This window comes from Patella vulgata, chromosome 7 (genome assembly GCF_932274485.2).
Source record: "Patella vulgata chromosome 7, xgPatVulg1.2, whole genome shotgun sequence".
Taxonomy (NCBI): Eukaryota; Metazoa; Mollusca; class Gastropoda; family Patellidae; genus Patella; species Patella vulgata.
Genome location: NC_065885.2, coordinates 3,477,350 through 3,549,438, shown reverse-complemented (window position 1 = coordinate 3,549,438; position 72,089 = coordinate 3,477,350). Strand labels below are relative to the sequence as shown.

The 72,089-nt window shown below is 37.8% G+C and overlaps 2 protein-coding genes and 1 long non-coding RNA gene across 4 annotated transcripts in view; all 3 read right to left on the bottom strand.

The window, feature by feature from the left end:
• LOC126827148 (uncharacterized) overlaps positions 1-5,009 on the bottom strand; it is a 44,961-nt gene extending 39,952 nt beyond the window's left edge. The window contains exon 1 of the long non-coding RNA XR_007682582.2: positions 4,947-5,009. This is a non-coding gene — a long non-coding RNA (uncharacterized LOC126827148). The remainder of the gene's footprint in view (positions 1-4,946) is intronic.
• A 31,071-nt stretch (positions 5,010-36,080) lies between these two features.
• On the bottom strand, positions 36,081-41,803 carry LOC126828126 (cysteine-rich venom protein-like). The gene is made up of 4 exons (XM_050557706.1): positions 41,714-41,803; positions 40,872-40,965; positions 37,107-37,173; positions 36,081-36,168 (listed from the first exon to the last, which is right to left on the bottom strand). The coding sequence occupies exons 1-4, from the start codon at positions 41,801-41,803 to the stop codon at positions 36,081-36,083; spliced, it is 339 nt and encodes a 112-aa protein (XP_050413663.1).
• A 10,048-nt stretch (positions 41,804-51,851) lies between these two features.
• LOC126827403 (endoglucanase E-4) lies at positions 51,852-65,717 on the bottom strand. 2 transcript variants are annotated; one of them, XM_050556706.2, is made up of 11 exons: positions 62,466-62,652; positions 61,887-62,220; positions 60,492-60,656; positions 59,247-59,434; positions 58,240-58,399; positions 57,119-57,215; positions 56,373-56,523; positions 54,965-55,106; positions 54,281-54,452; positions 53,172-53,359; positions 51,852-51,940 (listed from the first exon to the last, which is right to left on the bottom strand). In XM_050556706.2, the coding sequence occupies exons 1-11, from the start codon at positions 62,517-62,519 to the stop codon at positions 51,882-51,884; spliced, it is 1,710 nt and encodes a 569-aa protein (XP_050412663.1). In that variant the 5' UTR covers positions 62,520-62,652; the 3' UTR covers positions 51,852-51,881. The 2 variants fall into 2 exon arrangements, with proteins under 2 accessions (XP_050412663.1, XP_050412664.1); XM_050556707.2 differs by lacking the exons at positions 51,852-51,940; positions 53,172-53,359; positions 54,281-54,452; positions 57,119-57,215 and adding an exon at positions 65,652-65,717 and having other exon boundaries at positions 54,967-55,106; positions 62,466-62,646.
• Positions 65,718-72,089: the final 6,372 nt, after the last annotated feature.

The following is a 72,089-nucleotide window of genomic DNA, read 5'->3' as shown; positions in this document are numbered from 1 at the left end:
GCTAACCATTCAGCCATCCAACACCCCGGGAACGAACGAAAATACGAACAAACAAACAAAACAAACGAACGAACGAACGAACGAACGAACGAACGATTCTCAATAAAACTCTTGGCCCAACATAGATATAAACGTCCGGTCTTCATTAATATATTATTATATAATTTGTTGTTAATAAATTCGCATTTAGAATAATTTGAAATTCTCTTATTTAGGCTAACTCCTAACCTTCCTTTTCAATTAACGATGTATGGGATTGGTCAAACAAATCGTACAATTATCAAGGGCGAATAATTTGAAAACGTGTCTCCCCCATAGATTAACCCAGGGGTTAGTGGAGTAGAACGGAATGAAATCACTGGGGATACCGAGGATGAATAATGTATTGTATGATTATTTCACGTGCGACCATAAGACTGGGATTGAGGTTTATATAGATATCACAGCAAGTGATGGTAATTCCTATGCGTACCAATTGTGCCACAATACCTTTAAATTTAATTCAATCGTCTTTGAGGCTCTGGTTAAATTGACGGTCCCTTCAAGATAAAAAAACAATACACTTATGCTTAACTTGATTTGTGATCACTTTTTAGAACTTGTACGTACAATACTTACGATTATATTGCTAATTAACTGCATGTGCATTTATTGTTCTATTTGTTTTATTTTAGAATAAATGTCGACCCATTCAGTGTTACTCTAATAAGGTACTACGAGGTGGATATTGCGAGTATGATAATATAACAGCATTGGGTAATACCTATCAAATGATGATTAATTTAAAGATACCAACCAGAGCTCGGGTTCCATTCTTTAAACAAATGATAGGAAACATGATGACATCAATATCGTTACTGATATACTCTACTGATTATACAGTCACTACTTCTAAACCAGTGTTGATCGGGGGATCTTCATATATCTATATGAATGTTTGGTTTATCGTGAATAGCAACATCACATTAGAGGACTATGAAACTGTTATCTCCAGGAGTGGTGCTGAAGACTTCGGGGCTTCAGCTTTAACACTTTATCATACAATAAATTATACATACGTATCTCACTCGCAGCCTATTATGCGACATTTTGTCTCCAACATAACCACGAAGCTGTGTTGTTCCGAAAAGCCTGTTGCAGAGGACGGAGAAATAATAGCCGCTAAATACAGCTATGAACCAATAAGCCACCAGATGTCCTGTTCATTTATTGAATTTTATAACAAAGAGTTTGATGTCGATAATGCATTGGCATCTGTTGAACATCTCAACCTTACCTTATCTGATGACGAGTTTTCTGTGTTTCACGATGACCTTAGGGTATGTTTTCAGACATTTCTCAATAAAACCAACTTTACGCACAGTAACGAAACCATAGAGTACTATGACACCCACACAAAATTTGATTGGATTCTCCGGTATTTAACTATTGTTTTGATCACTCTGTCTTTGATATCTATATGTATAGCTTTAATAACATATGGTATGTTCCCAGAAATGAGAACACAGCCAGGCATCAACAACATAGGGTTAATGCTTAATCTTTTTCTTGCTCAGTTAATCTTAATTACGGGCCTGGATCAGACACAAGATAAAATATTGTGTAGAAGTATTGGAATAAGCATCCATTACCTCTGGCTCGGTATGGCACTATGGATGAATGTGTGTACCTATCACATGTTCAAGGTATTTGTTTTACAGAAACTGGTCAGAAATTCTGCTCAGTCTCACGGTATTCAGACACTGAACTACATTGCTTATGCCAATGGGTTGCCAGTGATACTGATAGTTTGTATAGTTATTACAAATGTCACGTTATCCGGGGGAATGGACATAGGTTATGGGGGTAATGTGTGTTATCTATCCTCTAAACAACTTGTGGGCTATTGTTTTGTTTTACCCTTATGTCTCGTCATTATCCTAAATATTGTTTTCTTTTTGTTGACAATTATCTCCATCTCTCGCGTTAAACAACAGGGAAAACAATCTGGAGAACGTAACAATATTGTAATTTATATAAAGCTTTCTGTTCTGACCGGTCTGTTTTGGTTGCTAGCTGTTTTATCAAATTTTATCACCAGCTGGGCTTTAGAATATCTGTCTGTAATTTTTAATGCATCTCAAGGGGTCTTCATTCTGTGGTCCTTTATATTAAATAAATCTGTGCTTTCTAAATGGAAGCAACGACTATTTAGTGAAGCTGAATCTGGCTCCACTGAACAAGCGACAAAATCTAGCCAACTTAAGTCAGTGTAGATCCGGCTTGTAGTATAGTCAGGGGTTTTAGCCATCGTTAACATACTTAAAGCTCTGAAATACTTAAAGCTCTGACATACTTGCATTGCAGCTACATGTTAGTCTGACTGATGGTAGACATGACGTTAAACACTTAATACAATACAATACGTAGCGAACTTACCCATAGCAGCTACATGTTAGTCTGGCTGGTTGTAGACATGACGTTAAACATTCAATACAATACATAGAGGACTTACCAATAGCAGCTACATGTTAGTCTGGCTGGTTGTAGACATGACGTTAAACATTCAATACAATACATAGAGGACTTACCAATAGCAGACACATGTTGGTCTAGCTAATATAACTTATATACATGATCATATGTATAGGACTTAAAACGTTCAACACAATACCTAGAGGACCTAGTCATGGGAGAACGCGAGTGACATTTATATAGTGTAGTAGTAGTAGTAGTAGTAGTAGTAATATTTGTAGTAGTAAAATTTATAGTAGTATTTGTTTATTTCTGTATTCTCCAATAATAGACCTTAAGATAATCATCATCTATAAGCCCCAGTATAAATCACAGGAATTATTATATATAACTTGTCTCCAATAAATACACTGGAATTATTATATATAACTTGTCTCCAATAAATACAGGTGTTGGTTTAACAATACAGCTTTATAATCATGTTTAATAAATAAACCAGAAGGTTTGACATTTAGAAATAATTTGTTATAATACCCTTAAGATAATATTATATGTATATGTAACTGTTTTATCAATTTAATTACTTGTAATTATTATCCTTAAGGGGCATGTTTTAGCGATATACTTGTAATATAAAACTAGAATAGGTGGTATGATATGTTGTTTCTTACACAGAAATATTTCAACAAAATTTTACGAGTGAAATATATATATATATATATGTATAATTAACAATGCAGGTGATTATTGTGTGGTATGGACAGGTGACCAAACAAATAATAGTTACACCATTTATTAATATATGTAATATAGGTAGATACAACTAATTTATAAACTAAATTAAAGAAATATACCAAAATAATAATTTAAATTAGTAATTGTTAATTATATTATCACAAAAATGCTAATTTAAATTAGTATTTTAGTGTATTTCTGTAATGTTAATAATATATATATATATATATATATATATATATATATATATATATATATATATATATAGTATTTTAGTGTATTTCTGTAATTGTTATTTATATTATCACCAAAATAATATATATGATAATCTTTCTCTTTTTGTCAATTCCATTACTTGTAATTATATATTGTCTATTATATATTGTCAATTCTAATACTTGTAATTATATATTGTCTATTATATATTGTATATCATGTATTGTCAATTATATATCGTCAATTTTATTATTTATCTATTGTCTATTATGTATTGTCTATATTTCATATATTGTCTATATTTTATATATTGTCTATATATTATGTATTGTCTATTATGTATTGTCTATTATATATTATCTATATATTATATATTGTCTATATATTATGTATTGTCTATATATTATGTATTGTCTATATATTATACATTGTCTATTATATATTTTCTATATATCATATGTTGTCTATATATTATATATTGTCTAGATATAGTGTTGTTAATTTTAATAAACTTTAATGTAACTTACTAATGATTTTTGAGTATACTCCCTTCTTCTTCTTCTATTAGTTTTTAACGTCCGCTTCAACCGAGTGTTGTATCGCAGACAAATTGTCTTTTTTTTATTATATTAGCGCATGCGCAGAAGGTATTTCCTGTAGGAGGAGACCGGAGTACTCTCAACGAGGTTGAGAAGGCGTCCCTATCTCCAAACCACATACGCTTACACCAGGGATCGAAACTACGACCAGATAGAACTCGAAGCGCGACACTCTAGACAACTAGGCCACCCCAATGCCCACTCACTGGTCTTTTGTATACAGGGGCAGATTGGACCATTGGGCGATCGGCGATCGCCCGAAGGGCCGGTCGGACAAATAATGAAAAAAATAATTTTGTCCAATTCGTCTAAAAAACCTTTTTTTCTGCTGAACATTATATGGGGGGCGGGGGTATTGGACCGGCCATGGAGCGATGATGATCATGTTGTATGTGGCCTGTGACTTTAACGGGCCGCCATGCCATCACTGGAGTCTGGAATGCGCTGGTATAATAGACTTTCTGGGCCGGGTGTGCTGGGTGTGGGCCGGAATTCGGAATCTTGCAATGGGGATTCCGAATTTCATCCGAAAATTTCATCGGACTCACCCGACACTGTCGCCCGCAAATTTACTAATTATTAAGTCACCTGCACCCTGTTTGTGGGGATACGCCAGAAACGTCTGCCAATGGTTCGTATATCGAAAAAAAATTCAATTTTAAGACCTCAGCAAAATTTGGTGATAGCTGGTCTGCTGGCTGAATTTGACAAAGAATATAATTAGATATGCCACCAAATCGCATATTTGGGGTTCATTTTTCAAAATGTTCCCGCGGTAGAGCACCCGGACAATCACGCTACTAGTTTGGTGAACCGGGAATTAAGACTCAAGATGACGGTAAACTTTGATGGGACGTCCGGACCATACGTCCACATGAAAATAAAATATTAAGATCTGTCTTTGTATCCGATTGGATAAAAGAACAAACAAACAAAACTTACCAGTTGCACAGCGACTTCCGGTATATTCAGCGTTACACTGACAGGAACATGTACTGGTGTCTAAACTTCCAAAATTACAAGATGTTGTTGTTAGACCACATGGTGCTGTAAATAAATATTATTATTATACAATTATCACAAGATGTTGTTGTTAGACCACATGGTGCTGTAAATAAATATTATTATTGCACAATTACCACAAGATGTTGTTCTTAGACCACATGGTGCTGTAAATAAATATCATTATGTAGTCATCTAAAAACATCATCCATAGAGTCATCGTGACTAACAACACTTGTAGGTTTGGTGAAACAAATTACAAACAAATTCTTGGTATAACGATGGATACCAAGGCAGCACCACAATTACATAATTTATCAATGTAGAATTCAATATGACATGAATTACAGATTATATTTAGAAAATCAATTGAGACGGTGTATTTTCCTATTCGGTATGAAAAAAGCCTGCACAGACTACACATTAAACATATATACTAGATACAAGAAAATTCAAATATAACTTACGAAGTTGACATTGTGTACCAGAATATCCCTCAAAACAAACACAAGAACACAAATCAGTAAGAAGAAATCCCTTTACACCGCAATAACTTGAGGGTAAATTACAAATCTCTGAAATTAGAGAAACTCCCACAAATCATACAAAGTACACACACATTCATTCTCTAGTGATCTCAACGCTAGTCACCTTGTTTGAAAAATCTCTGATAAAAACTTTGTACCGCCTTTATCGAATTCGCCAAGCATTCGGCTAAGGGGACTTTCTTATCTCTGAAATGAAAGCTTTCGGAAATCAAAATGAAATGAAATGAAATTGGTTATTACGTTCTATTGTTCTGCTCCGACTGCCATACAGTGAGCTATTAGGGAAATTTTGCCGGGACAGCGGCGCTACGACCTTCTCTTATATCGAATTCCAACTGCCAATGGTCCTCTTACGTGTAGGCCAATGTGTATACACATCCGAATGACTAGACAGCTGTCCTTGTCAGGCACTCCTTCTTGCACCACTGACCATGGGGGGGGGGGGGGTACGCTTGAAAATCCCGATGAACTTTCTCGGCCAACACCGGGATCGAACCCGCGAACCTCAGGTTAGCGAGCTTACATACTTAGCCACCGTGGCTGCCAGGAACGCAAAGTTGTGATTTTCCGGTGTGGTTTTCCATTGTCAGTGATGCAGGACGAAGTGTCTAGTCGTTCGGATGGGAATTCAATGGGCGTCCTCGCTAGAGATAAAGGGACATAATTTATAGGCGAGGCGGTCCCACGTGACCCCATTGTTTACCTTATAGCACAGTTTTCCTGTACATTCATTACGAACTCGTGTGTTGACAAACGTTAGTTTTTGTCGTTAATATGGAATTTAATACCGATACGGTTCTCTTACCATCGATAAGGTCACGTGAAACTGAGTTTTTACTAGCGACACCTGGTGGGAATTCTATCAGCGAGGACTCCCATTGCTGTCTGGGCAAAATTGTACTCATGGCACACTGTATACCGTATGTCCGTATTAATTAGCCCAGTAGAGACAGAATAGTAGGATATTAAACCCATTTCATGTTCGAATTCATTAGCTCAGTGGGAGGAGTAGAGTAGGATGTTAAAGGGCTAATCCCGATAATTTTTTGGAGAATAAAACTGTTTAATTTTGTTTTAAAATCCCTGAAAATCCTCTACCTAAGGGCCGAGCAACTAACTCAATATTTGTGACAAGTTGTCAAATAACTGAAATTCGTCAGTCTTCATCTGGAAATGGAGACCAGTATCCAAAGCTGTATTATGCGGTGTCTAGATAAAACCAGACATTTTCTGTATAAAAATAATGTGTAGGTGAAATTTACCTTTCATTATCAAGTACAGCATTTGGGTCATTCACTGTATAGACCCCTCAATGAACGGAAATCGATTATCAGGTCTCCCAACGAAAAAATTGACCCGAAATCTTAAAAGGGTTACGTGTCCGGATAAGCAGTTTTGATGGTCACGTCCAAACGACTCAATATTTTGAGCTGGAATTTTGAGATACGGTCCATACACCATTCCTTTATAGTTTGGCGTTTAAATTCCATACATACTCAGACTTTTATTTTTGAAACTCTGTTCCATCATAAACATATATTTCAACGGTGATTAATATCAAATAGAAAGTCTGACCTCTCTGCGATTTTCGAACAACTAGGAATAATAAAGGACTTTGTGGTCGAACCCAACAGAATTCTTTCATATAAAAATAAATTTCAAGTTCGATATAAAAATTGTGAAAGAGGATCCGCACGCTACGTACAAGATTTCGTACAACGAGGGGCAATAATTCGGGACGGGTCGGTACAATATGTGCCAAAATCACACCCACCCGACAACCTTGGGACATGAAAATATATATGTGTCCTCTAGGGCGTCCACAAAAAAATGTGGGCGTATAAAATCGAAATTAATGTATTTTAATCAGACTGGACAAAAGTGAAACAAACACAATACTTACCAGTTTCACAGCGACTTCCGGTATACCCAGCGTTACACAGACAGGAACATGTACTGGTGTCTAAACTTCCAACATTACCACAAGATGTTGTTGTTAGACCACATGGTGCTGTAAATAAATATTATTATTATACAATTACCACAAGATGTTGTTGTTAGACCACATGGTGCTGTAAATAAACATTATTATTACAAAATTACCACAAGATGTTGATGGTAGACCACATTGTGCTATAAATAAATATCATTACTACAAAATTACCACAAGATGTTGATGGTAGACCACATGGTGCTATAAATAAATATTATTATTACAAAATTACCACAAGATGTTGATGGTAGACCACATTGTGCTATAAATAAATATTATTATTACAAAATTATCACAAGATGTTGTTAGACCACATAATACAAAATTATAAACAACGGAAGACCGCGGAAGCTGACCATAGATAGGATTTGTTCTCTAAATTATGACCCCAAAGCTTCATTCCATAGTTGAAAAGAATCCGTTAAAATCCATAATCGCGTTCACAAGGTATTGGCGTAAACTCAAAACTAAATTTCACGGAACGCTGAATATCACAATGAATTTGAAATCAATCCGTTGAAAACTGTTTTTGGCAAAATGCAACTCATCTAAGATATTTTGATGTGGTGTGTACCATCAAAATCTGACAAAAAAGAGGGCCCATAACCCTGTATAGCATGCTTTACCACTATTAATTTGTGTAAAACATATTTATTTTATGTTTCGTCAAAATCAAATAAAAGTTGTGATCTCTAGAGAATGTAGGAGGTTTTCGTACAACCAAGGGCAATAAGCGAGGACGTTACTATCTGATATGTGCTAAAATCGAACCCATCGGCGCTTTTTAGGATATAAACATCTTTGCCATAACATATTTTTCAAAACAAGCGAATAAAGATTGTTATTTGCAGTGAGGTCAGACAGATGCGACGACATAATAAGTCCACATCAAAATAAAAAAAAAACTATATATAACCCCCAACCCAAATACTAATATCTACAAGAAAATATATAATATAACTTACGTATTTGACACTGTGTACCAGAATATCCATCAAAACAAGTACAAGAACACGCATCAGTAAGAAACTGGCCCTTAACACCACAATAACTCGAGGGTAAATTACAAATCTCTGAAATTAAATTTGATGAATGCTGTTTTATTCAGGACAACCATAAAAGTTGTTTTATTCGGGACAACCATAAAAGTTGTTTATTCAGGAGAACTATAGTCTATATTTATTTTTATCGCCTTCACAAGGTTTTCGGCAAAGAAGGATAACTCGGGAAAGGATTGTTGTAGAACCTGACAAATTTTGATCTGTATTTTAATCAGAATGGATAAAAGTAACACACCAGTAAAACTTACCAGCTTCACAAAAACTTCCGGTATGTCCAGCGTTACACTGACAGGAACATGTACTGGTGTCTAAACTTCCAAAATTACAAGATGTTGTTGTTAGACCACATGGTGCTGTAAATAAATATTATTGTTACAAAATTACCACAAGATGTTGTTGTTAGACCACATGGTGCTGTAAATAAATATTTAATGATTGCGACCTTTTCTGCCGATAGATGGAATCATTTCCCAGCGGCATCCGTTCCAGCTATGCGCAAAGGTCTCGCAGACTACGCATTAAACATATATATATCCCCGACCGAGTTACTAAATACAAGAAAATTAATGATATATAACTTACGAAGTTGACACTGTGTACCAGAATATCCCTCCAAACAAACACAAGCACACGCATCAGTAAGAAGAAATCCCTTAACACCACAAAAAGTCGAGGGTAAATTACAAATCTCTGAAATTAGAGAAACGCCCACAAATAATACAAAGTACACACACATTCATCCTCCACCCACGACATACAAAATACACCAACATTTTGCTAGAGATTATCGGAAAGAGAAAATCGATAGGGTTCGTCCTCTCATGACCCCAAAGCTTCATACTAAATTTGAAATAAATTCGTTAAAACTGTAAACTGTATCGCGTTCAGGTTTGCTGCAAAGAGGGGTAATCCAGAACGATAGGTTGGGGAACATTAAATATCCTAAGAGGTCGTCCTTTCATGATCTGAACGCTTCTCACCAAATTTGATAAAGATCTGTTAAAAACTCTATATCGTATTCAACTAAGGGGATTTCCTTAACTCTGATCGCAAAATTTTGATTTCCGGGGTGGATTCCCATTGTCAGTAATGCATGACGAAGTGTCTGATAAAAACAGTGCCTAGTCCTTCGAGTGGGAATTCAACAGCTGCCTGGGCAACATTATCCCCATAGCACACTGTATACCGTATGCCCGTCTTCATTAGTCATGTCAGAGCAAAAAGTAAGTAGGACGTCAAACCCATTTCATTCATTTATTGCTTTTTCCACCATTAACACTTATAGAGGGGGGGGGGGGGGCATTTCACGAAAGTTAAATTAATCCGCGATTGTTGTGTAATTATTTGAAAGGTAATAAAAATGGAATACAGATCGTGACCTCAAGACGGTTCACAAGCTATGTACGCGATTTATCAGAGGAAATGATCAGGTAAGTTACGGTCTAACCTGTGCTAAATGCGCACCTAACAGGAAGGATCGGTACAATATGCACCAAAATCCGACGAATCCATTCTCTATGGCGTATAAAACAAAATTAAATGCATTGTATTCGGACTGGATAAAAGGAAAACAAACACAAAACTTACCAGTTTCACACTGACTTCCGGTATATCCAGCGTTACACAGACAGGAACATGTACTGGTGTCTAAACTCCCAACATTACCACAAGATGTTGTTGTTAGACCACATGGTGCTGTAAATAGATATTATAATTACAAAATTACCACAAAATGTTGTTGTTAGACCACATGGCACTGTAAAAATATATTATTATTACACTATTACCACACTGTTGTTATAACATGGTGCAGTAAATAGATAGTATTATTACACAATTATAGAAACGGAAGACCGCGGAAAGCTGAATATCGATAGGGTTCGTTCTCTTATAACCCCAATTCTTCATTCCATAATTGACAAGAATCCGTTAAAATCGATAATCGCGTTCACAAGTTATTGGCAAAGGGGGTAACCCCAGAACGAAATGTTACGTAAAGCTGAATATCACATTGATTTTGAAATCAACCCGTTGAAACGTTTAGCCTCTATCGCGTTCCCAAGAGTTTTTATTTTTTGGCAAAGTGGAGGTAACTGCGTAAGAATATTTTCGAAACGTCTAATATCGAAAGGTTTCTGCCTCTCATGACCCAAATGTTTCACATTGAAATTGAAAACGAAAATCGGATAATTTCGTGGCCTCTATCGCTTACACAGGGTTTCTGCAAAGTGGGTGTAACTTTAAGGAGAGCGGAATATGTAGTAATGCCGGACTTCCTAGTTGTGTTTTCTTCGTGATCGTAAATATAACTACAGGTTAGGTCGTTTATATAATTTTAATATTAAATCCGCTTGGCATCAATGTTCCTCGTTCTCAATAAAGTGTTTTGATGGCTGACAGACTGAGTGACCTTAACTTGAAAAGATCTCAATTTGCGCATGTAATAGAGTCGTTGTTGACACTTTTTGTACACTGCGTTTGTGTTTTGGTTCCATGATAGTTTGTCATAATAATTTGTAGAGAGTCAGGACAGAGGCGACGACATAATACACCCACAAAGAAATCATAAAAACCCCAATTATTTACCCCCCCCCCCCCCCCGACTAATATCTGCTTACAAGAAAATATATAATAAAACTTACGTATTTGACACTGTGTACCAGAATATCCATCAAAACAAGCACAAGAACACGCATCAGTAAGAAGCTGACCTTTAACACCACAATAACTCGAGGGTAAATTACAAATCTCTGAAATTAAATTTGATAGGCATTGAAAAACAAAACCAATTCAGAATGCTGACCTATTCTTTAACAACAATAACAGTTGTTTTATTCAGGACAACCATAAAAGTCAGGACAACCATAAAAGTTGTTTTATTTAGGACAACAATAAAAGTTGTTTTATTCAGGACAACCATAAAAGTTGTTTTATTCAGGAGAACGATAACAATTGTTTTTATGCAGGACAACTATAACAATTGTTTTTATTCAGGACAACTATAAAAGTTGTTTTATCCAGGACAACCATGAAAGTTGTTTTGTTCAGACTGGATAAAGGCGACACAAACACAAAACTTACCAGCTTCACAAAAACTTCCTGTATTTCCAGCGTTACACTGGCAGGAACATGTACTGGTGTCTAAACTTCCAAAATTACAAGATGTTGTTGTTAGACCACATGGTGCTGTAAATAAATATTATTATGCAGTCATGAGATAATATCACATGTAGGTTTGGTGAAACAAATTACAAACAAATTCTTGGTATAACGATGTGTACCAAGGTGGCACAACAATTAACTTATTTATCAATGTAGAAATTCAATATGACATAGATTACAGATTATATTTAAAAAATGGATTGAGGCGATGTATTTTCTACTTAGAATGAACAAATTGAAAGTGTTGTAGATTTGAAATAAATAATGTCTAAAATTCACAATTGAATCAAACAATGACATCGTTGTTTGATGAATTGGTAAGCAGTCTCTTGAAGTAAGGTACTGGAGATTTACCCATGACATACCCATGCCACCCAAAGCTTGCACAAACTTGACATTAAAAATAAAGGTATCATGGATATATACCACTGACTAAAATTCTAATATCTACAAAATTCAAATATAACTTACGAAGTTGACACTGTGTACCAGAATATCCCTCAAAACAAACACAAGAACACGCATCAGTAAGAAGAAAGCCCTTAGCACCACAATAACTTGAAGGTAAATTACAAATCTCTGAAATTAGAGAAACAGGATACGTCCACATTTTGCAAGAGATGGTCGGAGAAAGAGACAAGCGATTGTGTTTGTCATATCATGATACCAATGCTTCACACAAAATTTGAAATAAATTCGTTAAAACCGTAGACTTTTGGTAAAGAGGAGTAACTCCTGAACGGAAGGTTGTGGATTATCTAAAGCGTTCCTCCCCTCCTGATCCCCACGCTTCATTAAAGCTTTTTAAGTTTCATAGAAAAAAACGGATAAAATTGTGACCTCTAAAGGGTACCACACGCTATGTACAATAATCCAAGAAGTTGCGGTCCAATATGCACCAAAATCAAACCCATACGAGATTCTTGGGATATGAACATATTTGTGTGTGTGACCTATAGGGTGTCCACAAGGTTATAGCCTGACAAACTTTTCGGAAACGGGTTGGGGCCGAGTAACTCTGGCACGAAAAGTCGCGGAATGCTGAAAATCGATAGGATTCGTTCTTATGGAAAACCAAACAGCTCTTTATTCAGTCTTCTGAATTCTTAGTTCTTAATTCATAGTCCTCAAATCTTATTTCTTCATTTGAAAATTCAAATTTGTATCTTAAAATCAATATCAGCGCTATAAATTGTATTATTGTTTAATTTAATCGTGTTTTAATATAAAGTTAAGATTTATTTCAGAAAATTAAAAAAAAATAGAAATTTGAACATTTGTTGTTTGAGATTTGTTTTTTGTTGTATTTCTATGATGAAATGTAAACGTTGGCTAGTTTTTTTATTTTTCAAAATAAATTTTATCTTTACATTAAACTACAATTAAATTAACCAAAATACAATTAACAAATCTGATATGATAAATGTCTGATTTGTAAAACAAATTTTGATTTTAAGATACAAATATTAATTTTAGTGTACAAATGTCGGAATGTGACAACAAATGACGAAATATAACACTTTGGTTCTTAAGACAATTTTGGTTCTTTGAAACATTGTTGCTTCACTCTGTTTATAGAGTCAAATCACAGGTACTTAATGAACGTGAATATATAGTTATACATAAAAACAGTAATATTTTGGTAAAATCATAACCATTATCAAGATATCCATCAAATTCTGGCTGTTAATTGACCTATGATTGGTAGACCAAATAAGGTAATGTCTCCTCCTTTAGTCGTGTGAAAAAAAAAGTTTATTCCATATTTGGGATGGAAATTAACGTCAAAGTTATCTAAGACCTGCAGAAATTAGGGGGTATAAATTAGGGTGTAAAGCGAGTTGGATGAGAGCTCATTCAAAAATTCCTAGCAGCCATTATTATTGAGAACGAGGAACCTTCAAAGCCATTACCGCTTAGCAATAAAGTTGTAAAACCATTGATGCTGTAGTCTTGTTACGATCACGAAGAAACAAACACAACAAGAAAAGAAGTCCGATAGTACTACAGAAATAAGAAGTAAGGACTATGAATTTTAATAAGATTTAAGCACACTGAATAAAGAGCTGCTTGGTCTTCCATACGTTCTCGCATGAATTAAATGCTTCAAATCAACAATACGTTAAAAAGTATAGCCTATATCGCGTTTACATGGTTTTCATCAAAAGGGGCTAATTCTGGAACGGAAAGTCGCGGAAATCTGGAACTCGATAGTGGTTCGTTCTCTATCGCGTTTGCAACCCAAATGATCAAGGACTACTCAAAGACAGGGTGACGACATAATACATCCACACGGAAATGTGGTTGAATAAAAAAAAACGAAATGATACTAATTTCTGTCATCCTCGGTATCCCCAGTGTTCTCACTATAACCTGGGTTAATCCATAGGGTTTCCACGATTTCAAATTATCTGCCCTAGCATTGATTGTAGATAAGGTCTACGAACCAATCAAAAAACAGTTTACAAACCAGTCGTTGTAAAGGTAGATAACCATATTTATGTCCATTTACTGAATGATTTATGTAAATAATATTTATATTTCTAATTCATTTATAATTAATTGTATTATGTATTTTATTATGTAATTGTATTGTATTTTGTTATTATTATTACTATTCGTTCTTTGTCTAATATGTTTTATTCGCAATGAAACCCTTGACCCCCACATAGATATAAACTCCGGTCTTCATTAATGTAATATTATATTATTTGTTGTTAATAAATTCGTTATTAGAATAATTTGGACTTCTCTCATTTAGGCTAACTCCTAACCTTGTCCGAGGAGAGCTACTTCCCTTTGACAACTTCCTTTTCAATTAACGATGTATGGGATTGGTTGATGAAAATAACACAATTATCAAGGGCGAATAATTTGAAAACGCGTCCCCCATAGATTAACCCAGGGGTTAGTGGAGTAGAACGGAATGAAACCACTGGGGATACCGAGGATGAATTGCTGTATACTTTTTCAGACTGGATAAAGGTGGCACAATCATAAATCTTACCAGTTTCACAACGACTTCCGGTATATCCAGCGTTACACTGGCAGAAACATGTACTGGTGTCTAAACTTCCAAAATTACAAGATGTTGTTGTTAGACCACATGGTGCTGTAAATAAATATTATTATTATACAATTATCAATAGATGTTGCTGTTAGACCACATGGTGCTGTAAATAGATATTATTGTTACAAAATCACCACAAGATGTTGTTGTTAGACCACATGGTGCTGTAAATAAATATCATTATTATAAAATTATCTGCAGAGTCATTTTCATAGTCTACACGGTGGGGAAATTTAAAAAATTGTGCAAATATAGACTTACCTATACCACACAAATTACCAGTATATCCATTAGTACAGGTACATGAACACATGGTGCTGTCCAATATTCCATGATTACCACACGATGCTGACGTAAGACCACATGGTGCTGAAATAGACAATTACGTGGTACACAAACTATATTATATATCAAGATGCTGAAATAAAATAAAACCAAGTACGAAAAATCCAAAACATTAGACAAAAATCGAAGTCCTAAGAAAACGGTATCGACAAAATAGTGTAATCAGACAATGGTCTGTACAAAATACATAATGAACATTAGTAACAGGTGTCCGGAAGAGTAAGCTTATTTTGTCTGCCTGGCGCCACACCCGCCATAGCTGCATCCAAACCATTAGACGAAATCTCGCTAAAAGGGCGTAATCAGCAAAAATATATGGACTTTCTGTATGCTAAATGCACATGATGAACCGTAGTAACAGATGTCTTAGAAATGGAATGAAATGAAATGGGGTTTAACGTCCTACTGTTCTGCTCCGAACTGGGCTAATGAAGACGGGCATACACCATACAGTGTGCTATGAAGGTAATTTTGCCTTGAAAGCGGCGCTACTGCCTACTCTTATATTGAATTCCAACTGTCAAGGGATCTTTTACGTACACTCCAATGTGTACACCGGACCTCGGTTTTCGTCCCATCCGAACGACTAGACAGCTGTCCTTGTTGGGTCCTCCATCCTGCATCACTGACAAGGAGGAACCACGCCGGAAAAAAAAATCCGGATGCATTTTCTCGGCAAATGCAGGGATCGAACATCCGACCTCCAGACTATCGAGCCAGGTCTTAGCCATCGTGACCCTACAAATGCCGTTAGAAATATTGGCATTAATTTGGACTGCAATCTAAATTTGAAGCATCGTGTATCAGAAGTGTGCAGAAAGGCAAATGTCCATCTGTATAAATCGGTAAAAGCAGAAACTGTGTAGACAAATCAACTAACAAATTATTGATAAATGCTTTTGTAACGTGTACTCTTGATTACTGCAATTCATTGTTATACATTTTGGCTGATTTCACATTTTAGATTTCACGAAAGCTCATCATCTCAAAAAAAATTAATCTGCCCCACGACCAAAACTTGTTTTGGCGAACGAGCGTTTAAGTACGTCTCTCTTTATGAACGGAACAGACTGCCTTATGATGTAAAAGGTAGCCCTAATATCTAGATTAAAACACATTTCTTCAAAGTTGCGTATCTTTTGTAAATTGCAATTAGTCTTTACTTTTAAAAAACACAACACAGTTTATAAGTATAGCACGACGTTTCGACAAGTATTCTCTTATCGTTATCAAGCACTTTTACATGGTGCCGTAAATAAGTAATTTTATTAAAAACATTGCTACAAAACGTGGTTTTTAGACCACATTTTGTGGAAATAAATATTATTATTACAAAAGTGTTAACGGTAGCCTCTGTCGCGTCCACAATGTTTGCGTAAGGTGGGGGGGGGGTAGATCTGGAACGCAAGGCCACGGGACGGTCAATAGGGTTTGTTCTCTCATGATCCCATTGTTTCACACCAAATTTGAAATTTTAAAAAATTGTGTGAAACACTATAACCTTCCACAAAATTTTCTGGAAGTGGGTGAGGGTGTACCTCTGGAACAGAAGGTCACGGAATGCCTAAATGCATCGGACAATCAAACTCTTCTAAGATATTTTGATCGTTAACATATATCATCGAAATCAGACAACCATTGTGGCAGATAGATGATCCACAAGCTTGGTATTATGTAGTTACATGCGTGTTTACTATTTGCGTATCTGTCCACCAAAATAGAACGGGTGAGGATGAACGGACAGGGGTGACGACATATTCCTGCTATGCAAATACTAATACCTACATACAAGAAAATTAATGATAACTTACGAAATTGACACTGTGCACCAAAATATCCCCCAAAACAAACACACGAACACCCATTAGTAAGAAGCTGGCCATTTACACCACAATAACCCGAAGGTAAATTACAAATCTCTGAAATTAGAGAAATAAAAATCAATTGAAATATCTCAATTATTTGCAGACAAAAGCTACATACAACTTTCAATTTTACAAAGAAACCCTTTTATCGGAGCTTTTAATCAATCGAAGTGTACTTTATTATTGGTTCTAAATCCTACCTAATTCTATTTAACCTTTTACAGAAATTACAGTCTTCTTTTTAATAATTCTACTCAAATCTGATTAAAATGCAGATCTATATTTCGTTTCATTTTTTTATTCTTTCGATGGCCTACACTACATGAATATCTGATCGGTTGTTTTGGGAGATTGAGTCAGAGGTGTACGAGCGAACTTTGACCCTATGACGTCAGACATTTGATTAACTAAGCAGCATTGGTGTTTCTAGAGGATTACCAACAGTTCCGTGCAATTCACGCCGAAAGCTCGTCGTAACAGACCGTTTCATTGGCTAATTACTCACGCCACCCAGAACACGTCAATGATAACAACTCTTCCAGATCCTAGTGTAGTAAAGACAAGTAAAACGAAATTTTGAACTATAAAAAAACGAAACGAAATAGAATCTGCGTTTTAATCAAATTGAATTCTACTCATCTGTTTTTCACAATTTTACCTATATTGGAATTGTTTGAATGTTATCTAAATTATTAATTAGACATTAATTAACCTATCCAGACCATAATCAACTCTAGATGGTTATGCTAGCCTGCGATCTTTAGTGGATTATGAGCCGATTTAATGCATAACTTTCCTTCACCATTTAACGATTAAATGGATAATCGAGACTAAGCTGTTTATCGTACTGACTTTAGTAATGATGATCGAGGCTAGGCGGAAATTTCAACCGCTTAGTTCTCGATTCATGGTGGATCAATTTGAATAAAATTTCCAGCAAATACCCTTTACATTATCTAGTTTTTAACTATTACAGTGAGAACTGCCAACTCATTATCGAATCTCCCATAATGTATCTTTAATATTGGTTGAAAGGAAGTTCTACCTAATTCCTTTAACATTTTACACAAATTTACAATCTTCTTTCTAGCATTACAAATTCTACAAGCTTGTGCGTACCTGTATCACAAAAATTTCCAGTATATCCATTGATACACGTACATGAGCACGTGTTGGTGTCTAATATTCCATTGTTACCACACAGTGCTGACGTAAGACCACATGGTGCTGAAATAGACAATCACGTGATAGACAAATTGTATTATACAAGTTATAACTCCAGACTCTGCTGTAAGTCTACATTGTGCTTAAATATTATTATTATTATTGCAAAATTTATAAAGCGCATAGGTTTCACTGTTAAGTGTTCATATGCGCTGTACACAATTAAAAGATGCATAAATAAAAACTAAAAAATTAGACAAATAGGCAGCAATGTAAAATGTAATTAATAACGACAAGTATGACAAGATAAATCATATAAAATACATTTAAGTAAAACACAGGTTACGAAACATCTATAAAAGCAACATTTAAAATGTTTATATAAAAACTTCTTTAAAAAGGTGTGTTTTTAGGTATTTTTGCAAGTAGACAATGTTCCGAAGTAGGGAGGGGGGCTTGTACATAAAATGAACGGTCACCAACTAAATTTAAATTTGCATAGCGTGCAACAAGACGACATGGATCACAGAAGAGCGGAGGTTGCGTTTAGGGGTATACAATTCAAGAAGTTCTGATAAATATGCAGGACAAAGGTTGTTGAGACATGTGTATGTAAGAAGCAGAATCTTAATCTTAATTCTATATAGAATCGGTAACCAGTGAAAGTCGTAAAATATTGGAGTAATATGAGAGGACTGTTTTGTTTGTGTTATTAGCCTAGCTGCACAAATTTGTACTTTTGTAGTTTATAAATTATTGTAATAAGGAATTGAAATTATCTTATTAGAGTTTTTGTTGCATCATTTATAATAATGTACTTTCTTATTTGACCAATGTTCCTTAAATAATAATAGTACACCTTACATATATTATTTACTTGTGCTTCCATCTTCATACTTTGGTCAAAATTCTAGCTACTTTAGAACACATAATTTGAATATTCCCGACACAAATATCTTTAGTTCCTAAAATCTTGTGTGACTGATTTTTTTAGATCAATACATAAATATTCAGTTTTGTCAGAATTAGGCTCTAGAAACTTCGATGCCATCCATGATTTAATTTCTAAAATAGGCCTACAATTTTCTACGCTATCTTTGGTAGGAACAAAGTTATTATTTAGAGGTTAAAAAGAACAGTACACCTGTGTATCATCCGCATACAAGTGGAATTGAAGACCATATTTTTTTTACAATAGAACCAAGTGGTTTTGTATACAGACTAAAAAGTATTTGTCCTTAAACAGAACCCTGTGGTATTCCTTGAATTATTTCAGCCTTGTCAGATATGACGTCATCTATGACTACATATTGACTGTGATTTGTTAGATATAATTTGAGCAACCTCAAGGCAGAATCGACAACGGCAATTTCTGTAGAGAATCGGTTTAAAAAAGTTGTGTGATCGACTGTATCAAACGCTGCGGAAAGACCCAGAAGAATTACAATAACGCACTCGCGTTTGTCCAATGAGAGCAGTATGTTGTTGTGAACTCGTGTAAGTGCTGTTTCAGTACTATGACACTTTCGATACGCACTTTGGAATTTTTCCATCAGACAGTTTTCCTCAACATCTGCTGTTAATTGACAAGCAATACATTTTTCTAAAATCTTGGAGATGAAACAAAGGTTGGATACTGGTCTATAATTTCTTAATTGGTCCGGATAATAAAGGCATCTGGGAAGATGGACTGTGTAAGGGAAGAGTTGAGTTATATATCACGTCAATGACATAATACCATAAGGTTCCGAAACAGACAACCAAGTCATACACAAACTATAGTATATACGACATACATCAAAATGCTGACGTAAGACCATATGATGTTGAAACTTTAAAACTTACAATCACGTGATAGACAAACTACATGTATATTGTACATACTGACGTAAGACCATAATTATGGTGTTGAAACGTACCTGTATCACAGAAAGTTCCAGTATATCCATTAATACAGGTACATGAGCACGTGTTGGTATCTAATATTCCATTATTACCACACGATACTGGCGTAAGTCCACATGGTGCTGAAATAGAAAACCACGTGGTACACTAACTATAACATATAAGTTATACGTCAAAATGCTGACGTAAGACTACATGGCGCTGAAATGTTAAGAATTGTACAGGTATAAACTTACCTATAGTACAGAAATTACCAGTATATCCGTTAATACAGGTACATGAACACGTGTTGGTAATTAATATTCCATTATTACCACACGATGCTGACGTAAGACCACATGGTGCTGAAATAGACAATCACGTGATACACATAACTATATATCTGCAAGATGACGTAAGATTGCATGGTGCTAAAATAGACAACTAAAACACAGATCCTATTTCGTTTCGTTTTTTTTTATAGTTCAAAATTTCGTTTACTTGTCTTTACTACACTAGTTGTTATATTACCGGCATTTTGGTTGAAGTGACAGATTAGCCAATGAAACGGTCTGTTATGGCGACTTCTTGGCGTGCCATGCACGGAACTGTGGCTAAACCACTAGAAACTTCACTGCGGATTGATTAATCAAATGTCTGACGTCATAGGGTCAAAAGTCGCTCGTACGACATCTGACACGACCTTCGAGTACAACTTGTCTATCTTCATGTAGTGTAGGCCATCGAAAGTATAAAAAAAACGAAACGAAATATAGATCTGTAAAAAAAACAACACGATGGACATGTTAAAAGTTTTATAAATAGAGTCAGTTTAAAGCTTGTTTAAATATATTTTAAGATGTCTTTTAAAAGAATGTAGAGATATACTAAAAGGTAGATTATTCCATAAAACAGGTGCTTGAAAACTAAAAGAGCGCTGACCATAAGAGACTAGTTGAACAGTTTGGGGCTTTAAGGGCAGTATATCTAATGTACGTAATGTTCGACCAGGACGTGTATAAAGATCCAAATTTTCAGAGAGATAATCATTTAAACATTTAAAAGTAAGTACTAAAATCTTAAAATCATTTCGATATGTTAACAGGTAACCAGTGTAAATTATATAAAACAGGTGTTATGTGATCACATTTCTTAGTTAAAATCACAAGACTAACTTCAATCTACTGCAGCCTCTGCGATTAAACGGCGAAAACACAAGTTGCCAGACTTTACTTATGTTTCGATGTTTATGGTAATGGACAGCGGGTAACATCAAATACAAACTGATAATGGATTATCCATCAAGGAAGTTTAAAATACCATAAACATCAAGTTTTAAATGCATTGGCGATATCCAGAAAATACTCAAGTGTTGATTTTGTTTTAAAAAAATTGTACAAGCGTAGACATACCTGTATCACAGAAATTTCCAGTATATCCATTGATACAGGTACATAAGCACGTGTTGGTATCTAATATTCCATTATTACCACAGGATGCTGACGTAAGACCACATGGTGCTGAAATAGACAATCACATGATACACAAACTACATGTATATTATATCTACTGACGTAAGGCCATAATTATGGTGTTGAAACTTACCTGTAGTACAGAAATTACCAGTATATCCATTAATACACGTACATGAGCACGTGTTGGTAATTAATATTCCATTATTACCACAAGATCCTGACGTAAGACCACATGGTGCTGAAATAGACAACCACGTGATACACAAACTATATATATATATCAAGATGCTGACGTAAGACCACATGGTGATGAAATACACAACCAAAGATTTTTCGACAAAAGGGGCATAACAAAGGGGGTCTTCTCAAGACACTAATGTTTTCACCAAATTTGAAAAATTGACCAAAAAGTCTAACCTCATTTCTAACCTCTATCGCGGATAACGAATAATCGCGTTGTCAGAATGACAAGGGCAGTAACTCCAAACCCAACTTTTAAAACATACCGTTAAAACCTTCAGCCCCGGTCGTGTTAATAAGAAATTGTTGCCGCCGGGTGGACGGACGGTTCAGAGTGACGACTACACTTGTCGAAACGTCGTGCTATACTTATAAACCAGTGATTGTATTTCCATATAAACTGTGTATTTTAATGTGTTCAATCGCTAAATGCCACTCAAGGATTATAAACTACGGATGGGCTTGTAAATACTGTGCATGCGTAGACATACCTGTATCACAGAAATTACCAGTATATCCATTAGTACAGGTACATGAACACGTGTTGGTATCTAATATTCCATTATTACCACAAGATGCTGACGTAAGACCACATGGTGCTGAAATAGAGATCGCGTGATACACAAACTATATACACAAGTTATATATCAAGATGCTGACGTCAGACCACATGGTGCTGAAATAGACAAAACTCCGTCCAAACCTCTATCGCATTAACAAGAAATATTTCGGTAGGAATAACTGGGACACAGCAAGTCGTAGAAAACAGTCCTTAACAAGGCATTAACATCAAAACGGAATTAGAATAGGGCTGAATATGGTAAGAATCACCAAAACCATAGCCTCAATCGCGTAAACAAGAACATATTCTCTCGGAATGATTAGGGGTATAACTTTCACACCAAATAGAGAAAGAGAGAGAAATGGGGTTTAACGTTCATTCGACGCAAACTAGGTCATTTCGGGACTAACACATGGTTCAGTTTTATTTCAATAATTCGCTTGCGCGTATGGGTCTTTAGCAGCGGGAGGAAACCGGATTACCCGGAGAAAACTCTTGAGGTTGGACAGGCGATCCTACTCCTTGTCACGTACAACCGGGGAATCGCGCACGTGCTAACAATTCGGCCACCCCCATTCCCCCTTACACCAAAGAATCGAAGATCTCTGAAGATCGATTGCGATCATCTTCTGAAGATCTGCAAACATGCCAAATCTCAAAAAAGATTTCGTCGACATCTCTTGTCTCTATCGTTTTAAGAAGGAATTGTTGACACTGGGTTTTTCTATTAGCCATGTTGAAAGATTGACTGAAAGAGATGGTGGTTTAGCAGTTTTGTTTAGAGATAGTTTGAAGTTAGATGTTTTTTATCGGTCATCGCCGTCTACAAATAAGCATGCTGAAAATGAATTTGTTGAAGAGTTATCTTTGCTTCTCTCTAAGAATTCCAAACAGAATGTTGTGCTACTTGGTGACTTTAACATTCACTACGACAACCCAAATTCTCCATTTGTCAAACAAGTCGCCAGAATATCAAAACTGCACGATCTTCAACAACATGTTCATCAGCCAACTCATAAAGAAGGCCACATCCTTGATTGGATTGTCACTCGCCAAGATTGCACCTTGATAGAAGGCGTCAAAATAAGAGATATAAAGATCGCTAATCACCACCTGGTATCTTCAAAATGGAATTTTGAAAAGCCACAATCCGAAAAACTGCTCAAGTCTATTCGAAAGATACGATCCATTCAGCTTGACGCTTTCCGAGCTGACCTTGCTTCATCTGACCTAGTTTGTAACCCTCCTCACGACCCAGATGACCTTGCTGTCCTGTACAACACGACGCTGCTCACCATCCTGGATCAGCATTCTCCAATCGTTACAAGACAGATTATACCTCGACCGGGTATTAACTGGTACAACACTGAGGTACGCGATGCAAAGAAAAGTCGTCGTTTGGCTGAACGGAAATGGCCCTCTACACCTCTTGAGGCAATTATATAAAGATGAACGAGCCAGGGTATCTAAAAATATCAGGGAGGCTAAATCACGCTACTGTCTTGACAAACTAACTGAAGATGTCAACTCTCTTGATAAGTGTTATTTTCAGATAATCGCGAGAAATCGGCAAACTCTTTCTCTGACTTTTTCGCCTCGAAGATTGACAAAATTAGAAAGGAGTTTACTGATCATGGAGTCCATAGTGATACAAATACGTGTACACCCGTGAACTTGACTGGTGTCGTGTCACTCAACGAGTTTGAGAGTTTTAGTCCGGATGACATTTTAAAGATCATCAAATCCGCCAAATACCGACATGCCGCACTTGATCCGATACCATCCAAACTACTTGTTCAACTTGTAGACATTCCGCTTCCTGTTATTACTTTATTAGTCAACTTAAGTTTAAGTACTGGATGTTTCCCATCGTTGTCCAAACAGGCAGTGGTGAGACTACTAATAAAAAAAGGAGTCTCTTGATCCCAATATTGTCAAAAACTATAGACATGTGTCCAACTTGTCATTCCTTTCCATATTGTGTAAAGAGTTGTAAATCTCCGTCTTCAATCCCATATTTCGAAATATGAGTTGTTGGATAAGTTTCAGTATGCTTACAGACCCCATCATGGCACTGAGACCACTGTGTTGGGGGGTCCTCAACTACCTACAGTGTGCAGTGGATACAGTGAATGTAGCATCTTTGACTCTTTTGGATTTATCTGCAGCGTTCGACACTGTGGACCATCAGATTTTGGATTTCCGGAACACCGCTTTTATGGATCACATCATATCTTAGTAATAGACATCAAACAGTTCTACTTGGTGAGGCTAAATCTCTACCGTCTAAACTTGATTGTGGGAGGTACTACTCTTACGCTGATGATACACAACTCATGGGTGTGTCTAGTCCTATGCTAATCAGAGATGCCTTACAAAAAACTACTGACTGTTCGCTGGCAGTTAAAGAGTGGATGAAAGCGAACAAACTAAAATTGAACGACGATAAAACCGAAGCTCTTTTAGTAGGCTCATCACAACAATTCAAGTTACTACCTGATCTTAAAATCACCAATGGTAATTCAGAAATAAATTTCTACTAAAATGTTCGAAACCTTGGAGTCACATGGAGTGATATTTGACCCTTCTCTGACAATGGAAACGCAGGTTGATATGGTATGCCGTACTTGCTACTATCATCTACGCGGTGTATGCAACATCAGAGACTATCTAACCTACTTGTGAGATCATTGATTTTATCCAGGATTGATTATTGTAATAGTCTACTCTCTGGAATACCACGAGCACTTCTAGCCAAGATCCAGAAAGTTCTTAATACTGCAGTCCGAAAAGTGACAAGGACACATAAGTTTGATCACATCTAGAATGTGCTAGCTTCGTTACACTGGTTACCTGCTGAGGGCCGAGTCAAATACAAAATACTAACATTAGTGTATAAATGTCGCAATAACGCAGCTCCTCAATATTTATCTGAACTCTTATATGACTACGACCCTATTAGATCACCTCGCTCTCAAAATAAACAGTTACTAGTTGTTCCAAGATATAACTTAAAGTCATGTGGAAATAGGTCTTTCAGTACAGCTAGTCCTAGATTATGGAACGAACGTCCATAACAGATCAAGAATCAACAAACTTTTAATCAATTTAAATCCGCACTAAAGACTTTCCTGTTTCGACAGTTTTACCATGTGTCAACATGGAGAAGACGCTATATAAAACCTAATTTTTAGTATTATTATAGACGGACTGGGGCGACGAGTATATGCGCCCAGACGTGTATATACATTGGGCAAGTGTAGACTTACCTGTCGTACAAAAATTTCCAGTATATCCGTTAATACAGGTACATGAACACGTGTTGGTATCTAATATTCCATTATTACCACAGGATGCTGACGTAAGACCACATGGTGCTGAAATAGATAACCAAAGGTTTTTCGACAAAAGGGGCATAATAAAGGGGGACCGTCTTCTCAAGACACCAATGTTTTCACCAAATTTGAAAAATTGACCAAAAACTCTAACCTCATTTCTAACCTATATCGCGCTAACGAGAAATCGCGTTGTCAGAATGACAAGGGCAGTAACTCCAAACTTTTATAACATACCCTTAAAACCTTTAGCCCATGTCGTATTAATAAGAAATTGTTGCCGCCGGGTGGACGGATCGGAGTGACGACTATATACGCCTAAACTACGAGTGGGCTTATAAATACTGTGCAAGATACATACCTATATCACAGAAAGTTCCGGTATATCCATTAATACAGGTACACAAGCACGTGTTGAAATCTGGTATTCCATTATTTCCACAAGTGGCTGTCGTAAAACTACATGGTGCTGTAATAGACAACCACGTGATACACACACTATATTATATTTATATATATCAAGATGCTGATGTAAGATCACGTGGTGCTAAAATAGACAACCACGTAATATATAAAATAGTTTTCGTGGGAGTATATCAAGATACTGTCTTACCTCTCTCTACATGGTGCTAAAATAGATATCCTATCCACGAGGTACATAAACTATAGAATGTGAGTTATATATCACGCTGCTGACCTAAGATCATATGGTATTGAAATTTTAAACAATTGAACAGGTGTATACTTACCTATGTTACAGAAATTTCCAGTATATCCATTAGTACAGGTACATGAACACGTGTTGGTAATTAATATTCCATTATTACCACATGAAGCTGACGTAAGACCACATGGTGCTGAAATAGACAAACACGTGGTGCACAAGCTATTTTATATACGTTATATATCAAGATTATGACGTAATGCTACACGGTGCTAAAAATAGACAACCACGTGATACACAAACTATATTATATACGACATACATGAAAATGCTGACGTAAGACAATATGATGTTGATATTTTAAAACTTACCTGTAGTACAGAAATTTCCAGTATATCCATTAATACAGGTACATAAGCACGTGTTGGTGTCTAATATTCCATTATTACCACAAGATGATGACGTAAGACCACATGGTGCTGAAATAGATAACCACGTGATACACAAACTATATTAGGCAGCAAAAGAAACGTCAGGTTGGTATGTTACTCTGAATAGACGCATTGCATAAAACTTGCCAAATGTTTTTATTGTTTGTGACCACATCTACAATTTTACCTGAGCAATAAGGTTCCTTCCCAAACATAGAATTGAACCCAGGAAATATTCTCAAAAACGCAACCTGACTTCTGAGATGGTAATGCACCCCCATACTTGGTTGAATCATTGACACTGCAACGTCAGCAGCATGCCACGCCTCACGCCCTCCCAGAGGAACCAGGCGCTTGGAAGACTCGACGCTGGCCACACTGTCCAAGCCGTTGCCAATCACTTCCAGGTCAATGTCCGGACCATCTACAGGCTTTAGCAACGCTTTCATGCCACCAACACCACGGATGATCGCCCCCCGAACTGGTAGACCAAGGGTTACCACAAGGCGACAAGACCGCCATGTTGTACGACAACGCGTGCAGAATCCCGTCACACAGGCAACGGTTTGGGTTGGAATCGGCCTGTGGTGTTCCAAAATCTTTGTCCAAGGAGAGGAGGTGGCATCACAGCACTGCGCTCCTTCGATCAAGCTCTCAGACCCCACGTCATACCACATTTTGCACGTCATCGAAACAATGTTTTCCAGCATGACAACTCCCGTGCCCACACCGCCAGAGATACTCGGGACTTTCTACAGCAGAACGATGTCAACGTTAAGCACTGGCCAGCCTTTAGTCCGGACTTAAACCCGATTGAACATCTTTGGGATGAAATTCAGTGGAGACTTAAAGGAGCTAAGTCTCTAACTCAATATCATCCAAAATCTTCAACATTGAAAACACGATTTATTTGTCAAATTAAATCACCATTCATGTGATCTTACCGGAAAAAGATGGGCTTTTGATACCCAATATTTAAGACAAAATAAACATTTTACCATTGGTACGCGAATCGTGTACCATAATGCGCTTCAGCCCCAGTTGTATCAAGAGACTCGAGGGACGAGGCTAGACATATTGCACCAAATCAAACGGCGTATGTAGACTGGAATAACCAGACGCTAGAAATGTGCACTCGCTTGAAACTGCTGGCTTATTTCGCCGAACATAACTGATTTGAAATTGGAGTAAAAACGGAAACCATTGAATGTAAATCAGTTTATATACATTCATACTACAGTATTATATGCGTTGCGACCCACGTTTGTCAATTTCTAGGTCCCAAATGTCAGCGATTTAGCTCCTTTAATAACGTCGTACCGAGACCAAACACACCCGATGGATTTCGCCAGGCTTTTCTGAGAGTGTGGTTCCAGGTGCCAATGGCGTTCATCAATCGACCGGTCCACTCCATGTACAGACGCTGCACTGCTGTTATTGACATTCGCGGTAGACACACCAGATACTGATGTATAGACTGTGTACAGACTCTAAGCCTTCTCGTAATGTCTTGGAATTGTGATGAATTAATCACTAATGTGTCAACATACTGTTCACAAAAAATTGCTTTGATCCATTTAGTAAGTCATTTTCTAGAATGATTTGATTAAAGTGCCTCTCTGATTTTAAAATCGCACTGACGTTTTTTTTTTTGCTGTTTAGTATATATTAAATATATATCCAGACCACATGGTGCTGAAATAGACAAAAATCCGTCTAAATCTCTATCGCGTTAACAAGAAATATTTCGGTCGGAATATCTCTAGAACAACAAGTCGTAGAACAGGGTTCTTAACAAAGGCATGAACTCCAAAACGGAAAATATGATAAGGCTGAAAATGGTAGGGATCATCTCACATGGTGCCTATGCTGCACACCAAAACCATAGCCTATATCGCATAAACAAGAACATATTCTGTCCGAATGAGAAATATGCTGTCGGAATGAAAGGGGTATAACTCGCACACCAAAGAGAGAAAGAGAGAGAAATGAAATGAAATGAAATGAAATGGGGTTTAACGTCCTACTGTTCTGCTCCTATACTGGGCTAATGAAGACGGGCATACGCCATACAGTGTGCTATGAGGGAAATTTTGCCCGGGCAGCGGCACTATCGCCTACTCTTATATCGAATTCCAACTGCCAAGGGATCTTTTACGTGCATTCCAATGTATACACGGGACTTCGGTTTTTCGTCTTATCCGAAGGACTAGACAGCTGTCCTTTTCAGGCCCTCCGTTCTGCACCACTGACAAGGGGAAACCACGTCGGAAAATCCAGATGAACTTTCTCGGCCAATGCAGGGATCGAAAACCCGACCCCCAGGCTAGCGAGCCAGCGTCTTAACGAACTAGCCACCGTGGCTCCCTAGAAAGAGAGAGAAATGGGGTTTAACGTTTACACGACGCAAACTAGGTCATTTCGGGACTAACACGTGGTTGTCAGGCCCTCCGTTCTGCACCACTGACAAGGGGAAACCACGTCGGAAAATCCAGATGAACTTTCTCGGCCAATGCAGGGATCGAAAACCCGACCCCCAGGCTAGCGAGCCAGCGTCTTAACGAACTAGCCACCGTGGCTCCCTAGAAAGAGAGAGAAATGGGGTTTAACGTTTACACGACACAAACTAGGTCATTTCGGGACTAACACGTGGTTCAGTTTTATTTCAATAATTCGCTTGCGCGTATGGGTCTTTAGCAGTGGGAGGAAACCGGAGTCCCCGGAGAAAACCCACAAAGTTGGACAGGCGACCCTACTCCTTGTCACGTACAACCGGGGAATCGAAACCACGACAGTTGACTCAATGACAGATCTTATGATACAACGCGCACTTGCATTTTTTTTTTAAATGTTTGTTTATGAAATATAATACATTGATTACTATACATATTCTGGGTTATGAATGGTACAATACATAAGTTAAAAGCAGTGTTTAAGTTTTATGTACATAAAAAAGGGGGAGTTAAAAGAAAGGTACCATATCATTGGAATTGAGACTCGTAATAAGGTTTCACAGTGCTAAGTAATAAAAGGACTATCTACTATTTGCAAATCGACTATGTGCGTTTGGGGGAAACCTGTTCGCGCACGTGCTAACCATTTGGCCATCCACTCCCCCCCCCACACACCAAAGAATCGAAGAACTCTGAAGATCGAAAGCATCATCTTCTGAAGATCTGCAAACATCATGCCAAATCTCAAAAACGATTCCGTCGAAATATCTTGTCTTTATCGCTTTAAGAAGGAATTGTTGACACAGGGTCGACAGACGGACAGGGGCTACGAGTATAGGCGCCCAAGCGTGTATATAAATTGTGGAAGTTATAGACATACCTATAGTACAGACATTACCAGTATATCCATTAATACAGGTACATGAGCATGTGTTGGTGTCTAATATTCCATTATTACCACAAGATGCTGATGCAAGACCACATGGTGCTGAAATAGACAACCACGTGGTAAACAAACTATATTATAAAGTTATATATCCAGATTCTGCTGAAGGTCTACGTGGCGCTGAAATGTTAAAAATTGTACAGGTGTAAACTTACCTATAGTACAGAAATTTCCAGTATATCCATTAATACAGGTACATGAGCACGTGTTGGTATCTAATGTTCCATCATTGCCACAAGATGCTGACGTAAGACCACATGGTGCTGAAAAAGATAACCAAGTACACAAACTATATTATATACCACATATATCAAAATGCTGACGTAAGACCATATGATGTTGATATTATAAAACTTACCTGTCGTACAGAAAGTTCCAGTATATCCATTAATACAGGTACATGAGCACGTGTTTGTGTCTAGTATTCCATTATTACCACATGATGCTGACGTAAGACCACATGGTGCTGAAATAGAAAACCACGTGGTACACTCACTACAACATATAAGTTATATGTCAAAATGCTGACGTAAGACTATATGGCGCTGAAATTTTAAGAATTGTACAGGTGTAGGCTTACCTGTAGTACAGAAGTTACCAGTATATCCATTAATACAGGTACATGAGCACGTGTTGGTGTCTAATATTCCATTATTACCACAAGATGCTGATGCAAGACCACATGGTGCTGAAATAGATTATCACGTGGTATACAAACTAGATTATGAGTAATATCCGTGACTTCTTTCTCGACCCTACTGCCTTACGTAGCCACCGGGCCTCCTTTTATTCTTTGATGACCTACCTATTTGACAGTTGACGCCGTGGAAGTTTGGCTCCTCAGTGGGTAAGACGTTGGCTCGCTAAACAGGAGGTCTCGTGTTCGATCCCTGCATTGGCCGACAACGTTCATCGGGATTTTCCGGCATGGTTCCTCCTTGTCAGTGGTGCAGGACCGAGGACATGGCAAAGGACAACGTATAGTCGTTCAATGGTCCCGTGTACACATTAGCGTGAACGTTAAAGATCCCTTGGCAGTTGGAATTCAATATAAGAGTAGGCCGTACCTCCGCTGTACGGGCAAAATGCCCCTCATAGTAGACTGTATGGCGTATGCCCGTCTTCATTAGCCCAGTGTAACGTCGTCCTGTGACAAGCGTATTTCCTGGTTTGCTTACCTACTCGACAGTTGACGCCAGTGTAACCCCGTGCTGCGCCACGCACTGACAAGCGGATATTCTGGTTAGCTTACCTATTTGACAGTTGACGCCAGTGTAACCCCCAGTACAAACACAGTTACTACACGTAGAATCAGCATCTCCATTAACGCCGCAGTCTAGATTACACACCGCAGCTGAAGAAAGCAAAAATATTTTCTCAAAAACTTTGAAATAAGGGCGATGTAAAGTGATATTAATCATTAATATAGTGTCGGATTTAAGACAGATGACACCCTGCGCTAGTTAAACATACATTATGCAAGAGCTAAATCTGCCTATTGCAGGTCTTTCGTTAGGCCTGAAATGTTATCTAAATTTTATTATTATTATTAATCAGACATTAATTAACTTATCCAGGCCATATTACCTCGGTTCAGAGTAAAGAAACTTGAGTGATATTTTCAGCATATTCTGTTTTCATTATCTATTTTGTAACTGTTATATCGAGAACTGTCAGCTCTTTATCTAATCGTACATAATGCCGATTTAAGCTATAGGCAAACTTTTGAATTATCAGGGAAGGTCCACCTCCTCTGCCTTTGTCACCGGCACTGACGCTTGGCATATAGGTAGTCTAAATTTATTTGTTAAGGCCAGCTCAATTTTCGTCAAAGTCGCTGAGATGTAAATAAGGGCATTGTTGGCGAGATGGTCCAGTGTTAGGTTTATATGGTGTTTATGCATTAATAATAAAAGGCCCTAAAACAGAACCCCGTGGCACACCATACTTTACGACAGCGAAGATGAATAGGAATCCTTCCATTATAACAACTGTCCGTGTAAGGTTTTTACAGTAACTAGAACTACTGAAAGGCTAGTCCACCATGTTTGTTATAGTGGAGAGAGAGAGAGAGAGAGAGAGAGAGAGAGAGAGAGAGAGAGGTGTTATTGTAAGCAGAATATCTAATACCAACCTCCGGTGATACATTGACAAGCTTGAGATCCGATATAGCCACCATTAGTACAGACAGTTTGACACACTGAAACAATTATAACATAATATAATTCTCAAAGATATACTATTGAATGGGAAATCTGATTTAACGTCCTGTTTTACTGCAGCAAGCGGGAAAATGACGATCGGACAGTGTGGACAAATTTTGAGGTCACAATCCAAAGATGACTACGATGACGTCATGGACCATAATTTTCGGTTTCTGTTTCATATAATACAATACGTCTGTAAGATTTCTTTAAAAAAAAAGAAATAACAAAGCACTGCAGGACTAAAGAGAGAAATGGGGTTTAACGTCCACTCGACACAACATTGCAGGACTAATGACGGACAGATAGGGTGGTATCGGGGTTGTGTTTGTGTGTTTTGCTTTACAAAGCGCTGCTGGATTAATGAAGGACGGACGGGGTGCTATTGAATGCACAGGGCCTCGTTAAATCCGACAAAACGCCTTATATTACCAGGCCCTCTATTCTACAGCAGTGACAAGGACGGAAAATCCCAAGTTAAAAACTTTCTCGGCCAACTGACAAGGGGAAACAACGTCGGAAAATCCCGATGAAATGAAATGAAATGGGTTTAAAGTCCTACTGTTCTGCTCCTATGCTGGGCTAATGAAGACGGGCATACGCCATACAGTGTGCTATGAGGGAAATTTTGCCCGGGCAGCGCTGCGGCCTACTCTTATATCGAATTCCAACTGCCAAGGTATCTTTTACGTGCATTCTAATGTATACACGGGACCTCGGTTTTTCGTCTCATCCGAAGGACTAGACAGCTGTCCTTGTCAGGCCCTCCGTCCTGTACCACTGACAAGGGGGAACCACGCCGGAAAATCTCGATGAACTTTCTCGGCCAATGCAGGGATCGAACAGCCGACCTCCAGGCTAGCGAGCCAGCGAAATCCCAATGAACTTTCTCGAACACCCGACCTCCAGGCTAGCGAGCCAGCGTCTTACCCACTTAGCCACTGTTTGAATAAAAGTGGTACACACGTTATACTAGTAGTTTACTGGAGCCGGATAAGTTCCTTGGTAAAAGGTCTTGAAATAGTGAAAACGCTCTGCACCGTGTACTACATCCACCACTGCATGAATAAAGCAGGGTAAGATTTCAAAAGTCATGACACGGTTAATCTAACTAAACTTCTTTAAAAATTTCAAAGACGACCTCAGAAGGTTGTTAAAACTATGAATCTTTTATGTTTAAGGTCGCCATACCTGTTGAACACGTTGGCCCTGTAAAACCTTCCTGGCATCTGCATTGACACGTTGATCGGTCGATTATACCGTTATTTTCACAGACAGTATTAGAGCATTCTGAAATACAGAAATCAACAGCCCAGACAGTATTAGACAATCCAAAATAAAGAAATCATCAATTAGAACATTCCAAAATACAGACATCATCAACTCAAGCATTTTAGAACGTTCAATAGTAAAACATCATCAGCTCAGCCGGTATCAGAACATTCCAAAATGCAAGACTCAACTCAGAACATTCTAAAATCGTCATCTCAGATAGTTTTAGAACGTTCTAAAGTCATGTTTTAGAACATTAAAAAATCATCAACTTCGGAAATATTAGAAAATTCTTAAATGCGGAAATCATCAACTCAGGCAATATTAAAAGATTTTAAATTCATCATCTCGGAAAGTATTAGATCATTCTAAAATATTCACCCCAGACGTTTTTAGAATATTCTCAAATTACTATCGTAGACAGTATTAGAAAATTCTTAAATACGGACATCATCAACTCAGAATATTTAGAATCATCAACTTAGTATTAGATCACTCTAAACTCATGAAACTACGCAGTGCGCGCCTGTTCCATTTAGAATCATCATCTTGGACTTATTAGATCACTCTAAACTCATGAAACCACACAGTGCGCGCCTGTTCCATTTAGAATCATCATCTTGGACTGTATTAGATCTCTCTAAAATCATGAAACTATCAACTTCGCGCACCTGTCCCACGGCTAATGATAATAGACTATGTATAAGATAAATATTAATGATGCATTATTTAAGATTTAAATAAGTTGTTGACAGTTCTCAGTATAAAAGTTTCAAATGGATAATGAAAATACATATCTTGAAAACGTCAGGTTCTGCGCGAAGTTACCAGTTTAATTATTGTCCTTGTTGCCATAGTAAATAAACTCTTGATTATTTTTTTACATTTAATTATTAAATGGTGATCCCGTTTCAATCCATTATAAATCGCGACCACCCGATTCGTCTAGAGAGTTGAGTATGGGATTGCCATGTGATAAATATCAAATCAATATTTATACAAGATTTGAGACCAAAGGAAAGACTTGAAAAGGTAATTTTAAGCAAACGATTTATTTGAAAAAGACTTCTTTGGGTCTATTATTTAACTTATATAAAAAAAACCTTCAAAACCAAATTATATAAAGTATGATAACTTACGGTCTGGACAGAGGTCACATGTGATTGGACAATCAGCCTTTATGTTGTCAAAGTTACAGTTAGTTGGGTTTAGAACTGAACAATAACTTTGAAGATTTGTTGCTGGACAGGTTACTGAAAGGTAATAAAATATAAACATACATGTAACTATTCATTTTATCATCAATCTGATTCAAATACAAATCTACATTTCGTTTCGTTTATTTATAATTTCGATGGCCTCTACTACAGGTCATACGAGCGGCTTTAAATAACACGCACATTAATGATCCGGACTTTATATGGACTTTCTGTATGCCAAATGCACATGATGAACCGTAGTAACAGATGTCTTAGAAATGGAATGAAATGAAATGGGGTTTAACGTCCTACTGTTCTGCTCCTAACCTGGGTTAATGAAGACGGGCATACGCCATACAGTGTGCTATGAGGGAAATTTTGCCCGGGCAGCGCCGCTATGACCTAATCTTATATCGAATTCCAACTGCCAAGGGATCTTTTACGTGCACGCCAATGTGTACACGGGACCTCGGTTTTTTCGTCCCATCCGAACGACTAGACAGCTGTCCTTGTCAGGTCCTCCATCCTGCATCACTGACAAGGGGGAACCACGCCGGAAAATGATTCTAAGTACAATATGTATATTAAATGTACATGTAGGCTGACCCCAAAAAACACAGAACCCATAAAATCTTTTTAAAAATCCTACAAAGGTTCAGCAAATTTCTCTTAGGGGATTTCCCTGAGTAACTCAACGATAACGTGTACCAGAACAACCCTCAAACGATTGGTGAATTGAAGGCAGCAATCACAGCAAAAATCAGGGAAATCCCCAAAGAGGAATGTATTCGAGTAATTGACAATTTTGCGTAACTTATGCCAGTTTGCCTCCAACGCCGTGGAGGCCACTTTGATAATATTTTGGAAAGCAAGATAACTGAAACTTTGGGGAATGATCGTACACAGATTGAAGTTTAAGTCCAACAAATTTGATGAAATTTGCTGGACCTTTGTAGGCTTTAATAAAAAATTATGGGTTCTGTTTTTTGGGTAACCCTGTATTACAAATATTGGAATCATAAATACTTTTTTTTGAGGGGAGACGAAGACCAGTAAATCATAACTGAGTTTATTTTCCTCAAGAATCTCAGCTATAAATGGGGTGACTGTCAGTTTGTTTTGTATTATTAATATTATATTTTTTATCAGGGGGGTGGTGGTGGTGGAGTTGCTGGTGGAGTTGCTGGTATTAGAAATAATATCACTTACGAATTTCGCAAGAATCTCCGCTATAAATGGGGAAACAATCACATCTACACGTGTCTATGTTAAGTTGTCCTCCATTAACACACACTGTCCCACCACAAGCTGAAACAAATAAATCAATAATACATCATGAGCTATGAATATATTGATAACACTGTATTCTTAATGTTTGAGAGAGAGAGAGAGAGAGAGAGAGAGAGAGAGAGTAGTCTTGTTGCGCTAGTTTAGATTTTAGTTATTAGTTTATAACCAATAATCCCCATAAATTGCACATGCTCTGGCATGATGTCCACTATTAAGCTACAGATTATGCTCCAAGGACTATAATATATCTCTTAATTATCAATCTTCTATTTTAATAATTTTATTTTATACACCTGTTTATGAGTTTTAAATCCACATGTCTGTAGCTTGCCTGTACACCTTTTATAATCATATTACAAAGCGTATTGGAGTTCAGTTTTCTAGAAGTGGCGCTATATAAGAAAATAACACAGTGGGGATGACATACTTACCACAAAGCCCTCCTATGCAGGTAGTTGGACAGCTTGAACACGATGGACCACTCTGATAGGGTGTTGGGACCTCATTACCAAATTGTCTGAAAAGGAATCCGAAATGGCACCATTTTGTACTGATTTATTATTTGAAAATGAAATGGGGTTTAACGTCCTACTGTTCCGGCTGGGCTAATGAAGGCGGGAATAAGCCATACAGTGTGCTATGAGGGAAATTTTGCCCGGACAGCGGCGCTAAGGCTACTCTTATATCGAATTCCAACGGCCAAGGGATCTTTTACATGCACGGGACCTCGGTTTTTCGTCCCATCCAAACGACTACATAACTGTTCTTGTCAGGCCCTCTGTCCTGCACCACTGACAAGGGGGAAACCACGCCGGAAAATCCCGATGAACTTTCTCTACACCTGGATGGAACCCGCGACTTCCAGGCTAGAGAGCCAGCGTCTTACCCACTTAGCCACCGTGGCTCCCTTACTATTTTATATGTGTCATATACGTACCCTCTTGCATAATTACAAATATACACCTTTCTTGTTCCACAAGTAGCACTACCACAGCCCATTCTAGACACGGCAGAATTCACAATCTACAACACGTAACCAAATGAAATAAAATGAGGTTTAACGTCCTACTGTTCTGCTCCGACTTTACTATTTGAAAATGAAATGGTGTTTAACGTCCTACTGTTTTCTGCGCCGGCTGGGCTAATGAAGACGGGCGTCCGCCATACAGTGTGTTATGAGGGAATTTTTCTCGGACCGCAGCGTTAAGGTCTACTCGTATATCGAATTCCGACTGCCAAGGGTTCTTTTACGTGCACGCCAATGTGTACATGGGACCCGGGTTTTTCGTCCCATCCGAACGACTATATGTTGTCCCTTGCCCTCTGTCCTGCACATAGCAGGAGGTTAAAGGCGCATTATGTAAGAGCTAAATATGCCAATTGTAGGTCTTTTTTCTAGCTTCAAATCTTATATGAAATATGATTTAGACATTAATTCACATGACAACCCTAAAATTAACTCTCTAAGTCATCGATCTAAATCGTCAATACTATATACCGGAAAACACCGAAAAACACCGGAAAACAACCGGAAAACACCATTTTATACTGTTTTCCGGTATATAGTATAGTCCATGTAAATGGATTTGAACACCCGCCAGATCGTTATTATCATTTAGACATTTATTGATATGGTAAGTCCATAATCAACTCTCTATGTCGGGGATCACGTGGCTAAGTGGGTAAGGCACCGGCTCGCTAGCCTGGTGGTCGGGTGTTCGATCCCTGCATTGGCCGAGAAAGTTCATCCAGATTTTCCGGTGTGGTTCCCCCTTATCAGTGATGCAGGACGGAGGGCCTGACAAGGACAGCTGTCTAGTCCTTCGGATGAGACGAAAAACCGAGGTCCCGTGTATATATTGGAATGCACGTAAATGATCCCCTGGCAGTTGGAATTCGATATAAGAGTAGGCGATAGTGCCGCTGCCCGGGCAAAATTTCCCTCAAAGCACACTGTATGGCGTATGCCCGTCTTCATTAGCCCAGTATAGGAGCAGAACAGTAGGACGTTAAACCCCCTTTCATTTCATTTCATTTCAACTCTCTAGGCCAATGATTCTCAACCAGTGTGCCGCGAAATTTTGAACGGCACACCAAGAATATGTTAAAAACCACGTGATCCGAGAATTCACTGGTGTCTACTGATAAGTTTATATAGCTGTGTTTTTCTTTATTTAGTTTGAGTCATTCAGTGTGTCTATGACTAGCATCTGTCTACGGTTGTATTCCGTTTGACTTGCCATGTTTTTATTTTGCAAAATTCAAATATTTTTCATATATATTTAGCCAGGTGTGCCGCTATTTTTTCATGTGTTCCATGGTGTGCCGTTGGCTAAAAAAAAGGTTGAGGGCCACTGCTCTAGAGCATCGAATGGCTTAAATATTGGATGGATTGTTAATTTAACGATAAAATAGATATTCCAGACATCCAGACTTTGTTTACTGTCGTAGCAATGGTTCTTGACAATCGAGACTATCTCATCAAAACTTTAATCACTCATAACTTCGCTTAGAATAAAGTAAATCCAGTAAAAATATCAGTACATTTATTTCCTATCTAATTTTTAATAATTATAACAAGAACGGCTAGCTCTTTATCTATATTTAAAACATTCGACACTTTCAAACAAGCTGACACAGTTGTTACTTTTATAGTAGGCGGTCATAATATAAATATTGAAATGCAGTTAGCTATAATCGCTATACATTAGTAGGTTCAGATCAAGCTAATTGGACCAATATCTCTTAAACATACATTATGCAAGAGCTAAATCTGCCTATTGCAGGTCTTTCTTTAGGACTAAAATGTTATCTAAATTATTAATTAGACATTAATTAACTTATCTAAACCATATTTGCAAGTCTTTCTTTAATCTTAATTATTAATTAGACATTTATTAACATGACAAAACCATAATCAACTCTCGATGCCATCGGATACTCGAGATTTTAACTAGATTAGAACGGTTAGCTATATTCAACAATTTAATTTAAGAATGGGAAAGCCAGGCTAAGTCTCCAATATACCATAGCCCTGGTTGCCACAATGCACACATCTTGTCAAAACTACAAACAGTGATACATTTTCTCAGAATAGAGTAATTTGAGTGAAATTTTCAATATTTTCATTTTACATTATCTATTTTTGAGCTATTATAACAAGAATGTTCAGCTCTTTATCTAAATCTTACATAATGTATCTTTAATAAGCCCAGCATCCAGGCCTGGGTAATCCACTCTAGTATTGTCTAGTAATATGCAGTTAAAGATAAATTATGGGATATCAGATAACGAGTTGGCAGTTCTCATTATAATACATGTAGTTAAAAACTAGATAATGTAAAGGCAATTTTAGGAAAATTTCAGTCAAATTGATCCACCATGAACCAAGAAATAAGCGATCGAAAGTTCCGCATAGCCTCGGTCACCATTACTAAAGTCGGCACGACAAAAATCATAGCCTCGATTATCCATTTAATCGTTTAATCGAGAAGGAAAGTTAGGCAGCAAATCGGATCATAATCCAACAATTATCGCAGGCTAGCGTTGACATCGAGAGTTGATTATGGTCTGGATACGTTAACTAATGTCTAATTAATAGTTTATATAACATTTCAGGCCTAAAAAAAGACCTACAATAGACAGATTGAGCTCCTGCATAATGTATGTTTAACTAAAATTGCTTTGCTTTAGCGGGATCGGCTTTAAGCTTATCGGACCAATATGGCATAACCGTACCTAGCGCCTAAAAGGGGGCCAAGACAAGGATAATTCAATGTCAAGCAAAACCGCTTTCATTTCACTAAAACAGGCCCTAGCTGTGAACACGGGCGCTCCCCCCCTCCCCAAATGTTCCCACAGTTTCTAAGGCCAGTCCTGTTTTTAACTTATATTTGCTTATTATGTTTAATGGGATCTAACCTGTGTATAATGTCCAACTTCTCCACCAATTGAACCTACACCATAACTAAAATCATCCACTTCATCATACCAGGCCTGGTTAGCGGCGGCGAAATCGGCGAAACTACCAGCGGCATTCTGTCCAATAAACATCCCAGGTATAGCTGTAGGATATCAGAAAATAAATGTGTCTTACACTCTTTAAGTCAAGTTCTTGATGACAACACTGGTTTAACTTCATTTGATACTTTTATTGTTCTTCAAACATATCAAGTACAAAACTTAAGACTTCGTAATTAGCTTGTGTTGAGGGAGCCATGATCCTAGCTTGGCTTGACATCCTTGGGTGCCAACTCCCAACTAACTTACATGGCCCCTGTTCGGTCTTATCTCAGTTTGATTCAGCTTATAGACAAAGGATCATCGAAGAGATTGTGCATTTACATTTATACACCTATAATAACGGTAAATCTCTTGGATCTTTGGGGTATATTCTATGCACGGAATAACTTGCGGTCTGGAAGTCGGGGTGGCTTTGTATATATACAGGGAAATTTGGGGTTATTCTTCTAAAAGTTTTTCTTTAAACCTATAACGGGCTATTCTTCCAGTGTAGTGTTTTTCCATAAGAAAACATGATATATGGTTGTTTTCTTACTGGATATTCTCATTTTACGTACATGTAAACATAGTGGACTAAATCTAAGAAGTTTTTAGAACGGCAATCGATGCTGGGGGTTTTAGTGGGGACGTTTTATTCGTCCTATCCAACCGCCGACCATAGATTGATATTGTCACTTACTTGGTACAGCTCTTTGGTCTGAGTCAGCTTCATGGCCTACAGAACACTGTCTGGCCCATTTGGATGCTACAATAGCTAGCTTTTCATCCCATACCTACCGAAAATAGTTTAACACATATCTCTTAAAATAACAAAACGACTCTACTATATGAACCATGGTAAAAGCTAAGGTCCAGTGCAGATTTCGTCATAGGTCAGAGGATGTACATATGTTTAGGGCATGCTATTGTTGACGAGATTGTGGGTTAGCGTTAGCTCTAGCCCTAATCCTAATCGTAACCCTAACCCTAAGTACACCTCGTGGCCTATGACGAAATCTGCAATGGGTCTTAGTTTTTAGCCTTAACCATACCAACCAGGAACAGACCATCTTGGAATTTTGATGTCATTTAACAAATCCATGTGCAAAAAGTCCAACGAACAAGCATGCTAAGTTGAATCTTGATCATTGTCGAATTGGTGAAGCCATAGCCTTTTTTGAAGAGTTTCATCCAAAATAGAAGACGGTTACCAAGTGTAGAGGTTAAACTTTTGATCATTAAAGATTAGCATCGCTCGTAGTTCATTATCAACTAATAAGGAGTTGGATCGCCTATCCAACCTCGTGGGTTTTCTCAGGGTCCTCACCAGATCAAGATAACCGTTGGTTAGGGTTATGGTTCCTCTGCAGATATAGGCAACCGTTAGTGGAGTTCCAGATTCCTCCATGGTTTGGCGACATCAGGTGGATAGCATTAAGCACGATTCATTTAAATCTAAACTTTATAACTCGTTATATTCAGTTTACCTAAAATCTTTATGTAATATTAGAATAATTTCTTTCTAAAAGAAAGTAAACTTACAACTTGAAGCATATCTGTGGCCGTTGGACTTACTCCAGCTCGAAAGGCATTCGTCTGGGCAACTAGTGCATCCCTTTCAGCTTGAGTCATTGGTATGGCCGTTCCAACATCTACCAGGCACATTGTATGGTCTGGGTGAATGCTCGAATATTCTGGATTACAGTTTTCCTGGAATAAAAGAATTAATTTTAAACTTGGGTTGAGATGAAATGGTTGCAATCCACAATGGATGTATGTCCCGAACCGCGGACTCCATCAAAACACCATATTTAAATAAACATGTGTTTGAACCTATGATAGTGTTATGACCGGGACTGACGGGCTGATAACATCGCCAAGTTATAGAAAAGATTTAAGATAAGAGATCATCCATCTGGAGATGCTTTTGATCTATTGTTGGAGGTATAGTTTTAACGCTGATAGTCGGTATTTAAAGATACCCTGTCACCAAAGTATTTATTCTTGAGGTTATGTCCAATAAAAGTATAGCAAATGTAGTATATATAGAAAGAATAGACATCCAATCTTTCTAGAAAAATACCCATGGGGCAACAATATTATGGTATCACTAACTGGCAATCCGACTGATATCTGCCAGCTTATAGCGTGCTAGCTCAAATGATGTGGCGGTTTTGGGAACATTGAGGGGTGTTAACGTACAAAAGACTCTGCAATTGAAGGGAGGAAAAGGTAGTTGACAGAAAATAATTAAGAATTTACATAGGCCTCAATATGTATGGTAAATGTACAGTAAGTAACGATAAATAATTCTAAAAAAAAAGGGACCCTCCCACAATAATTGAGCTGGTCGACATGACATCTAACATTAGTTTATTTATAGCTTATGTATGTTCTGATGAATACAAAGTTTTGAGAGGGATTTGAAGCAAAATTATGATAGATTAATTAGTTTAAATATGTTTTTAGTCCAAATATATCATTAAATCACACAGTTAATTTTTAAAGAGTTTAAATCGATTGCTAACTAAAAGGAATACCAGTCCAGTAATGATTCCATTACGTTTATTGTTTACGAGGATATAACGAAATAAATAAACCTTCCGCAACATTCATCGTATGTGTTAGGATAAAATCTTTAGATGTCATGACTCTTTTTTTTTATTGTATGCATACACGGAGACTTAGCGAGAGGGAGGGAGAGAGAGAGAGAGAGAGAGAGAGAGAGAGAGAGAGAGAGGTTTTAACGTCCATTCGACTCAAACTAGGTCATTTCGGGATTAACATATGTTTTTTAAAATTTTATTTCAATAATTCACTTGCGCGTAGGGGACTTTAGGAGTGGGAGGACCCGTAGCAAACCCACGAGGTTGGACGGGCGACCCTACTGCTTGTCACGTACAACCGGGGGGAGACTTAGCATTTCGACTAAGTCGTCAAATATTATGTAGTATCCGACAAATGCATGATCGGGATCGGTGATTGCTAATAAATCTACCATTACCCTAATGACTCATAAATAATTGACGGTCGCCATTTCATCAGAATTCTGTGAATTTATCTAAAGTATACTGTAATATCTTAATTTTGTACTTTTGTAAGAGTGGGTCCGGTTGTGTGTGTGTGTGTGTGTGTGTGTGTGAGGGGGGGGGGGTAACGTACACACGGGATTAACACATGGTTCAATTGTATTTCATTACTTCGCTTGCGAGTTGGGTTCTTTAGCAGTGGAGAACACCCACGATTTTGGACAGGCGGCTCTACCCCATGTCACGTACAACCGGGGAATCGAAACCACGTCAGTTGACTCAATGACAGACCTTATGATGTTAGTCCCGATATGACCTAGTTTGTGTCGAGAGGACGTAATTAGTGAGCAGAAATTCGCCCATGTATCTGTTAACACTCGTCACTTCAGTCAGTTATATAGAGGGATAACTCGTGTTTTCCTTTTGCGTTAGTCACTTCCGATTGTTCAAGCATCGATTACGAATCTATCGTAGCAATGATCTCTGTGATAAAATAGTATTTGGAACGTGTTTAACCAGTTCTATCACATATGTGATAATGACTGGCACCAATATTGTACTTTAAACTACATGTATGTTGTTCTTAATTGGTAACTATATTGACTATTGTAGCACATTTTTCGGGTATGTTAACTGGTATTTATACTGATTATTGTAGCACAACTATTCGTGTATGTTTACTAGTAATTATACTGACTATTGTATGTTTACTGGTAATTATACTGAGTATTGCAGTCCGTCATTTCATGTATGTTTACTAGTAATTATACTGACAATTGTAGCCCGTCATTTCATGTATGTTTACTAGTAATTATACTGACAATTGTAGCCCGTCATTTCATGTATGTTTACTAGTAAGTAACCCGTGTTTTATATATGTTTAAGTGTAATTATATTGACGATTGTCGCCCATGTTTTATGTATGTTTACCGGTAATGATACTGGTCCTTTTTTTAAAATGTCTGTTTACTAGTAATTGTACTTACTGCTCTGTCATGTATGTTTACTAGTAATCATACTTACAATTGTAGCCCGTTTTTTGCGAGATAATAATTGTCCTCCATGTGTTCTTGTGTCGCTCTCTACTTTATCATCGTGCTCATCTGGAATAAAACAAATCAAGATAAAATGAAATCTTATACCTACCCACGCCCCCCCCCCACACCCGCGCTTCCTAGACAAGGCAACATGGCATGTATCCATCCAAACCTGGCAGTATTGTTGTTTAACCTTGCACTTAAACAAGGAGTAGGGTCGCCTGTTTAACCTCGTGGGTTTCCCCCGGCTCCTCCTGTTTCTTCCCATTGCTAAAGACCCCTATGCGAAAGCGAATTATTGAAATAGAATTGAACCATATGTCTGTCCCGAAATGACCTAGTTTGTTTCGAGTGGACGTTAAACCCCATTTCTCTTTTCCCTATTCCAATTTGTTCAAATATATAGCAAGGATAGTACGTGGCAACTTGGAGGGAAACGCATTTTCAAAATCGGTGAATGGAATTTAGCTGTTAGAAACCCTCCTTGTGTGACAAAGACATACATCAAATGAAATACAAGAGCTGAAACCCAAAGTGGACTGGCAAGGACAGAAAAACCAGTTTGGGACAAACTTCGACAATTTGGACCAGTTCAACTTCTCCTAAACCGCAGCTTGTTTTGGGAGCTTTATGTGGTGCTAAATCGTACTTGTTCGGCCCCCAAAAGAGAGAGAAATGGGGTTTAACGTCCACTCGACACAAACTAGGTCATTTCGGAACTAACATATGGTTCTATATTATTTCAATAATTCGCTTGTGCGTCGCGACCCTACTCCTTGGGACGAACAACCGGAGAATCGAACCACGCTTGTTGACTCGATGACAGATCTTATGATACAGTGAGCACGTGCTAACCATTCGGCCATCTCTCCCCTCCCCACCCACCCATCGGCCTCAAGAAGACAAAGTTATACAATTTGAAATTCATTCGAAACATGAAACAGTTGATATGCAGGAGTAGCGCTTGTAGGGGTGACATATAGCGTGTTACGTAGTACTTCGGATGGGTCGACAAACCGGGGTCCATCCGTGTGTACACTTGAGTACATTTAGAATTCGATAATACATTGAACACATGTCCACAGAAAACACACACACTTTATTACTAAGTGCAGGAGGACCCCACCACACATAAACAATTACACAAGACAAACCCATGGACATACACAGACATTTCTAACAAAATGACATGAAATGAAAACGATATAGCGTTTAACGTCCTACTGCTCTGCTACTACTGGGCTAATGATGACGACAAAAATTAAAACAATAAACAATGAAATGAAATGGGGTTTAACGTCCCACTGTTCTGCGCCTATACTTGGCTAATGAAGACGGGCATACGCCATACAGTGTGCTATGAGGAAAATTTTGCCCGGACAGCGGCACTACGGTCTACTCTTATATCCAATTCCGACTGTCAAGGGATATTTTACGTGCACGTCAATGTGTACACGGGACCTCAGCTTTTCGTCCCATCCGAACGACTAGACAGCAGTCTTTGATGAACTTTCTCGGCCAATGCAGGGATAGAACACCCGACCTCCAGGCTAGCGAGCCAGCGTCTTACCCGCGTAGCCACCGTGACCCCATGAATGTATCCGCTGCGTTGTCTGGTCACAGGCTGCAGTCTCAATTATTGTGTTAACGTGACGTTGGGAGACCGAGGGGTTTAACGCGTGTACTTTGCATCATACGGTTTGTCATTGAGGCAAATGGCGTGGTTTCGGTTCACAGCTTGACGTAAGGTCGCCTGTCCAACCTCGTGAGTTTTCTCCCGGACCTCCGGTTTCCTCCCACTGCTAAAGACCTCTACGCACAAGCGAATTATTGAAAATTGAAAAAAATTCTAACCATGTGTTAGTCCCGAAACCACGTAGTTTGTGTCGCGTGGACGTTAAACCCTATATTTTCCTCTCTCCATTCGTATTCTTTCTTATATCATTTGGTTGGGAAGTTGGGAGGGGGGCAATGATTTACCGCGACTGCTTTAGGTCATATGTTCTATCACTGAGTCAGGTGGCGTGGTTTCGGTTCATAGTTTGTACGTAACAAGAAGTAGGGTCGCATGTCTAACCTCGTGGGGTTTCTCCGGGTCCTCTGTTTTCTCCGTCTTCATTAGCCCAGTCGGTACAGACAAGTAGGGCGTTAAACGCCATTTTATTTCATTTTCTCCGGTTTCTCCCAGTCTTAAAACCCCCTTATGGGCCGGCAAGCAAATTATTGAAATAAAACTATATGTTAATCCCGAAATTACCTATTTTAAGTCAAGTGGACATTCAACCCCATTTTTCTTCCTGTCGCCCATATTTCATTTTCTCCGGTTACCTCCCAGTGTTAAAGCCCCTTATGGGCCAGCAAATTATTGAAATAAAACCAAACTATGTGTTAATCCCGAAATGACCTATTTTGTGTCAAGTGGATATTCAGCCCCATTTCTCTCTCTGTCTCCTATATTTGTCAAAGTAAATTAAACTTTAAGATATATGTTAATGGCTCATCGCTGTCTATTGATATCTCTTTTAATATTAACATGTATTAAGAACAGAAAGTACATTTACCGCGCCTTAATAAATTTATATTTATTTAAGTTAAAACCACATAGATGTAAACAGATTGTAAATGGGTAGAGCTTAGACGCGCCTTTTAACAAATTGTGTCAATGGAAACACACCCCGTTACAGATTTAGCACAGTAATCTATTCTATAATATGCTGTTCCTTAGAGTGGTCATAGTCTATTTTAAAATCATTTGTACATAATATAAAATAACAACTTTTGGATAATGCGCCTTGCGACAACCTGAAATTGTAGCAAAGATGTTTCTTTATAAAATTATTTATATATGTACTTATCACACACTTATGTCTTTATTAACTATGTTTTCATTGGGTGGAGACAAATTTTTCAAATATTTAAAAAATAGTGTCATTCGTGTTTTAGATGCCGATAGTACATATGGCTTTATTTTATGTGACCTTAAATGCAATATGTAAAAGCTAAATCTGCCTATTGCAGGTTTTTTCTTTGGGCCTTAAGTGTTATATAAATTATTGATTAGACATTTATTGATATTACATAATTAACTCTTGATGCCATCGGGTGACCCCGACGTTAAGTAGATTAGGACGGATCGCAACCTACAGGTCAACATATAAGTCCTAACACCTCTAATATGGGAAATCTGACGTCACAGAGTAAATTATATAGACACGTATTTTTGTAAAATGGCTGCGCGACCTTATTATAGGGCCCAGTTCATTACGGATTGTTTTAAAAACTGAATATTACAGTTGTTTAACAAGAACAACGTTTGAACAATGGTCCTGAATATTCTGATCTCCTATAAGGTTATTCCCATATATTGTCATATTCCTGAAACAATGGCCTGGGAAATCTCTCAGTGGGATTAGGTCTAATCAAATGAAACACTGCGAGGAGTAAGCTATATTGTAAGACACTGGATTTTTTAAAACGAGACAGGTTTTTATTATTGTATTTTAATTGTTTATAAATCTATCATTTCATTTTTATATTTGAAATATTTATATGCAAAGCTCTAGATTTATTTAATTTTTGAACTCCTGTTATATTTTTTTTATTGGAATGTAACTTTTATTTATGTGAAATAATTTAACCTGCTCCGTATTTCAAAATATGGTTGACGTGCCATAAAAATTCATTTCATTTATTCATGCACTGTATTCAGTACATTTGGGTGTTGGCTTGGTGACCGAATGGTTAACGCGTGTACGTTGCATCATAAGGCGTGTCATTGAGTCATGTGGCGTGGTTTCGAATCTCCACTCGTACGTGACAAGTAGTGGGGTTTTCTCCTGGTCCTCAGATTTTATCACACTGTTCAAGGCCCCTACGAGCAAGCGAAGTATTGAAATAAAATTAAACCATATGTCAGTCCCGATATGGCCTAGTGTTAATCATAATTACATGCATATAAGCTAAAATATTCTTTTTTCTGTTTTTGTTTTTTATTTTTAAATTTAATCTCTCTCTCTCTCTCTCTCTCTCTCTCTTTCGCTCATAATGTAAATGTTGTAATTATGTAATAATACACGTCTGGCATGTACGGAAAGGTGTAGCATAATTATTATTACTATAATTTTCTCAGAAAGTTAAAGATGACGAAGTGAAATTATTATACGTCAAAGTAAACTTAAAATGAAGACGGAGAAACCGGACAACCCGGAGAAAAACCACGACGCTGACTCAATGATAGACCGTATGACCTAACGGAGAAAGGAAAAAATGAGGTTTAACGTCCACTCGACACAAACTAGCTCAATTTGGGACTAACATACGGTTCAATTTTATTTCAATAATTTGCTTGCAGTGGGGGGGGGGGAACCAGAGAAAACTCACTAGGTTGGACAGGCGACACTACTCCTTGTCAAGTACAACAGGGGAATCGAAACCACGCTAGTTGACTCAATGACAGACCTTATGACACAACGCCACGTCCCCCCCAACCCCAAAATGGCTATAATGTCTGTTAGAATTGATCGATTTGTAAAATGTTTATACTAAAATGTTTTTAAACATAAGTACGTTTGATTGTTTATAGTCTTGTGTGTGTAAACTTTATACTGGCATGTTATGGCTTTTAATTTTAAATACTTGAAGAAACGTGTTGAAATTTATAAAAATATAATTCGGAATTATAACCCCCTTTATATATCTCTCGATTAGAAACCTTCACAAAAGAGAATTTTGACACCGGTTCTACACTAATGGAGACGGGCACACGCCATACAGTGTGCTATGGGTGAAATTTTATACGGACAGCGGCGGGGCAGCGATATTCATCTAAATATAATTCGATTCAGATTAAATAAATGAAATGGGTTTAACGTCCTACTGTTCTGCTCCTATACTGGGCTAATGAAGACGGGCATACGCCATACTGTGTGCTATGAGGGAAATTAATTTTGCCAGGGAAGCGGCGCTACGTCCTACTCTTATATCGAATTCCAACTGCCAAGGGATCTTTTACGTGCACACCAATGTATACATGGGATCTCGATTTCTCGTCCCATCCGAACGACTAGACAGCTGTCCTTGTCAGGCCCTCTGTTCTGCATCACTGACAAGGGGGAACCACGCCGGATTAGCGAGCCAGCGTCTTACCCACTTAGCCACAATGACCCTCAGATTACATCGTTTTGACCACTTTTTTGGGCCGTTTTGGTTTAGCGCCGTCTAGTCTTAAAGTCCTTTAAGCAAGCTGATATTAATGAAATCCTAATATTAATGAGGCAATGATATAAATGCAACCCTGATATTAATAACACCATGAAATTAATGAATGATAGCAATGGGAGCATATAAAATGAATGCACTGATTTCAACCTATCGCGGGAGCAGAACAATAAGACGTTAAACACATTCCATTTCATTTCAACTTATCGCTAGTCACATTAATTGCCATATTCATTTTTGTTCCGGTAAAACAAAGTACGGTCCGTGTTAGGTTATTGTATGGCGACCTTAAAATTATTTAGTTAGTTCGTAATCACGAGATAATCAGAATTTTTTTTTTTTATTTGGTTGACCCTTAAAGTCTTCCACGATAAGGTAAACATCCATATCTTCCTTTTAGAATAGATTTCCGTAAATCAACCAATCTCTGAATTATAAAAACTAAAAAATATTTCAAAACTTGATAAAATCATTACCTTGTGAATCGGAACTGAATAACCATCCCGAACTAAATCCAATCAATATGAAAATCACTAATAAAATCGAAATATTCGGGCGAAACGGCTTCATCGCGTTGTAGTGACTGAAGCTCGAACTTTTTTTTCTGAACCCTCTTTTAATAACTTACTAATATTAGCTCATGCCTTAGGGTAAAACAAGTTTAAAGGAAGTCGTCTATGAATTCGGTATTAACTATATCTTCATTTCTATTGGACGATGAAATATACGAAAAACAAACAGAATTATTATAGATTAATCCTACATTTTTCATTTAACAAATATTCCATTCATATTGCATTCATCTGTTTAAAATGGACACTTTTGTGATACATTTTCTAAAAAAATAAAAGTCTAATTATACATCTGTTGACATTGTGTGTATTTTAGTGTCAAGGAGCAAACACTCTTAATCCATTTTTGGGGATATAATAGGCCTTTTTTCCTTCTAATACTAGGCTTTTATCGCACACCCTTCTTTGCTTAGGGAACCGCCGTATTCATCCCAAAAAATGATGTACGAAAACAAGTTGGTAGTTCATTATTTGAACAAGTCCATTTCACTGTATTTGATGTATTAAACAGGTAGATGGGTATCTAAGATGGGTTATAATTATCAACTTCTCATACTTTATAGAGTATATTCGATATATTATTTTAGTCTACTCAACGTATAGTAAGAGACCCATATTATTTTGATCTTTATTATACCAAGAGTCTTGACACTTTTATCATCTAATGTATTTACTTAATGACCATGATATAAGTGGTGATGATGACTTTGACGATGATGAGAAAAAAAAAGTAAAATCAACTGAAAATGACCAAGATAATCTTCTCTCCGCACGTGTATTTGCCGAACTTCCACGGTGAACGTTTACTGCTGGTGTGGTGCGTGGCTCATACACAGGTCCATATAAGGGCGTGGTGATGGTGGTGATGGTGGTGATGGTAGTGGGGTGGGGGGGGGCAGAAAATAGAAATACTGGGGTTGGAAGGGGCAGAATTGCATCTGAGGTTTTCTGTTTATATCATTAATGCACATCTTCATATCCTAACTCAAGATATTTCTGTTTAGAAATATATAATGGAATCAGCAGCACTTTGGAAACTTGACAATTATTGTGTTAATGCGCTTTATAAATGTTGCTATATTATTAATAAGATATGATATTAGTGAGATATACTCTAAGATATGATATTATTAAGATATAATTCTAAGATATGATATTAATAATATACACTTTAAGATATAATATTAATAATATATAATTCTAAGATATGATATTAATAAGATATAATTCTAAGATATGATATTAATAAGATATAATTCTAAGATATGATATTAATACGACATAATTCTAAGATATGATATTAATAAGATATAATTCTAAGATATGGTATTAATAAGATATAATTCTAGGGTAAGATAATTAATATTATATAGTATTATAGACAATATGTTATTTTGAAGACTCTGTACGGTATTTCACAGCAATTGAAAGTGTTGCAATACTGGCAACAATAGATGTGCTTAGTCGTTTGCACCTGGGCGTGCCGCTATCGCCGCACAATAAAAACATACACTCTTGCCAATTAAAATGTATATACTTCTCTCTTTGGTCAGTACATTTACACGTTTTTTTTATTATTTACAATGCAATTTAATTTCTGTGTTGATAAACACACTTTATAAACTTCACGCCAAACTTGACGGTGACCCCACCCCGGACCATCACGCCCCTCGCCACCCCTACCCTGCCCTACCTCCCTATTTTCTCATTTGCTTATTCTAGGGGATGCATATAGACCAGTTAAGTATTTCCCTCATTTGGATTGTCAAATAGATAATTTTAAAACATATTATTTTTACAACAAATAAATGAACAAGGTGTGGATACGTAAATATGTTTATTCACCAAATACCTTTTAACAGTCCCTTAAAGCAACAGCTGGTAAAGAACCACTCTCGTGGAGACTCACAATGCCTGAAAACAAAAGTAGAGTTGTTAACATAACTATGATATAGAGAGAGAGAGAGAGAGGAATGGGATTTAATGTCCAATCGACACAAAATAGGTAATTTCGGGACTAACATAAGGTTCAATTTTAAATTTTTCACTTGCGCAATAGGGTCGTTAGGAGGGAGAGAGAGAGAGAGAGAGAGAGGGAGAGTTTAACTGTTTAACTTTCCCTCAACACAAATAGGTCATTTCGGGACTAACATCAGGTTCAATTATTAAATTCTAATAATTCACTTGCGCAAAAGGTTCTTTCGTAGTTTGAGGAAACCACAAGACCGGGAAAAAACGCACAAGGTTGGACAGGCGACCTTACTCCTTGTCACGTACACGCAGGGAATCGATACCACACCATGTGACTCAATGACAGACCTTATGATTTAAAGCGCACGTGTTAGACCATTCGCCTCACCCCACCCCTTATGGTATACAACTACAATGAATATAATATTTTAAAAATACCAATCATAATATTATAAAGAAGCACCGCCCTCGATTCGTCACGTCATCGGCGCCATTTTGAAATTGTGACATCATATCAAAATCGATGTCCGTCTAAAGCATGCCAAGTTTCATGTCATTGTGCCTGAATTTTCAGGGCCTCGGGTTTCTTTTTTACTTAGAGTGTTGCCTAAAGAAGAGTGTCGTCTCAGGAAAAGTGGCGTCTCCGAGAGAAGATTGCCGCCCGTAGAAGCGTGTCGCCCCCCAGAAAAATGTCGCTCCTAGAAGAATGTCGCTCCTAGAAGAGTATCACCCCCTAGAAGAGTATTACCCCGTTAAGAGTGCCGCCCGTAGACGTGTATCGCCGCCTAGAAGAGTGTCGCTCCTAGAAGAGTATCACCCCCTAGAAGAGTATTACCCCATTAAGAGTGCCGCCCGTAGACGTGTATCGCCGCCTAGAAGAGTGTCGCTCCTAGAAGAGTATCACCCCCTAGAAGAGTATTACCCCTTTAAGAGTGCCGCCCGTAGACGTGTATCACCGCCTAGAAGAGTGTCGCTCCTAGAAGAGTATCACCCCCTAAAAGAGTATTACCCCTTTAAGAGTGCCGCCCGTAGACGTGTATCACCGCCTAGAAGAGTGTCGCTCCTAGAAGTGTAACGCCCCCTAGAAGAGAGACAACAAGAAGAGTACCAAGTCTCTGGAACACCATTTCCTGGTAGTTAAATCTGATTTCCAACTGATTTATAAACCACAAACCTGCTATTGCCGATTGTAATCCAGCGTTGTAATCACAGGCCACTTCACTGAACTCGTATCTTGTCCTATCATCTACATAACTATCATTTATATCTGGTCCTCCAACCAAGGCACCGTATAGAATCTGGGGATTAGGATCTGAAGAATGAAAGTTACTCCAGTCGCAGGTACCTTCTAGCGGACATGAGCTAGAATGAAAGGACATTTACAAGGACAAAAATAAATTGAAATAATTAAATGAAGGGAGAAGAGAGAAATGGGGTTTAACGTCTACTAGACACAAACTAGGTCATTTCGGGACTAACATATGGTTTAATTTTATTTCAATAATTCGCTTGCGCGTAGGGGTCTTTAGCAGTGGGAGGAAACCGGAGGACCCGGAAAAAACCCACGAGGTTGGACAGGCGACCCTACTCCTTGCCACGTACAACCGGGGATTCGAAACCACGCCAGTCGACTCAATGACAGATACAGCGCGCGCACGCTAACCATTCAGCCATCCCCCCTAAATGAAGGGAGGTTTTAACTTTATGATTGTCTAGTGCAACCTGGGAGCCACGGTGGTTAAGTGTGTAAGACGCTGCTGGCTCGCTATCCCGGTTGTTGCATGTTCGATCCCTGCATTGACCAAGAAAGTTAATCAGGATTTTCCGACGTGGTTTCCTATTGTCAGTGGTGCCTGACAAGGACAGCTGTCTAGTAAATCGGATGGGACGAAAAATCGAAGACCCGTGTATACATTGGCGTGCACGTAAAAGATCCCTTGGTAGTTGGAATTCGATATAAGAGCAGACCATAGTGCCACTGCCGGGCAAAATTTCCCTCATAGCACACTGTATGGCGTATGCCCGTCTTCATTAACCCAGTCGGAGCAGAACAGTAGGACATTAAACCCCATCTCATCTCATTTCAATGAAGACGGGTATATGCCATGCGTTATGCAATCAGGGACATTTGCTCGGACAAGGCTGTTTCCACCCACTAATCCTACATGAACTGGTGCGCCTTTAACTTTTTTCGAAAAGCGTTGCCCCCAAACAACAGCAATACTAGTAACAAGACAAGAAGTACTTGGCGGCCCCTGCCAGGGATCGTGGTTCAATAATTACCTTGAGGCGTGATGTGGACGCAGGGGATAACTGTTTGAGTAGCCAATGACATAACTCATGTTTAGTTTATTATCACCTAGTATATAGTTAATCTGTGATATAGCCCATTCTCTGTATTGGTTGGGGTTAATACCATCGTCAGCTGCCAACAAGGCTAGAAAAGCTGTATTAGCTGAAATATAAAACAGACGAAATTTCAAGTACTAATTTAAAGGGTTTAAAGAGACTTTATGGGTGATTAGATAGAGAGAGAGAGAGAGACAGAGAGAGAAATGGGGTTTAACGTCCACTCGACACAAACTAGGTCATTTCGGGACTAGCACATGGTTCAATTTTATTTCAATAGTTCGCTTGCGCGTAGGGGTCTTTAGCAGTGGGAGGAAACTGAAGGACCCGGAGAAAACCCACGAGGTTGGACAGGCGACCCTACTCATTGTCACGTACAACCGGAGAATCGAAACCACGTCAGTTGACTCAATGGCAAACCTTATGATACAGCGCGCACGCACTAACCATTCGGCTATCCACCCCACAGCCTACTGGCAGTAAGACCATTGCACCAGTGAAAGTAAGGAAGGTGCAAGTGTAAATTTCATGTAGTGTGATCATTGTGTTAATAAAATTACCAAATATTTATCTTCTTCATGCTTTAAAAAATTTAAAAATTGGTCAGGGTTTTGTTACCTGCATATCTTAAGGATCCCCATTCATCCCTGAAGGCCAATCCACAGGTAGTATAAGGTACGTCTCCTGACATCCAACTACTGAAGAAGTCGATTATCGCATTCTTATAGACTGCCTCTTGCGTGATTTCAAATAACATCAACTAAAACAAAATAAGGATAGAGCGTTGCATTATGTAAAATTTGTATGGAAAAGGATAAAACCGAGAGAGAGAGAGAGAGAGAGAGAGAGAGAGGGGATTTAACGCCCACTAGACACAAACTAGGTCATTTCGGGACTAACATATGGTTCAATTTTATTTCAGTAATTCGCCTGTGCGTAGGGGTGTTTAGCAGTGGGAGGAAACCGGCTGACCCGGAGAAAACCCACGAGGTTGGACAAGCGATATTACTCCTTGTCACGTACAGCCGGGGAATCGAAACCACGCCAGTTGACTCAATGACAGACCTTATGATATAGCGCGCACGTGCTAACCATTCGGCTATCCCTAACCCCCAAACGCTAATGAACTTACAAAGGGCTTAACGTCTCACTTTTCCGCACCAACCGGGCTAATGATGACGGGCAAACGAATGCCTGGACCGGGCTCCCTGCCAGACCCTCTGCCTTGTATTACTGACACGATGAAACCACATTGAAAAATAACGAGAAACCTTCTCGGCCAATGCACGAAACGCTCCCGGAACCTAATGTTAGAAGAACGGTTGCCCATAGGCGTAGGCTGTTTTCCAATTCTAACCTATTATCTGCCAAATAAAGGGGGCTGCGTTGGTATTACAATGGTCTCTTGACAAGAATTTCAAAGCTGGTTCATATGAACGGAGTGAAATGGAATGAGGTTTGACATCATTCATTTTGAGACCAATATTTTAATTAACATAAAGTACAATTTTATGGATACACAACTGCTGAGTTTAATACAATGCGACTCCCCAAAACACCAGACCAGTCTGTCGCTACGTATAATCAAAGGTTAAAAGTTTTAAATGTGTTTAATGTTATTTTAGTTGCATATTCTGTCTACTATTCACATACCTGTATCATTTGCTTGATAAAGATGAGAGTATCCTCGTGTAAACGTCGCTTAGTATCAAACTCAGTAATTGGGTATCCATAAAATTGTGCCTTGTGTTAATATGTTCAATTACTAATTAAATGTCTATCAAGTAACAACACGAGGGGGGATAATGTTAGCATAATATCCTTGTTTCCGCCTATTTCTTTGAATTCCATTATGTCAATGGTTATTTTAGGTGAACACCGGTGTTTATCGTCCCACCCGAAGAACTAGGCACATCTTCCATGTCATCCCCTGACAAGAGAGCCAGGATGGTTTGGTCACTATATGCATGCACCTAATTACAGATACATAGGCTAAGATCCACTGGGGACCAGTTGAATAAAATACCTGACACGCGGGTGCCTTTTCATCCCATGACTGTGCCCAAGGAACGAAGTTATCGAAATAAGATTTAGCCTCTGTTAAATAGTTATTGTCACCAGTAGCTTTATATAACCATACAGCAGCTACACACAGTTCATCACGATAACCACTAGATCTAAAAAAACAAAACAAGATAACACGGTCAAGTTCAGTCAGTATACCTAGTCCCCATACAGGTCTCAGACCAGTAATTATTTCCCCCTTTTCCGATGTACTTTGTATATTGTTGGCAATTCCTTCAATCTGGTAAAAATACAGATCTATATTTTGTTTCATGTTTTATACTTTCGATGGCCTCTACTACATGAAGATCTGGCCTGTTGTAGTGGGAGGTCGCGTCAGAGGTCAAACGATCGGCTTTTGACTCTATGAGGTCAGACCTTGATTAATCAATCAGCAGTAATTATTTCCCATGTATTTTGTAAATTGTAAATTTTCCACCCCTAGGCACCTTGGTCTAGATCGTTTTTTGCCAATGTTTAGTAAATATTCATGATTTTATAAGATTTTATAGTAATGTTAAAAACAACGTTCCAGGATGAAAAATGCCATAGATTTAAAGGCTGAAGTTGAATTAATAGTCGCAGCAGAGCAATAGGAGTGATTTACCTCCCTTGAATTGAGGAGTCGACGGTTAGTGGTCAGTGCCGGATTGAAATGAACAAAGACCTGGCAAGGAAAAATGCCAAAGAAGAAAACAAAAACTTTACTTGTAGAAGTCAGTCAGTGGATAGATACCAGTGTACGTTTTAGCATAGGTATATAAACTTATAGCTTCAGTCAGCAGTGTTTGGGAATAGGCAGCATCTGAAAGCAGTAATATATATAAACTTATAGAAGCAGTCAGCAGAGGTTGGGAATAGGCAGCATCTGAAAGCAGTAATATATATAAACTTATAGCAGCAGTCAGCAGAGTTTGGGAATAGGCAGCATCTGAAAGCAGTAATATATATAAACGTATAGCAGCAGTCAGCAGTGTTTGGGGAATAGGCAGCACCTGAAAGCAGTAATATATATAAACTTATAGCAGCAGTCAGCAGAGTTTGGGAATAGGCAGCATCTGAAAGCAGTAATATATATAAACGTATAGCAGCAGTCAGCAGTGTTTGGGAATAGGTAACACCTGATACATTAATATATGAACTTATAGCAGCACCTGAAAGCAGTAATATATAAAATGGGAGATTCAAGTTCAATCTAAATGACCACAGTTAGGAAGAGAATTGACTAATTCAACACAGATGCAGAACGAGACATAATCTTCTTCACCAGGTTCCTTTCACTAACACAGATCTATCATTGCGTCAAGCAGCGTGGTCTTAATCCCATGATTGTTGAATGTTCGTGACAATGAGTAGGGTCGCATGGCTAACATATTGAGTCTTTGTCACTGTCTTCCCGTTTTTGTCCCTGTACTCCGGTTTTTGTTCTTGTGCACTGGTTCTGGTTTTTGTTCTTGTGCATTGGATCTGGTTTTTGTTCCGGAATTATTGAAATGAAAATGAACTGGATTTTTGGTGAGTGGAATTTAAACCCCATTTCTCTGTGGAAAGGGGAATAACTTTGTGTAAGCTCATTATCAGCTTTTCCCACATTCGTTGACACGTATTTTTTTAAAGATTTTATCCTGTAAAGGTTAGAATCAATTAAATGACCATATCCTTTCGGGAGCTTGTCTGGGATATCACTTTCGAGAGGGCTAATATGTAGCCCAGGCATGTTCTTGCATGTTCTTCAAACCTTTTCTGCAAACACGTACCTCACTTTTGTGGAAGCAGACGTAAACTACTAATCAGTAAACATGCTAGTTATTAATTCGATTGACCCCTACCTTCAAGTTGAAAGACAATTGACCCAGCAGCCAATGCAGCGGCTGTTTCTCCTGCTACATCACTTCCTTTAACACTTGTGGTGAGTTTATATGCTGGACGGTATATCGTCATATCTTCAGGTCGTCCCCAATAATTGTGATCTGCTTCTGGATCCCCAACCTGCGAGAGAGAAGAGAAATGGGGTTTAACGTCCATTCGATATAAATAGGGTCATTTCGGGACTAACATATGGTTCAATTTATTTAGCTGTGGAGAAAATTGGGGATACCTGGATAGGCGGTCATACAGCGAGTCCATACAAGTGTGGAAACTAAACCAGTCCACTTGAATCAGTGACAAATTCTGTGATCTAAATCCACCCACCGCGCTTCTTTCCAACCTACAAATAATGTGGAGTGAATGACTATAACGCTGGTTCAAGCATATTTTAAATCAAAACCTTTTGAATTTCAAGGAAAGTTTGTCCGTTTTTTATCTTTCATTGTAGGAGACACTAGCGTTTTTAAAATATTGTGATATATTTATTGTTAACGCATAACGACAAGGAGTATAACAGTAGGGTTTTTAAAATATTGTGATATATTTATTATTAACGTACAGCGGCAATAGTCTAGGCATTTGGATTAGATCAAAAATCAAGGTCTATCTGCGAATTGGAATGCGAAAAGAAAGCGAAACCTTCATAAACCTCTCATAATATCTGGGAAGGCCCCACATTATGATCGCTTACCTCCCCTTGACCATATCGACTCTGCGTTGATTTACTGGTAATCATCTTTTCGTGTTTGTTCTTGGTTTGGCGCGTATTCAATAAAAGGAACAAGGCTCCGATCGACACGCGCGGTCAATTACTGAGCATGACAGTTTCACTAAGGCTCCAATCGACACGCATGTTTAATTGAGCACCACAGTTTCACCAAGACTTTGATGACGTCATGGTTCATAATGGCAGCTTCCTGGGTTACAGTACTTCCGTACTGGGAGGAAAAACTATATAATAAATTACCTGATAATAATATTCTTGTGCATCCGGATTCCAACATTTTAAAAAATAATCCAGTGGCCATTTGATGGATTTGTACATGTTATCCAGTTCTTCAGCGGCCATATAAGCATCTCCGAATCTCTCCAATCCCCAAATCAACATAGTTGTGGCAGACGCCATAGGAAGATTAAATTTGACAAAATCTCCAGCTAAAATTGAATTATTACGTCATTTAAGATAAATACAAATATTCAAGTCTCTGGCCCCTGTTTCTCGAAATCTTAACTAAAGATAAAATCCAAATTTTAGTAGATACTTCAATTGTCTACAAAAGTTACGTGAGCATTCAAGCATATAGTCTAAAATCAATCGTAGAAAAAATCCTACGTGGGTTTTCCAAGCGTGTAGGATAAAATGAACCGTAGGTTTTCATCCATATCGTTTAAAATCGACCGTAGGATCTAATCCATACAGTCTAAAATCAACCTACGGTTAATCCATATAGTCTAAAATCAACCGTAGGTTCTAATCCATACAGTCTAAAATCAACCTACGGTTAATCCATATAGTCTAAGATCAACCGTAGGTTCTAATCCATACAGTCTAAAATTAACCGTAGGTTTTAATCCATACAGTCAAAGACAACCGTAGATTCTAATCCATACAGTCTAAAATCAACCTACGGTTAATCCATATAGTCTAAAATCAACCGTAGGTTCTAATCCATACAGTCTAAAATCAACCGTAGGTTCTAATCCATACAGTCAAAGACAACCGTAGATAAAATCTTACGTGAGCGTTCAAGCATGTAGGCTAAAATCCACTATAAATAAAATCATAAAGTCTAAAGTTTACCGTAGGTTTTCAACCATACAGACTAAAACTTAACCGTCGGTTTTCATCCATATAGTCTAAAATTTAACCGTCGGTTTTCATCTATATAGTCTAAAATCAAACGTAGGTTTTCATACGTATAGTCTAAAATTAAACGTAGGTTTTAATCCATACAGCCTAAAACCAAACTTAGGTTTTCAGCAATACAGCTCAAATTTAATGATAAAATTTAATCCATACAGTCCTAAAACAACCCTGGGTTTTAATCCAAACAGTCTAAAAACAACCGTAGATAAAATCTTATGTAAGCTTTCATAGTCTAAAATCCATGTATATACAAACGTATCCGTCCTTCCTTCCGTGCGATACCCCTAGTCCTAACTCAAAACTACAATAGGAACAACATTTTAAGAGACTATAAAAACCTCTTACCATCATACCAACCACCTGTTAGATCTTCACCATTTGTTCCAACATCATCAAGGGCTGAGTCGTTTCTATAAGGTATGCGATTATCACTAGGCAAGGCTCCCGATCTCTGAGCCTCGAAGAACAGTATAGATTTTTCCAACACACTATCATAGTCGAACACATTGTCTGGAAAAACAAATATATTGAAGAAAAAGGTCCAAAATAACGAGTTCATTTCGGTCAGACAACTTATAAAACCTCGAGGGATTTCTCCGGGTCTTCCTGTTTCTCCCCACAGTTAAAGACAGCGAACTATACGTTAGTTCCGAAATGATCTAGTTTGTATCGAGTGCACATTAAACCCGCGTCTCTGTGACTCTTAGACACATTGACAATATATTTATTACTTGGTATATCAATGTTATCATCCTGGACCGGACCATTACTTAGTTGTTCTAATTCACGTTACCTTTTTTAATATTTCATAAAGCCTATATTAAAGAACTAACAATAGGTTTATGACGTAGGATCACATGATAAATGTGTGATAAACATACTATAGACCGGGAAGCAGCATACAACGAAATGCACCAACATGACCACGCACATACTAAATTTACGCTGACTATCTGCATCTACAATTAGTTCCGCTTGAGAACAGACACCAAGCTAAATGGCCGACATTTTAAGTGTGAAATTGACGATTTTAGTCGAAGACGCTAAGTATATTTAGAGTATTATATATTTGCTTTTATTTAATGAAATTGAAACGGTTTAGGGGTCATTTTGTGTATAACAGATGTGAAACGGAGTAGGGCTGCATTACAAAACGGTTGAAGTAAAGTACACAGTTCTCTGTGTGCAGAATGGACCACGCATTGTGCTTCGAGGGAAATTTAGCCAACGGTCACTGGTTCCTTTACGTGCATGCCAACGTGTACATAGGAAGTGAAATGAAATGTAATTGAGAGAGAGAGAGAGAGAGAGAGGGAGAGAGAGAGAGAGAGATATAATTGAGTATATCTAACCATAAAAACTGAAAGTTGATTTTTAAATTAATGAGAGAGAGAGAGAGAGAGAGAGAGAGAGAGAATCTATCTTCCTAACATGTTTCTACATACCGGGCTAATGAAATCAGACACACGTCACACATTGTGCTATGAGGGAAATATTGCCCAGACAGCGGTGCTGCGGTCAATTCTTATTTCAAATTCCAACTACCAAGGGATCTTTTACGTGAACATCTAAACGAGAAGATGCTGTTCCTTGGCAGCTACTCCGTCTCGCACCACTGACCAGGGGATATTACGTTGTAACATCGGGATCGAACCCGTTGCTTCTGGTTAAGTAGGCCATCGCCTTATTCGATGTCAGCAGGAACTTAAAAAATTCAAAAATACAAAGAAATCGCAATACCTGTGGTATCATCTGTGACAATATTTTCAGTTACTGCCGTAGTTGCAACTGTCGTTGTCGTTGCTATTGTTGCAGAAACAGTTGTTGTTGTCGTTGGCGTAACAGTAGTCGTAGTTGTTGAAGCTGCAGTAGTCGTTTCAGAAACTGGATTGACATTCTTGGTGCCCAAATTTGGGATAAATGTGATTGTGGCCGTGGGCAGCAGATTATAGTTGGTAAAACCTTGGAAGCCTGGACAAACCTGTGATCCAGCCGCTACCACTGTGTTGTAGTCGATGTCCTTGATGACGAAATCACGCTTGCCGTTCTGGCTCTCGAGAATACCGCTCCAGACCTATAACAAATATGGCTGCTTTCATGGAAGACTAAATCAAATGGGAGAACAGAAATAAAATGTCCTGCGTTCCAGATCTGGGGAACCACGTCGGAAAAGACCGATGAAGTTCCTCGGGTAACACAGAGGGATTTTGATATATAACATCCCATCGGATTTTAAATTATGTACACCAAACAAATTATGCACACTAAACAAATTATGCACACCAAACAAACTGTTCACACCAAACAAATTTTACTTACGTTAAGTGAATTAACATCTTGGTCGAAGCGAATGTTCACGATCCAGCCATCCATACCGGCAGGGGCGGTAAAGCAAGTCTCGGCAACAAATCCTCCATACCAATAATTCCACACGGTCAGGGTCAAATGGGTTTCAGCCCCTTCACTAACACCAGTCAGACACAGAATAAATCCACTTAATCTAATTATATATAATATATATCCAAAATATAGAACCATTTCATGTTAACAGATTCATAATATACGTACTGTATATATTTAATTCTAATCACGTGTTTATTAACCCATGTGGATACAATGTCGATATACGCCGGCTAATTTTTCTTTGATCTTTAAAAAGATGCAACCTGTCAATCATTATTAAATGTTGCACTGTTAACATTTTTTTTAAATTATTGAAAAAGAAAAGATGAATAGAAATCAACATATCGCATATTTTGTGGTGTTGGGTTTTGTTTATTTAGATAAGGATAAAAATAGAAAATGATACATACAATAATACGAAATTTTAGTTTAAAAAAATCCCCTTTAATGTTTCCTGGGTCGTTTTAAAAAGAGAGAGAGAGCATATGTTTGTGACCCGGGTTCACGGGAGATTGCTGAATTAGAAATAACCCTCGATTTTATTGTCGCCGCCCTGCTGATGTTTTGTGCAGTATAAAAAAGGATTTTTTCTCGTTATTACTAAATATGGTGACTGCAGTATATAGAAAACTTCAAAGGTTATATTGATGTAGGTAATTAATATTAATGACCAATTATCATATGACGGCGAATGTATTTTTTCTACCTGTACGGCTAAATCTATTTGTTGAGGCCAGCTCAATTTTTGCCAAGGTCGTTGACATGTAAATAAGGTTAGGGCACGTGTTTGTTGGCGAGATAGTAGGTCCAGGGTTATGGTAATAGTTGGGATTAACGCTAGCGAAAAATTTACCTGGCCTTATCATTTAGCACTAATCCTGACTGTACAGTAAGCGCTGACTCACTACACTTCCAATGGGGCTAACGAAGTGGGGCATACGCCATACAGTGTGCTATGAGGGAAATTTTACCCGGATAGCGACACTACGGCCTACTCTAATACCGAATTTAAACTGTCAGAGGTTCTTTTACGCGTAGGTCAACGTGTACACGGAATATCGGTTTTCGCCCTGCATCACTGACAATGAAGACCACTCCAAAAATTCCGATGAACTTTCATAAGGATAACGGGACCTCCAGGTTAGAGGAAGAGAATTGGGGTTTAACGTCCACTTGCTTGCTCGTAGAGGTCTTTAGCAGTGAAAGGAAACCGAAGGACCCCGAGAAAACCCACGAGGTTGGATAGGCGACCAGTTGACTCAATGACAAACCTTATGATACAGCGCGCACGTGCTAACCATTTGGCCATCCAACCACCCTTCCAGGTTAGATATTCGGCGTCTTACTCACTGAGCCACCGTAGCTCCGAATAGTGCAATCAAATAAACAGAGTAAATTTATCCGTTATCGTACGATACTGTCAATAGTGACATCAGCTAAATTTTATTGTCAACGTTTTTCATTGCAAAAAATTAAGCATCCTTTTTATATTGCAAAGACGTGCGGAAACAACAGTTTTTCATTCATAAAAAACTTCAATAGTGAATGATCGTAAACAATGTTAATTAAAAAAAAAATCTTTCGGTCAAGGGTCCTTGATTCAGGAACAAAAGTGCAAGTGCATGTATAAAAACATATATACAATTTTATTTTCTGTTCTTGAGGAAAAACCTATTTTAAAAATTTTTGCTTCTAATTGTTTAAGGAAAAAGAATAATTTGAAAACCAATAGCACGTGGTTGCACAGTAATTCAAAAACTTTAGTTCCAAATTTTTAAGTTTTGAAATTTTAAATATACATTATACAAGAGGTAAATCTTCTTATTACAGGTCTTTCTTTAGGCCTGAAATGTTAACTTAATTATTAATTAGACATTAATTAACATGAAAAGACCTTAAAGGACAATATTAGCGTCAGTCATTATCACATATATATGTGATAAAACCGGTCAAACGCGTTCCAAATATTTTAACACAGAGATCATTGCTACGATAGATGTGTAATGAAGGTTTAAAAAAAAGTGACGAAAGCAAAAGGAGAACACGAGTTATCCTTCTATATAACTGACTGACGTGACGAGTGATAACAGATACATGGGCGAGTTTCTGCTCACTAATAATTCCGTGGAAGAATAAAAGTTGATATGTGAGCAGGGCCATAACTAGCTCAGAGCAACGGCGGGTGTGTTTGTGTGTGTGTGGGTGTGGGGGGGGGGTGTTCTCGGTGAGTGTATGTGAGACTGTAAGAGGAAATCTAACAATTCAAAAAAATAATTGAATGTCACTAGATAAGAGAAAACTAGAAATAGTCCGTACATTCACTTGTTTTTATTCATTCTATACATGATAATGCACGGACTGTCTATTTTTCTCGTTTTCTCTTATCTAGTGACAGTCAACTATTTTTTTGAATTGTAAGATATCCTCTCGTGCGCGGTCCCGTATAACAACTTTTGGTCTTCGAAGGAATTTAAACAAAGCATAGTTTATCAAGAGCCCGAAGAACGGAAATTTAAAAAAAATATAAAGATACGTTATGTAAGATTTAGATGAAGCGCTATTCATTCAACTATAATAGCTCAAAAATAGATAATGCAAAATGAATATAATGAAAATTTTATTCAAATAACTCTATTGCGAGCGAAGATATTAGCCTTTGGAGATTTGACAAGACGTGTGCAATAATTTCAACCACCGTACTGGCTGTTCGAAGCTACGCCCCGCTCCTCCATTTTTAACTTAAATCAAAATATGGCTCAACTTTTCTAATCTATTTAGTATCGGAGAAATCCGATGTCATCAAGAGTTGATTATGGCCTGGATAAGTTAATTAATGTCTAATTAATAATTTAGAAAACATTTCAGGCGTAAAGAAAGATCTGCAATAGGCAGATTTACCTCTTGTATAATGTATGTTTAAATTGGTGTGGCCTAAATTTAAAACATATAATGAGACGAAGACTCAATATTCAAAAAAAAAAAAAAAAAAAAAAAAAAAAAAAATTGAACGGATATTTGTACGCGGAACGTGTTGGGGAAAATGCAGTAGAATGTGAAAAAAATATAAAAGTGTGAATGAAATTAATAAAGAAGTAAACTTACATTAACAAATTCATCGCTGTTGATAAATATAAAAATGACCCGATAAAACCAATCGCTCCAAGTTCCCGATCGCTAACAGCTAAACCAATGTTCGATTTCATGGTATTTATATAGTATATAGGTAATTATGTTATTGGATTGGATTACTGATGAATATTATACCTAAACATATTTTTATTTTCAGGTGCGAAGCGTGTAATGTCGTTTGTAAGCAGGTTCTGTTTTTGGATCAATATGAATGAATGGAATTATCAACAGATATAATGCTAAATTCCCACAAAATAATTTCATTTATAGATCAAAGTGAATATATAATATTCGAGCTGCGTGAGATTAATGAAATCTGTCAATATTTTGAATAGTTTTTAAACAGAACAGGTGCTCTATTTCACAATATACCCGGTATGTGTACGTCATTAATCCGGTTTCCTCCCACTGTTAAAGACCCGTACAGGTTTGTTTCGAGTGGACGTTAAACCCCATCCCTCTCTCTCTTTCTCTCTCTCATTTTATAAATCAACTTTCAGTTTTTATGGTTAGATATAGTCAATTATTTTTGGATAATCAAAATTAGATTAAAACGCCTAATATCTAGAATATACAAACATTGGTCAACTGTATCTTAACTTTAAGTTTTTATTGTCATATATATACTATTCAAAAAAAGTAGGGGATATTTGATTTTTAAGTGTTATTAAAGTCACCTAATGAAACTGACGAAGAAACAAATGACAAAATGAAATGAAGTTCACATTCATCGATTTATTTCAAATGATCGTTAGACTAAGTAAGGCACAGACTGACCATTATAAGGGTAAAATGATACCCGGGGTCAAACAGCAAAGTTACCACAGCATCACAACCAAGTCAGTAACGGGTAAATCCTCCTCTGTTTGCCAAACAAGCATTGATCCGACGTGGCATACTCCTAATGAGACGTCTAAGGTCATTTTAGTCCAGATTATCCCATTCCTGTTGCAACGCAGCAGCAAGTTCTTGGACATTGGCAGGACGTTGTTGACGTTGACGTAACCTCTGTCCAAGCATGTCCCAGACATGCTCGATGGGGGAGAGGTCGGGACTCAGTGCTGGCCAAGGTAATGTGGTGATGTTCTGTTGTTGGAGGTAACCTGTAACGATCCTGGCCCTGTGACATCTTGCGTTGTCATCCTGGAAGATGAAACGGCGGCCATGACGTCGTGCGAACGGCACAACATGGACTGCCAAGATGTTGTCCCGGTAGTACTGGCCTGTAACACGCCCTGCAACAACATGTAAAGCCGTTCTTCCAGCAACAGTGATGCCTCCCCACACCATAACAGAACCACCCCAAAATCGATCATGTCTGATTACGTTAACGTCTTGGAAGCGCTCGTTTCGACGACGCCACACCCTCCTACGTCTGTCCAAAAAATCAACAGTGAACCTTGACTCATCTGAAAACATCACATTGCTCCAGCGTCGATTATCCCAGTGTTGACGATCCCTACACCAACGACGTCTTGCCTGAATGTGATGATCTCTCAAACAAGGGATCACGCGAGGACGTCGGGCGCGAAGGTGACCCCTATGCAGTCGATTCCGAATCGTCTGGCCACTCACTCTCACACCAGTGTCTGTTTGAAGACGAGCGCTGATCTGATTTGCTGTGATGACACGATTTCTCAAGGCCAAGGTACGGATAAATCGATCCTGGGCTTGAGTTGTCGCCCTTGTCGACCTGAGCGTGGTCTGTCCTGTACAGATTGTGTATCACGGTATCTGGACCATAGCCTGCTTATGACAGACTGAGAAACATTCATCGTCCGCGCCACAACCGCCTGTGTTGTGCCGATCTGTAGCATGCCAAGGGCACGTAACCTTTCATTTTGGGTAAGCCGACGCATATCAAAATTTGTTTTCTGGTCACTAAAACAATTAAACTATTGTTTCCACCCTGGAATTCAATGCCACAATAACTGTAACATTCAAAGTCAGAGTCGTGCAAATCTTGGGTTGGACCCCCATGATGATCCCAAGCATCACCTGCATTCCACGCGGTAGCTATTGGTGCGTTTGGGCGTCACATGTAACTGGAAATGTTTCTTCTGTTAGGTTCTATAGTGACTTTTTTCGTAGTCATTTGCATATTTTAGTATTATGCCCCCAAAATCAAATATCCCCTACTTTTTTTGAATAGTATATTTGAACAATCAAATTTAGATTAAAAATCGAAGTGTAATATCCAAATACACAAACATTTGGTCAAATAGAGATATTGTTTTGCACAGAGAGAACTATCTTCTCTATACTACGAGAATAGATCTCTGCCCTAAATGGCCGCCATGCGGTTTACCTCAGTTATACACAAAAAGAATATTTAAAAACCTTTTCAATTTTATTAAATGAAAGCTGAATATAAACTTCTCAACAGGGTTAGCGCTAACCCTTAACCCAAGACCTAGCCATAAATCTTACCCTAACCCTAACCCATAATCCTCGGCAACAATCACGTGCCCTAACCCTGTTTAAATCTACAGGTGGCCTTTTGAAATGGATCTGATCGAGGAATATCTGAGTCGAATGTTTCCTGGGAAATACAGGTAGGATATAAGTAATTAATTGGATATTATTGAATTTAATAAAGCGAGGATATATTAAATCTTGTGTTTCCGGACATCTTTACAAGGAATTATTGATATCATGTTTATTCAAGGTATGTTAATATCCGGGATGTTATTTGTTTTAATCAATTCTTGCAAAAATAAAACTTACCGAAAAACTAAACACGTTTCAAAATACATATCTTTATAGGTACGTAAATGTTTTTTTTTCATAAAACTGCCGAGTCAAATTTGATAAAATATCAGGATTAAAATCTGATTAGTAGAATAAAAAATTGAAACAATTTGCCATAATGTTATTTAGTTGTCATGTAATGAAATATTTCGAAGCTTTTTCATTGACTTAAGACCGCTAGGTTTCTCTGCCAAAGATCTAGAACAGTACTTCATACTAGGAATACACAACCCAGTGCCTGATATACAGCGCTATTTATGAATGTTATTTTATCCTTAGCAAGACACATTGAAGTACAATAACCAGTTGGAATCTGAAATAAGAGTAGCCGTAGCGCTGTCTGGGCAAAATGTCCGTCATAGCACACTGTATGACATAGACTCTGGAATTATCATGAATGCAGCAAAAAATGTTTAAATCCTTAGTTAAACATACATTATGCAAGAGCTAAATCTGCTTATTGCAGGTCTTTCTTTAGGCCTGAAATGTTATCTAAATTATTAATTAGACATTAATTATGACGTATGCCTGTCTTCATTAGCCTGGTCGGAGTAGACCGGTAGGACGTTAAACCCCATTTCGTTTCATTTCTTATGCTCAAGTGCTTAGTAATGATAATATTTGTCTTTTTGTCTTTTGTGTAAATAGTTCCAATTCAGCGAATAAGGCGGTGTTTTATTCCATTTCATTAAATTATCAGATCATATTATTTAAAGTATGCGTCATGGCTTCGACGCTGTATTATATGAAATAAAATTTGGTTAAAGTAAGCTAGTCCATGATTAAAACTATTTTAATTTGTATATGGAGCAGATAAACAAGCTATTCATCTTTCAGTTTCTGTGTGGAGTGGAATTTACGAATGTTACAATACGTTGCAGTATATTATAGTTCTAAGGCAAAATGGTGCCTTTATACTCATTTATATTAAGGCAGTGGCTATTGTTACGACGAGTCGTAAAAATAGTCCTCAGACTATTGTTACGACGATGCATTCACAGCCCTCCATCGGCGAAGTTGAAAACTGAATAGTCGTAAAAATAGTCCTAACTCTAACCCTAACCCTTCCCATCTATTAATTGCTGCCTTTAGTTCTGAAAACGTTGAAAATACTGCTCCTTTATCAAAGCTGGTGTTGGGGAGATTGGCAGCCATTTTGGAATTCGTTCTAAAGTTGGCTCAGACTCGTCGTAACAATAGCCACTTTGTTACATTAAATAGGAAATAATTTTATCCAGATATACTTCAATCACCTGTTTTTCTTATATTTTTCTAATGCTTAAAAAAATGTTCTAGACCTCCCTTTACTTAGTGGGGCCACGGTGGCTAAGTGGGTAAGACGCTGGCCTTCTAGTCTGGAGGTCGGATGTTCGATCCCTGCATTGGCCGAGAAAGTTCATCCTGATTTTTCCGGCGTCGTTCCCCCTTGTCATTGATGCAGGACGTGGGGGCCTGACAATGAGACGAAGAAACGAGGTCCCGTATACACATTGGTGTGCACGTAAAAGATCCCTTCAAGTAGTAGGCCGTAGTGCCGCTGTCCGGACAAAACTTCTCTCATAGCACACTGTATGGCGTATGCCCGTCTTAATTAGCCCAGTTCGGAAAAGTAAAGTAGGACCACTGTTAAAATTATTATGTATTTTTACCCTTTTTAGACTGGCAGAAATGTTGCCATCATTATAACTGTATTTTAACATTGTATGTTATTTCACTTTCTATAATGTAACTTTACCTCTAGCTATTATACATCCATGGTAAAATTACATATCTGTAAATGGAGTACATGTAAACATACCATAAATCGGTACATTAACATTAAAAACATAAATATATTGTGTGTTTTGACAGAGTTTATGTATTAATACCTCATAACTATTGTAGAATTACATATTATGTAATTTGCCATGGTAACATTACTAAAAGGAATATGTTTGTCCCCGCTTGGCTAATTAGTCCTAGGTTCGATCCAGGCGAACACGGAAAGTTTTGCGGACCTTTCAGCCGAGCATGTAAAACAACATTCGATAATGTAAAGAAATTCGTTCGTTCGTTCGTTCGTTTCTAGAGTTTTACGTCCACTTCTACCTAAGGTGATATCGTAGACAAGGTAAATTTTTTAAATGAAATGGGGTCTAATGTCTTGTGTGTGTGAGTTAGTTAAATTTTACGTCCGCTTCCACCGAGGTGATATCGCAGACAATCTAATGTCCTACTGTTCTGCTCCTTACAATGGAAAGAGTAAGTGACATGACACCGTCCAAGCAAAATGTCCCACACAATCCAATGTATTGCATATGCATGTCTTTCTTAGCCAGTTTGTTGGTGCATTCAGATTTTGGATAACCTATTTCTTCTCTAAAATGGACTAAACTGACTGAAAAAAACAGTAAATATTTTGCACAAAATTCGATATTTAGTCGAAGGGGGAATAACCGATGTTACCACTATTTGACAGTAAATTTAAAATTTCTGTTAAAGGAGCTAAATAGCTTATATTTTGGATCTAGAAATTGACACAAATGGCCGGGTCGACAACGCATATAATAATGTAATGTGAATGTATATAAACTGATTTACATTCAATCGTTTCTGTTTTTATTGCAATTTCTAATCAGTTATGTTCGGCGAAATACGCCAGAAGTATCAATCGAATGGCAATCTCTAGCGTCTGGTTATTCAACTCTATACCGATAGTACTTATTGCGCATGCTATCCAGATAATAATATGACGTCACCGATTGACATGACTTGTGGAATATATCTAGCCTCTTTCTACGAGTCCCTTGTTTAAAATAGCGCTGAAATGCACCATGGTACTCGTGTACCAATGGTAAAATGTTTATCTTGTCTTAGTTATTGGATATCAGAAGCCCATCTTTTCCTCGTAAGATCACAACATCAACGTTGATTTAAAGCGACAAATAAATCGTGTTTTCAATGTCGATGATTTTGGATGATATTGAGTTAGAGACTTAGCTACTTTAACATACAGCTCATATAATGTAAACTGGCATATGGTTGTATAACTACATTGAGTTTGATGTAATCTTACATCTTTGTATCCATATTCATTTACCTCGTTTTAAATGTAAGTTAACAAACCATGTGATCTGGCAAATCCTGCACTGTATTTTTACTATACTTATAACTGTAAATATACATATAATTTTAACAGTAACGTTAAACTCCATATTTCATTTCAATATATTACTTAATGTCTCAAATATCGAGCATTAAACCACACATAGCACGTGTCATTAACAGTATATCTATTATATCTATATGTTTTATATACCTGGGGTAACCAATATACGTGTTTATAAACAAAAAATATCTACTATGGACGTATAATAAAGGCTATTTTATTTCAAGCTTTGTATGTCCAAAAATAGTATACTATTTTTGCTAAGTAAATAAAGCAAGTGGTCGTCTTGTTAAACCCTTCTACTACTGGTCACTCAATACAAACTAAGAAATTAAATGAAATGAGTGGGGGTTTTTTCTGCACCGACATCGACCTTTTCTTATTACAAATTCCAATTGGCAAGTGTTCTTTTACTTGCACGCGCATGTGTACACGGGAATCGCTTTGTCGACCCATCCGAACGACGTTTGAAAATTCCGAGAAACTCTCTCGGCCAACTCTTGGTTAACGAG

Bases quoted from the DNA above. Each gene is read 5' to 3' on its own strand.
- LOC126828126 (XM_050557706.1), bottom strand. From the start codon at position 41,803: ATGACTCAAGCTGAAAGGGATGCACTAGTTGCCCAGACGAATGCCTTT. The intron at 37,174-40,871 runs GTAAGTGACAAT...ATTCTGCCGTGT, and splicing joins AGACCAAAGAGCTGTACCAA to CTAGAATGGGCTGTGGTAGT. The intron at 36,169-37,106 runs GTACGTATATGA...TGGGACAGTGTG, and splicing joins ATTTGTAATTATGCAAGAGG to TGTTAATGGAGGACAACTTA.
- LOC126827403 (XM_050556706.2), bottom strand. From the start codon at position 62,519: ATGGATGGCTGGATCGTGAACATTCGCTTCGACCAAGATGTTAATTCA. The intron at 58,400-59,246 runs GTAATTTATTAT...TCTCTCTCGCAG, and splicing joins CACAAGAATATTATTATCAG to GTTGGGGATCCAGAAGCAGA. The intron at 51,941-53,171 runs GTTTGTGGTTTA...TTTTGTTTTCAG, and splicing joins ATTACAATCGGCAATAGCAG to GCATTGTGAGTCTCCACGAG.